At 33.3% G+C, this 72,089-nt stretch overlaps 3 protein-coding genes across 22 annotated transcripts; 1 reads left to right on the top strand and 2 right to left on the bottom strand.

The window, feature by feature from the left end:
- The first annotated feature begins 28,869 nt into the window (after positions 1-28,869).
- Positions 28,870-32,108, top strand: LOC112764589 (F-box/kelch-repeat protein At1g22040). Of its 2 annotated transcripts, none has more exons than XM_025810265.3 (2): positions 28,870-29,411; positions 30,243-32,108. In XM_025810265.3, the coding sequence occupies exon 2, from the start codon at positions 30,245-30,247 to the stop codon at positions 31,664-31,666; it is 1,422 nt and encodes a 473-aa protein (XP_025666050.1). In that variant the 5' UTR covers positions 28,870-29,411; positions 30,243-30,244; the 3' UTR covers positions 31,667-32,108. The 2 variants fall into 2 exon arrangements, with proteins under 2 accessions (XP_025666050.1, XP_025666051.1); XM_025810266.3 differs by having other exon boundaries at positions 29,010-29,742.
- Positions 32,109-33,258: 1,150 nt separating this feature from the next.
- On the bottom strand, positions 33,259-60,939 carry LOC112764588 (uncharacterized). 8 transcript variants are annotated; one of them, XM_072223592.1, is made up of 12 exons: positions 60,752-60,939; positions 60,612-60,671; positions 42,504-42,685; positions 41,945-42,145; positions 41,353-41,475; positions 41,107-41,144; positions 40,895-41,024; positions 35,876-40,444; positions 35,085-35,204; positions 34,790-34,891; positions 34,563-34,705; positions 33,259-34,055 (listed from the first exon to the last, which is right to left on the bottom strand). In XM_072223592.1, the coding sequence occupies exons 3-12, from the start codon at positions 42,579-42,581 to the stop codon at positions 33,800-33,802; spliced, it is 5,760 nt and encodes a 1,919-aa protein (XP_072079693.1). In that variant the 5' UTR covers positions 42,582-42,685; positions 60,612-60,671; positions 60,752-60,939; the 3' UTR covers positions 33,259-33,799. The 8 variants fall into 8 exon arrangements, with proteins under 8 accessions (XP_072079693.1, XP_072079695.1, XP_025666047.1 ...); XM_072223594.1 differs by having other exon boundaries at positions 41,107-41,148; positions 60,752-60,917; XM_025810262.3 differs by lacking the exons at positions 60,612-60,671; positions 60,752-60,939 and adding an exon at positions 44,058-44,197.
- Positions 60,940-64,607: 3,668 nt separating this feature from the next.
- On the bottom strand, positions 64,608-71,512 carry LOC112764712 (putative pentatricopeptide repeat-containing protein At3g23330). Of its 12 annotated transcripts, none has more exons than XM_072223586.1 (6): positions 71,142-71,512; positions 70,635-70,674; positions 70,123-70,384; positions 69,081-69,448; positions 68,344-68,893; positions 64,608-67,248 (listed from the first exon to the last, which is right to left on the bottom strand). In XM_072223586.1, the coding sequence occupies exon 6, from the start codon at positions 66,789-66,791 to the stop codon at positions 64,716-64,718; it is 2,076 nt and encodes a 691-aa protein (XP_072079687.1). In that variant the 5' UTR covers positions 66,792-67,248; positions 68,344-68,893; positions 69,081-69,448; positions 70,123-70,384; positions 70,635-70,674; positions 71,142-71,512; the 3' UTR covers positions 64,608-64,715. The 12 variants fall into 12 exon arrangements, with proteins under 12 accessions (XP_072079687.1, XP_072079686.1, XP_072079688.1 ...); XM_072223585.1 differs by having other exon boundaries at positions 68,344-68,908; positions 69,113-69,448; XM_072223587.1 differs by having other exon boundaries at positions 70,635-70,671; positions 71,142-71,480.
- Positions 71,513-72,089: the final 577 nt, after the last annotated feature.

The raw sequence follows: 72,089 nt of genomic DNA, 5'->3' as shown, positions 1-72,089 counted from the left end.
TTCCCAAATTTTTCACATACAACTAAGCACATAAACTTTCTAAAAATAACTTCATATCCTAGATCACACAATTGGCTTACACTAAGTAAATTATGCTTCAAACCATTTACAAGAAGAACATCATTTATACAAGATGAAAAGCTTTTACCAACTTTTCTAATGGCCACTATCTTTCCTTTACCATCATCCCCGAAAGTGACAAATCCTCCATCATACTCATCAAGCTTTATGAAGAAGGTTGTCTTCCCGGTCATATGCCTAGAGCATCCGCTGTCCATGTACCACATGTTGTCCTTCCTCTTAGATGCTAGGCATACCTACAAAATAAGCTCAAGTGACCTTATGTATCCAAATTTTCTTGGATCCTTTTACGTTAAACCATCTCCTTTGTCCCAAACTATTATAGTCAAAAACAACTTTGCAAACTTTATCATCAATCATTCTTTCACCAAAGAAGCATTGAATGGGAAAGTGTCCATTTCGGTTACATAGTCTACAAAACCTTGGAGTTGCTGTTTTGTTAAAGCTTGCTAGATTTTGAAATCTTGTATAATTAGAAGATGAAGCAATATTTTCAAAATAAGGTTTCTCAACAGATTTAAAGAAACCAAAGCCAGCTTTATCATAAAGAGGTTTTTGACTAGCCAATATTTGATTTAGATTTTCAGAACTTTGAGTGAATTTAGCTAAGTCTTCTTTAAGCCTTTTGACCTCTTTAATCAACTCTTTATTTTCTTTAAAACAGTTTACATATGAAACAACAGAATGATCACTTTCACAGCTCCTAAGTTGGGCTTTTAACTGCTTGTTTTCTTCAACAAGATCAACAGCAGTTTCGGCTTCCCTTAGTTTTTCTTTGAGAAAACCATTTTCTGCTTTAAAAATGGTGATTTGTTGTTCAAGATCTTGATTATCCAGCAAGAAGCATCTAATTTTTTCAGAAAGGTGGTCTATCATAAGATGAAGAGCTTCAGTGTCAGGGTTATGAATAACTACCTGTTCAATATGGTCTGCCATAAGACATGGTTGAGACTTGGTTTCGGATTCTTCATCATCTTCAGAATCGTTTTCCAAGTCCTCCCAAGAGGCCATCAGACCTTTCTTCTTTCCCTTCTTTGGTTTCTCTTCTTTCTTCAATTTAGGGCAATCTAACTTGAAATGCCCAGTTTCTTTGCAGTTGTAACATATCACCTTGCTGAGATCTTTTCTTTGTTTCCTAGAGCTACTTTCCTTACTTCTCTCCTTGAACTTCACCATTTTCCTGAATTTTTTGGCAAACAACACAAATTCATTTTCAGAGGAATTATCACTGGATTCATCATCCAGGGGATTAGTAACAGATGTAAAAGCAATTCCTTTCTTTTTTGAATCTTTTTTCAAATAAGTATTTTCAAAAGTAAGTAGGTTTCCTCTCAAGTCATCATATGTCATGGAATCTAGACCACTACTCTCAGATATGATTAAAGCTTTTGTTTCTCACTCTTTTGTAAGACATCGTAGAACTCTCCTCACAAGCACAGAATCAGGATACGTTATTCCCATAGCATCCAAGCCAACAATGATAATGTTGAATGTTTCGAACATTTCATCTATTGATTCTCCTTCCTTCATTGAGAACATTTCATATTCTCTGTTCAGCATGTCTATCCTGGTCTTTTTTACTATGGTAGTTCATTCATGAGTGATTTGAAGTTTGTCCCAGATTTTCTTTGCCATTGTGCATCGTGATACCCGTCGGTACTCCTTGAAGCTGATAGCACAGTTGAGTAAGTTGACAGCCTTGGCGTTGAGCTCCACCTTCTTTCTGTCTTCTTCGGTCCAGCTTGCTTCGGGTTTAAGAGAAACTACTCCTTCAGAACTTGTGGTGATTGGAAATTGAGGACCCTCCAAGATGATCTTCCAGAGTCTGTAGTCTACTGCTTGCACAAAGATCTTCATTCTCTCCTTCCAATAGGTATAGTTTTTCCCATTGAAAAGAGGAGGTCTGTTGCTTGACTGTCCTTCTGTCAGATTGTAGGACACCAGAGTTGAGCCACTGTTTTCTACCATCTGGATCTTTTCTCCAAGCTGCAAAGCTTGATCTCTTTAAGACCAAGCTCTGATACCAATTGATTGGTTTTCAGTGGCTAAGAGAAGGGGGGTTGAATCTTAGCCCCTTTTTCACTTAATAACACTTGCTGGTCTTTGAAACAACTTCTGAAGACTTTTTTATTTTTGTCTTGTACTCAACCACAAGACTTTTTCTTTTTATCTCGTCACCCGGCACGAAATATTTTTCAGTTTTATCTCTTGTGCAGCAGAAACAGAAATGGAGTAGAAGAGAGATAGATAATTACACCAAGATATATCCTGGTTCAGCTGCTAAGTGCAATGCAGCCTACATCCAGTCTCCATCACAACAATGATGGAATTTCACTATAATCATCCTTGATTACAAACACCAATTTTTCCTAGGAACTACCCTTCCTATCCGGGACAAGTCCAGAATCTAAACCCCAATCCTGAACTTGACTTGGTTACTGCCAAGCTTTCAACTACTAAGTGCTAACCCAACTTGCAAGGGAATTCCCACAGAATCATGAAACACAACACAAATGTACAAATGACCTCTAAGGACATCTATGGCTTTTTCTTTTAATTTTGCACTCTCTGCCTTTTTTCGCTCTATGACTTTTTCTTACAAACCTCACTGTTTGCCTTTTTCCATGAGACTCAAGACAGACAAAATTAAACAGAAAATTACAAAATGAAGAACATTGAAGGAGAAGAACTTCTGTTAGCTTAGGTAGCTATGAAAATTCTGTGCCTTGCATTCTCACTCCTTGCTTCAAGCCGTGGCTGTTCTCCCTTATATATAGGGGGAAGCCTCCACGGTTGAAACCAAATTAATTAAACCAAGCTAAACTTCTTCTTCTTCATGCAAAACCGGTTCGGCCAGAGGGAGAGGAGAGATAACCGAATGCTAAAACCAACATGCAATTACCTCTGTGTTTTCTCTTTACACCAATCTTCATCAATCTGAGCCATCCAACTTGACTTACACTCCAAGAAGGATTCCTAGCCCTTGATGCTTCTTGATGCATGACAGCTCTTCCTGCTCTACTTTTGCTTCCTCCTTCACGCAACCACCCTAGCTACCTTCTGTGATGAGTGAACACAAAAGCAGAGACGAGCCATCTCTCTGAGATATTCTTCCTCTGACCGAAATCTTCATCATCCATTTTTGGTATGGAGAAGCTGAGATCTCTTTACCAAATCTTACCATATATGATGAAAATCTCAGCCACAACATACTTTTTGTTTTCTTTTTCTTGCCATCATTACAATGGTCTTTAGCTTGCTTCTAGCTTCTTCTTGATAGCTTGCAAAAGCTTCCATGGTTGCTGTGATGGAAGTGACCGAAAGTGAGAAGCAAGTAGAGAGAGAAGAGAGAGAAATTAGAAAAGCATTGAATTAGGAAAGAGAATGAAATTAATTGAATTTGTTTCTTTCCTTTGTTGAGTAGCGTGTATCATTAAGGCAGTAATCAAATCAATTACCTTTTTTCTCTCATTGTTCTCTTGCAATTAATGATAATTGAATGAATTTGGAATCCATCACATGAGAGAAAGAGATCCGTTGGAAGCATTCCTTACTTTCTCTTCTTTTAATTTTCGGACCAACCTTAATGGTCTTGAGGCAAATCATTTTGGGCTAGATCAATTTGATTCAGGCCCAATTAACCACAAATTACTTCAGTCATAATACTTAAGCATTTTGAACAAGGCTGAATGTTTACATTCATATTGGGCTTGGAATTTTTCTTTTCTTTTCGACCCAAGTAACATAATTATAATTTCAGCCACCATAATCACAACAATTTAATACCAAGGCTGAATATATTTTTGATATAATTGGGCTTGTTATAATTTTCTTTTCTTTTTAGCCCAATTGCAAAAACCTGCATAGCAAAATTATTTCAATTAGCACATATAGATTAAAATTACATTAATAATTTTGCAACTAATTATTTTAATAATGTTTGATCATCATCAATTTAAATTAGAGTTTTTCAAACTCATCATTTAAAAAAAAATAATTATTTTTTTATAAAGAGAATTGTGGTTGTATGATGTAAATTTTTATTTTTTTTTGTCTCTCATACAATTTTGGTGAAAATTTAAAATTAGTTAATTCGAGTTATATTTCTTATAGATTCTTTAATTATTAAACTATAATTTTTTGTTGTATTATATAAAAATAAATCAATAAAAATATAATTTGATAGATATGAGATACTGAACAAGGCACTGGTATTAATAATAAACGTATCACATAATAATACCAAAACATTAAAATGAGAAAAAATATTTTTAATATAAATTAATATATTTTTTAATGTGTTAATTATATTTATTAAAAATTTGACTAACTAACATACTCTAAGATTTAAATAACAAAATATAATTATATTATTTTTATATATTATTTTTGCTTCCACTATTATAATTTTCTGGTTCCATGGCAATCATTATTATCGTCTTCAAAAATATACAGGTACACCGGAATAAGCCATATTTAGCAAATATTTTTTTAATTATAAATTAAAAAAATAATTATTTCCTAAAAATACAAAACGACTTATTCCTGTGTACTCTTATGTACTTTTGGAGACGATGATAATACTTACTATTGTTAACTTTTCAAACTCAATTTAATATATTTAAAGTAGAGTTTGCCGGATGGTAAGGCGAACTTACTAATTTTTATAGAGTTCGCCGTGGGATGCGATGAACTTGCCCAAATACAAAAAAAAAAAAAACGTGCATTTCGGTAAATAAATCTAGAAACTAGGTTTGGTAAAAATAAATATTTTTCATAATTTATTATGGAAAAAAAATCCGAACCTATCATGATCAGTTTTATTGTTTATTTATTACATGTATATAAAGAATGTAAATTATTAAATTCGTCCCTAAAAGATTATTTATTATTTAAATTAGTCTTCAAAAATTTTTTAATTAAATTTGTCCTTCAGAATTTTAAATTAATCGCATTAGTCTTTCTATTATTTTCTTTGTTGATAGTACCAAAATTTATTAATGTGACACATTAAGTGATACTACAACACACACATAAGAGTCTTAACATAAGTTTATCAAATTAGATCAAATCAAAACCTAATTGAAAGAAGAACTTAAAGCATTCGAATCCCTTAAATTGGAGTTGATTTGATCTAATTTCATAAACTTATCACTACAAGAAAATAAGTCTTTTGCCACGCTTTTAAAGTATGCCGAAAAGTGCAAAAAAATATGCCGATAGCTTTTCGCCACGCTTTTTGAGCTATTGGCATGCTTTTAAAAGGGTCACATACGCAAGTGTGACTCATATATATGACAGTAATAAGGTCCATGATTAAATTTAGGAATTTATCATTGTGATAGTGATCATAATATTGAGAGATAAATCTTTTATAATTTAATCTAAATTGTTCTTGGTCATAAGATTATTAAAAAGGACATTATAATTCGCAAAGATCAATATATATAATGGTCTTCATTGGATGGAGATTAATAGATCTCTTTTATTAAATTATATATATAGATGGTTTATATAGAGATATGACCATTGAATTGGCTCACTTTGAGAATTCATAATGGTTATAATTACCGTATATTTGTCAATAAGATATTCTCAAGATGAACATAGTAATAGAGTTTCCTTTGACCTGCGACTGTCATAGTAATTAACAATGTATTTATTATACTTTGATTTCGGACACCTAAAACTTTAGGATGTTAGTTGAATGGATATTGGGTATGATTTAAATACTTGTAGAATTAATGATTAGTCAATAAGGAATCCGTCAACTCTCGGTAAAGAGTTTGAGCTCTATGATTATAATGACTGAGATGAATACAACCTTGGCCAAGGGAATTGATATGAATGAAGAAATGAATTTCTTAGGTCATTCACAGTTCATTATAATAATGGTAATAAGTTAGAGTTTGGCAATTAAACCATACTCTAAAGGTTAACCAAGAGTTGGAAAGATAGAAGGAATTATACTTTGTTCTTCTGAGGTTCTTAGTAAAAATATATTACTTCATACTATCGGGTCGTTGAGGAGTGTTGCTAGACACCAACCTTGATTAGTAAATTTAGTATGACTAATTTACTACCCGCTTAGTATTGAACCTATGGGGTCACACACTAACGAGTGTTCTGATCTTTGCTTTATAATTATTTAATTATTATTTTGATTTGATCAAATAAATAATTATATTAATTCAAATTGAATATTACTGTATTCTTTGCTAGCATCAAGAATATAATAATAATATGATAATTGAGAATATTAAATGAGATTTGAAAATAATTAGTTATTCTATTTCTGAATTTGAATTATACATTTCGATGAGATCCAAATCGATTATGTTTTAAACTGTTATGATATGATTCATAAAATTTGAAGCTTTCAGATTTGGAATTTCAAGATATGATTTAAATTTGAATTGAGAATCAAATTTAAAATCGATAACAAATCTCATACTATATATATGTATGCCAAGAGTAGAGAAAAAGAGAAAGAATAACAAGAGTTTTATTCCTTTACCTCTACACACATCAATGTATGTGAGCCTAATTCTTGGAGAAGAATTTTATGGTGTGCAAAAAGTTGTAAATAGGTTCTCAATTTAGATCAGATATCTATTGGTCAAAGAGTTGACAGCAAAGGTTAGTCTCGGTGTAGATACCATAGCGCTTTCGTACCATCGAAGGAGAAAAAGATTTTTACTAGCATACTCAGGTATTTAGATCTGATTTACTATATATTTATTATTGGAATAAATTCTGCAGCATTCACAGAATTCAAAGTTCAGATACCAACTTATAACGATCATATCTTTCTATACAAAATTTGGATTTCTACAAAATTAATACCGTTTTAAAGATCTTTAAATTATCTTTGATTTGATATAAAATTCGTTCCATTTCACAAACTGTAACTCAAGATATGATCCGTTGAAATTCGTCAAAAAATCATTTTTACAAAAAGTTCACTAATTTTTCAACTTACCAACATTTCCAACCAAAACCACATCAAACTCTAATATACCTCATAACTTACCTTTTGTGCCACAAATAACCATTTACACCAATTTTCATTCATATTATACATTCTTCAACCTCAATTTATCAATTATTTCACACTAAAACATTTTTCACCCAACCATCACCCATCATCATTATATCACCAACAATCATCATGATCAATATCAATCTAAATCTTCAACACCATATTATCAACATCAACATCACAATTCATCAAAACAACCCAAATCATCAAATCATCATACAACAATTCCAACAACCAATTTAATTCAATCCTATCATATGGGTCTCTAGCCTAAGTGTCCAGAAATATTATATATTACATAGGAAAAATCGAAATCATACTTTGGCCGATTCTCAATACGCACTAAAACCCAAATTGAGTGCAATAAAGCATCTAAACACAACCAAGCCACCAATTCAACTCCAAAGCTCCAAGTAAATGCCAATAATCACAACTTCAAGCTATATATACACGTAATTCATAGCTAATTAACCTAGGGTTCATCATAATCATAATTTTACAAGGGTTAAGAGTAGACTTACCTTACCCACAGTTGCTTAGGATAAAACCCAATAATAATCAAGTGCTAAAGTGTACCTAAATAATCAAAATCACAAGAACCACTCATTCACCATAGCCAAAATCGAATCTGTTATAGAAGAAAGAACAGGAAAAGAAATTGGAAATTTCTTACCAATTTGTTTGGATGAAATCGAAAAGCTCGACGAGAGTTTCGCGTAGCCGCTGACGACACGCGAATCGGAGCACCGTAAAGTTACAAGAGGAAGAAGATGAATGTGAATAGTGCTTCTTATAACCTTCACCTCTCTTTTCTCACTCAACTTTTCTGCAGATGTATGGTGTTAAAAATGGCTATAAAGGCCACTTAATGGACTTATATAATGTTGGGCTTGGCCCAAACTTGGGCCCGATCCAACCCGTTAACGTTTTTTGTCCTTTTGGCTCAATTTCGGGCCAAACTTTTAAAATTAGTATCCGAATTTCAATTTTAATTATTTTTCTAAGTTTTTCTATTGTTTTTACTGCTCTTACGCAGTACTGGACAAATTTAAGCTGGTACTGCCAGTTAATTTACCAGTACATATTTTTATGCAATTTTTCGCAGAAAATTACATTTTCCGACTAAAAAAAAATCTACTGAATCCAAATATCATATTTATATTTGCTAATTAATATTCTAAATTTTTTAACCTAATTTGGGTAATTAAATTATTATTATTTAAAGTTAATTAATCGGTTAATTAATTCGCGGTTCTTACATATATAACTAAACCCAATTCAGTCAAAATAATCATATACATAAAAATTAAAATAACCATCCGCATACCTACTAAAATGACCATCCTAAATGGACCATTAAATATATTAAAATATCCCATTTACATTAAGAATAAACATCTCATTTACATGAAAAATAAACATATACGTGCATCTCGTCACCAACAATGTTGCAGCGGCAACAATGGCGCTCCTTCTTCTCATCACCACTATTTCCCATCATTGTAAGACCCACGTCGTAATCAAGTACCACTTGGCTCAGCTCTTTACCCAACTACTCATCCCATTGCATGACTTTTTCCTTCTGGCCTCTTTGTATTTGGCTTTTACCAGCAGCAGGCCAATGATAATGGCGGAAGGTGCAGCAGCAACATTACCACATGCATCTCATCGCCGCCATCATACCTGTTGTCGTTTCGTGCCGACGATGTGTCCGGCTGAAGGTGCAGAAAATTCTGCTGCCGGACGTTGTTCAGCCACGTCGAAGCTAGTCCTTCATCACCGACACTAGAGAGAGTTAGCATCTCAGTGCCGTCGCCATCCTCGGACTCGGCGTCTCCATCTTCACTAAAATCCTTCCATTCATTGCGGCGTTTTCAGGCTTTGGCGACCCGATTCCGTGGCTCGTCTGCCTCGCCTTCTTCTTTGCCAAGGGATTCATCAAACCTGGCCTCGGGAATCAAGTTGCATACCAATTCGTCTCACTCTTCAGATGCTCCTCGTTGGGGTTAGGGTACAGCTTGGTCTTCAGCGAAGCGCTTCTCGCGTCGGCGATTCCGTTGATTTCAGTGGCACCGATAAAAAAGGATGGAGAGAGAGAAAAAGAAGGAGATCGGTTGGAGGTGTTTGTAACTATTTAAAATCTTTATTTGCTTTGTATTTAAAATAGAAAATAATTTTGTAATTAATTAATTTAATTATCATTTAATGTTAATTTTAAAAATACCTCAATTGTACACTAATTACAGCTCCTCATACTTTCTCTTTTTGTATAAATAATTTCATAACAATACTAAAAACCGAAAATAAAAATTCGTTCCATCTAGAAGCAGTAAATTAAACACTACTATGCGTTTCTTCTTGTTTCGCGAGGCACAACCAGCGCATGATTAGGAATGACTCTGGTCTGCTTGACAAAATCAAAGAGATGCTCCAGCGCAATTGGACAGCTACTTTAGTGCTCATCCAGCGAACAGCAAACAAAGCAGTTGATTTAATGGCTAAAACTGCTGTTTTAAACAAGCAGGTATATCTAGAGTGGTTACTGCTTCCTAATAATTTAGACATTATTATCAGAGAGGAGTACTACTCTTTTTCTTAAGTCTTTTTTCTTTGTGTTATGTTCAGTCACCAAAAATACAATTTTAGAAAAAAAATGCACTAGAATATGGATGATTTTGCTTCTTATTGCATTATTGATAATAACGATAATCTCATTATTATTTGTTTTTTGTCATTACAATAATCTCATTGTGTTTGGACTACAGTTTATAAATAAAATTTTATATAAAATTGATTTTATAAATTTGATTTTGATAAAAAATAAATTTATGTTAAAGTGATTTATATTTGATAATTGTTGTATCAAAATGAATTATAGTGAAATAAATATTGTTTGAATTATACTATTTAAAATTATCTTTAAATAAAAAAATTAATAAAATAGACATCAACTTAAATAATATTTTTATATTATCTTATCATTTTAATTTAAATATTTGAATAGATCTTATTAGTTAATTTTATAATAAAATTAATATATACTCACTAAAATAAGAATAACATATAAAAATTGACAAAATATATTTTTAAATAAAACTAATATATATATATATATATATATATATATATATATATATATAATCAAATATGTTACATTTTTTTAAATATTAACATGAGAATGTTAATTTAATATTTTTTTACATCGTACTCTTATTCTAGTACTCTCAATAATCTTATTCTTAATATTGTTTTAGAATTCAATGTTTATAATTTTATTATTATCTATGATTAATTTTTTATTTAATTTATCTTTTTTAATGAGATCATAGTCTATATTATAAAAAAATACACTAAAATATAGTATACGAGAATTACAATTATAAAAGAGAATACTAAAAATAATAAAAAATTAAATATTTATCTTACAATAATGGAAACAAATCTAAAAATTCTTGATAATATTTTTTATATAGTATATTTTTAGTACTCTTAATATTCTTTTTTAGTACGCTATAATTTTTTTACTATTGTTATTATTTAGAGTTAATTTTTTGTTTTATTTACTTTATCTAATAAGATCAATAAATCATATTATAAAAAATAATAACAAAAATAATACACAAAAATCACAATTATAAAAGTGTATAACGTCAAACAAACAGTTAAAAAATAAAATAATAAATAATAGAAAAAGAGAGCTTATATAAACAAAAATAATAAGAATTTTATAAATAATACAATAACATACATAAAAAATATAGTTAGTAAAAAGTAAATAAATGTTTAATATCGATAGCTAAAAGCCTGTTAGAAAAAGCAGAAGTTAAAAATGGTTACTTGTAAACGTAATTTTCGTAACAAAATCACTTCTGCGTCCGTAAATAAAAAAAAAAAAGTTATCTAAACAAAAAAATAAAGCTTTTAAAAAATTTAAACATACTCTTTTCTTTCTAGTTTGCCAAACACACTCAAAATCTCTCACATCACAAATTTTTGTTTGTTGGGCCATAACTGTTAAAGATTATGTGTCGTTTTCTATTACATTCTGTTTTTGGAAAATGATTCCATAAACTCAGTCCAATTATTATTCTATTTATGGATCTAACACATCTTTTCTCTAAAGTAATGGTTAGATAAGTCCATAACTTATGACCCCAAAAAAGAAAATTCTATGAACAATCTAAACTAAAATTGCACCTAATTCACAGAAATAGTGTAGAATTGATGATAGTTACACAAAGAATTTTCTGTTTTTTTGTTATACTTCCTCTTACAATTTGAGTTTATATTGATTTATGTAGTTAATGCCAATGTTATGCATTCTTGATTTTGTTTTTAGAATCTCTCACCAAAAGCGATTTCCATTTTTCATGCACACTTTATCGAATACACTTTCATATCTAATGTTTCGGCAAATAGCGCAGTAGCGAGGTATGATTACCACCCATCTAGTTACTCTTTCAATAAATTCATCTCATTCCATTTTTATTCTCTGCTGTATTTTCCTTTTCTTATAGTTAAAGTTGCAGTTCTTTGATAATAATGGCATAGATCATCTGAGGTCCTATAACTTAAAAACACAATAGAAATTGGTGAATGGTGAGATTTATTTGATCTAATATAATATAATATAATATATATCTGTCTACCTTTTTAATAACTTTCTCAAATGCTTTGGGTATTTGTCACCTATGATAGGCTTCTCTTTTGTATTTGTAAAAGATTTTGGTACACTCCCTTATTATTTATTTATTTATTTATTTTGTGTGTAATAATAATTAGGTATCATTAATAATTTGTAATGTTTTGTAAAGATAAGAATTTAATTACCATTTAGTCTTTCAATCAATTTATTTTTTTATAAAACTTTAAAATTAATAAATAGTTGAATTAAATAGTTTTTTATTAGTAATGTTAAAGTATGAGACATTAAACTTATCTAAATACATTTGTGAGAAAAGATTGTGAATTTAGTTATGAGATACTAAACTTGTGTGTCTCTGTTTTCATTTTTTGTTTGTTATAAATAATTGATACAAATAATACACAACAAAATGCTCAGTAAAAACTTATCATATTATTTATAAATAATAAAATGATTAATTAAAAATGTAATGAAACTTACTAAAATTATAAAAGTATGAACTTTAAACGTTTATGTAGTTTTGTAATATTGTTAATAAATACTCTTAAGTATTAAGATGAATGCCAATGTACTCCAAAAATATAAACAGTGCATAATTCTTTACAATAAAATTGGCTATGAATAGAAATAACAAATAAATTAAAAATCTGTTTTAATAATAATAAGATACATGAAATTATTTTATGTAGCAAAAACATTTATGTATGAGAATTGAGGAGTGAGTGCTTGATACTAAAAGGAAATAGGAATCTATTGCTAAAATTGACCAATGCATGAAATGGTTATTAACAGCTGGTTAGATCCACTTATATCATACCCACCTGTACCATAAAGTACTATTCATGTTCAATCTCTACTTTTGTATTGTTCTCACTTCTCTGTTCAAATATTCACCCCATGCATATAAGTGTCCACTTCACTAGCTACTTTATTCCTATCTGGTTCAGTGGCCATGTGCTGTTTCTTTATTCTTTTGACTCTTTTTTTAGCATTATTATTATTGATGTAGTTTGAAGTAATTATCTTAATTATTCATTTTATGTTATCTAGTTAGTAATGGCACCATAAGTATGTTTATCAAAGAAGACAAAGGTCATTATATTACACAATTATATATGGTAAAGATTTTTTTTCGTATATATACTAGAAATATAGTCACATATAGATGTACTAATATTTTGAAAGTTACTAGATAGAAAGGATACATTAATTGGATCATTGTACTACATATTTAATCAGTTAAAGAATTTGATTAATTATGCATATACTTAATTTTATATGGTTGAAGAAATAAATTAATTATGTTTATTCGTTGTTACCTACAAACTTACATATCCTTGTCCTTTTGTTTTGGAATTTGAACAGAACAATATATTGAATAGATCAAAAAAATCTCAGGTGATAGCTAGCTAGACATTATTGACAGTGTTAGATGAGCTGTCTCTGTTTAATGTCTTATGTATGTATATTACTGTAACAACAATGATGATCTGATTTTCTTATGTTTCCAATAAACCTAATCAGTCAATGTCTTTGCCAACTTCTTAATTCTTCTCTAATCCAATATATATATACACATGAAAGTTCCATGCATTATCATGTATATACCAAGCCTAGCTAGCTCACTCTACCTACCTTTAATGGCTTCTTCCTTTACTTCTTCCAAATGCAATAGGTGCTTCGCAACTTGTTCTAATAATATTAACGGTGACGACGACTACATTGGTGCTGAGAGCTGCATGGATCTTCAAAACGACATTGTTGAGATTGATGAGGTGGAAAAAAAACAAAATGTTGCTGAGAAACTGGAAAAGAAGAGAGAGTTGCCTCCCCCTATTAGGCTCCTATGCAATACTCACAATAGCAAGTCATCATGGGCATTGAAGAGGTACCATACAAGTGATGGAAGATTAATTCTAAGAGAAGAGAAAGTGAAGCGTCATGAATATTTTCAAGCACACAGATCCAATGGCCGTCTTATATTGCAGCTGATTCCTCTTGGTGACGATGACGTAGCAGCAGAAGAGCGTGATGAAAATGATAACAATCACAAGGGAACTACTTTAGGTGGGGAACCAGTACTATGTTTGAATTGCAACTCTTCTTCCTCATCATCCCGTGTATTTCGAGGGCCACCAATATACATTGGATCCATTCACAGTTAATTACCCACTTCCTCTTTTCCTTAAGGAATGTTGTTTTGTTGAGGATGGGTCCTTTTTAAGTTTCGCTCAATGGTTAAATCGTCTTCATGTTTACACTTGGATTGAATGAACTTCAAGTCAATATATTAATAATCTCATGTCCTATGTTTTTTTTTTTTTGTAAGAATACCGAAAAGAGGAGTGCTAAAGGGGCAGGAACTTTTGTGATTTATAGCCATCAAATTGTCATTAATGATGATTTTAATGGTATGAGATTGGTGTGAGATTTCATCCAATGACTCATTTTTCTTTGCTGGTTACATACTGACCAGAATTTGAAAAAGTTGCTAGCTTCTATACTTTTTCTACCAAAAATTAACCACCACATTAATTATTGTAAATTTATACTTGTATTATAATCAACTGTCTTATATTTTGTAAAGATATTTTATAAATATAAAAAATTAATCACCACATTTCTATAAATTTATACTTGTAATATAATCAAATTCGTAATATTAAAATAATTAAATATTTTGTACAAAAGTAATCTAAATTTTATATGATGAAATAATTAATTTTTTTGTAAACAGAAAATAGCTATTATTATACTTTATATTTTTATTCGTATTAAATGTGAATACAGTTTGATTGTATGGTTTCTAAAATTTTATTATAAATATAAATTTGGTTTAATTATATTTTTTTATGAAATTTGATTATAAATACGAATATAATAAAATTATTCTATATTTCTATCTCTATATTAATTGGTAACTTACTTATTATAGTGTATATACATGTAATATAATTGATATTTTTATAAATAATAAATTCACAATAAGTAATATCAATTTTCTATTTTTATGTCATGTTAAGAAGAAATTAAAGGTCATATTAATTAAAAAATTATTTTTAACTATAAAGACGATATGCAAGTTTATGAAGAGTTGGTTTGGTCTCAACCAAATTATACAGAGCATAGGAACTAATTTTTCAAACAACTAGAGTGTGACTTGCGTGATCTGCGGAGAGGTAAATTATTTATATTATATAGTATATTTTAATAATTGTTATATTAAAAATATTTTAGAGAACATATTATAAATAGATTTTGAATTTATTTATTTTTAAAAAAGACAGGTTATTTATATTAGAGTTATATAAAACTATATTTTTATTTTTTTTCGATTTGTATTAATGGCTACCCTTTGTTTTTTTTTTTTGTGATTTTTTTGTTTGTAAATAATTAAAAAAATAAATGAATGAGAATGAAAAACATATAAAAATGTTATATTAAATTAAGAAATTTTTGACAATTAATACGAGAGATTAAGAAATGAAGAGTAGTAAAAGTATTAATATGTATAAGTTGTAGAATTTGAATATTTGTAACTGAAATTTTTTATAATTATTATTATGACACTTTTAATGTATGTTTATTGTATTTAATTAGTATTTGATGTTTTAATTAAATAATAATAAATAAGAGTTTTTTGTTTTAATTTTTTTAAAATATTTTACTATTAAATAGTAATTGGTTGATTTTTATCTTTTGTCAAGTCATTAGAATTGCTGATGTGATATCATTAGCAAAAAAAAAATGACTTAAATTTATTGTGGATAGAGTTGGTATCAATTTTTATATATTATAAATAGATATATGGAGACAAGGGTAAGTGACAAAGCTTTGAAATGTGACCTCAAGAGTGAAGAGCTTAATTGATATGGTCTGGTTCCTTCATATTCAATGATATGCAAATTTTGTCTAAGATAAAAGACGATGTTAGACAATGAAAACATGACTGGCTAAAATTTTTATCCATTTTATATTATAATATCATTAATTATTAATTATATATCTATGAAAATGATGGTATATTATCATTTAAAAATGTTATGTGACAGAGATGAAGATATTGAGATGGATGAGTGGTCATACGCGATTGGATAAAATAAGGAACGAAGATATAAGGGAGAGAGTTGGAGTAGCATCCATTGTGGAAAAGATAGTTGAATCCGTCTCAACTGGTTTGGACATGTGAGAAGAAGACCGATAGAATATCCCGTCAGGAGGGTGGATGAGATGGAAGATGGACGAGGGACGAAAGGTAGAGGAAAACCTAAGAAGACCATCCATAAGGTGGTCAAACGAGATCTACATGTAAACGGTCTCTCCGTAGACATGATATATGACAAAGCACAATGACGTTGTTTAATTTATGTAGTCGACCCCATTTAGTGGGACAAGACTTTATTGTTATTTGTTGTTGTATATCAACATCAACTACTATATATATATATAATTTATTTTATTTTAATGTATCTTTTATATTTCAATGTGTATCTTATACTAATGACTTATTTTAATACACCTAATATAATTGATTCAATAAAACTAGACGTTCAAGCAATTTTTTATACCGAGTTCTCAGTCAAGTTTGTAGCACATTTCATCTTGGTACCTATGTATGTGTTACTTTTTTTTTTCTTCTTCTTCTTCCTTCTCATTTGTAATTATCTTTTATATGCTCATTTTTTTAATGTCTCATCTTCTTTTTCTCCTGCTTAATTTTTTTTTCTATTTCTCTTTTTTTTTTATCATTTTTCATCTTTCATTATCATCGTTTATCATTATTATTGTCATTTTTTTCATCTTCTTTTCTTATATATATATATTCATAAAATTATAGCACACAAATATTGATATATAACACTAAAATTTTGGTGCACAATACAAAAAATTTAATATCTTAAAAGATTACATTTCTAAAATATTAACATCTAAGTAACAAAATACGCATATCACATAAATTTTGGTGTGTAGTAAATAAAATTTAAAAAATTACATATCTAAACCATTCAAAGAGTTCTATTGCTCCTCCTTTTCCCTCATCTTTCGTGCTTTGATGTGGCTATCCAAAATCACCTCCAACTTATGGTCCAAAATAGTATTCGGATTGCGAGAATATGCACATCTTTGTCCAAAGAGTTGAGAAAGACTCCCCTTAGTGCCACTCAAAGCTCTCTTGATGCAACCCGAGCTGAGGTGGAGAGACTAAAGGAACTGAAAAATAAGTGGGAGGAGGAGAGGGCCGGGCTGAGGTCCTACCTAGAAAAAGCTCGGGCCCAGGTAAAGACGGCGGAGGCTGCCACGACTATGGCAAATGGGGTGAAGATCGAAGAAGGCTTACTTCCTAACTGTAGTACTTCTTTAGGTTACAGGCGTGCCAAGACCTCGGGAGCTCCCGTCCTTGTAAGTCGGACACTTTGTAGTAACCTTTCTCTAAAACTTCAACAGTATTGTAGGGTTCTTTCTAATTTACTACTAGCTTCCCTTCTCCCGGCTTTTGGACTCCGATGTCATTTCGAATTAGTATGAGGTCGTTTGTGGTGGAACTTCTTTTGATCACCTTCTGATTATATCTTAGTGCCATCCTTTGTTTTAGTACTTCCTCTCAAATCCGAGCTTGTTCTCGGACTTCTGGGAGGAGGTTCAGCTATCCCTTTGTGCACAAGTATTGGCCCCTTCATTGTAGAATTTAACCCTAGGTGATTCTTCAGCGATTTCTATAGGGATCATGGCTTCCATTCCGTCGGCAAGGTGATTCCTCTATTGTAGAATGAGGGCTTGTCCGATATGTCCACAGGACTTGGTGGAGTTCGTCTGCCGATGCACCCTTTGCTTCTTGCAATCAGCGCTTCAACCCGTGCAGTATGATTTTGTTGGCTGTGTCAGCTTGTCTATTGGCTTGGGGATGTTCCACCGATGTGAATTGGTGATTTATTTTTAAGTCGGCTACCAAATTTTTGAAGGTTGAGTCGGTAAACTGAGTTCCATTATCCATGGTGATGGACTGGGAAACTCCAAACCTTGTGATAATATTCTTGTAGAGAAACTTCCGACTTTTTGGGCAGTGATAGTTGCTAGTGGTTCTACCTCGATCAATTTAGTAAAGTAGTCAGTCCCTACTATGAAGTATTTAACTTGTCTTGGAGCTTCAGAAAATGGTCCTAGGAGGTCGAGACTCCATTTTACAAATGGCTCTGGCGAGGTAACACTAATGAGCTCTTCAGAAGGCGCAACATGGAAGTTGGCATGCTTCTGGCAAGGCGGGCACTTCTTAACAAACTCGGCCACTTCCCTTTGCAAAGTCGGCCAAAAGAAGTTGGCCCGGATGACTTTCTTAGCTAGTGATCGGGCTCCTAGGTGATTTTCACATGTGCCACTGTATACTTCCTCTAGGACCTCCTTTGTGTTGGAGGTTGGAACGCACTTAAAGAGAGGTATAGATATCCCTCTACTATATAGGACATTGTGGACCAATGTGTAATTTTGTGCCTCCCTTATGAGCCTTCGGGCATCCTTTCCATTCTCGAAGAGGACATCAAATTTGAGATAGTTGACTCTAGGGGTCATCCATCCTAAATTTTGGTTGGATATCGCCATTACTTTCGAATTGTCGTCTCCCTTTAATATTGATGGTGCATGTAGGGTCTCTTGGATAAGGCTTCTATTGTTGCCCCCTGACTTGGTGCCGACCAATTTGGAGAGGGCATCAGCTCAGGCATTGGATTCTCGAGTTATATGTCGTACTTCACCTTCTTAAAACTGTGCTAATTGTTTCCGTACTTCATCTAAGTATTACTTTATATTAGGACCTTTAGTTTGATAGGTGCCGTTAATCTATGAAGTTATGACTTAGGAGTCACTGAACACTATCAGCCTTTCTGTCCCACTTATTTTGGCCAACTTCAAGCCAGCAAATAATGCCTCATATTCTGCTTGGTTGTTAGAAGTAGGAAACTTAAACCTTAATTAGAGTTCTATCCGAGTTTTTCGTTTGCTTTTTCAGATAACTCCGGCTCCACTGCTGGCTTTATTAGACGACTCATCTACATATAGGCTCCATGTTGTTGAGCTTCCTTGATTTTTCGTATATTCAGCAATGAAATCAACGAGATATTGGGATTTGACCGCTGTTCGGGATTCATATTTTAGGTCAAACTCGGACAGCTCGACAGTCCACTGCAATATCTGTCTTGCTAGGTCCGTCTTTTGTAAGATGTGTTTCATTGGTTGATTAGTGTAGACCTTTATGGTGTGAACCTGAAAATAAGGTCAGAGCCTTCGAGAGGCAAGTATAAGGGTATATGCAAACTTTTCTATCTTTTGATAGTTCATTTTTGCTCCTTGTAAAGCTTTGCTGACAAAGTAGATAGGTTGTTGTCCCTTTTTATCTCTCGGATCAAGGATGAAGCTACAGCTCGGCTTGCCACTTCCAGGTAGAGAACAAGCTCTTCTCCTACTATAGGTCGGATAAGTATGGGTGGTTGTTACAAAAAGGCTTTGAATTCTTAAAAATCTTGCTCACATTCTGGAGTCCACTCAAATTGCTTTCCCTTTGTGAGAATTGAGTATAGGGGTAGTGATTTCAGTACTGACCCTACTAGGAATCTGGATAGAGCCACCAACCTTCCATTTAGTTGTTGAACTTTTTTAAGACAAGTCAGGCTTTTCATGTCAAGTATAGCCCTACATTTGTTCGGGTTAGCTTCTATGTCTCTCTGAGTTAGCATGAAACCTGAGAATTTTTTCGCTTCTACTGCGAAGGTACATTTTGAGGAATTTAATCTTATCTCATGCTTCCTTATTATAGAAAATACCTTAGAGAGATCAAACAAAAGTGCCGAATCATCCTTGGTTTTGACAAGCATATCGTTCACATATACTTCCATAAGTTTTTCTAAGTGGGAGGAAAATACCTTGTTCATCAATCTTTGGTAGGTGACTCCAGCATTCTTTAACCCAAAAGGAATTACCATGTAGTAGTAGTTAGCTTTTGGGGTTATGAATGAGGTCATCTCTTGGTCTGGCTTATATATCGAGATTTGGTTATATCCTGAGTAAACGTCCATGAAAGACAGATATCAATTGCCAGAGGCTGATTCGACTAGGGCATTAATGCTAGGAAGAGGGTATGGGTCCTTGGGACAAGCCTTATTGAGGTCGGTCAACATGCATCCTCTATTTTCTATTTTGTTTCTTTACCAAAACTACATTGGCCAGCTCCAATAGATACTTTACCTCTCTTATGAACCTTGCTTCCGATAGAGCCTGAACTTGTTCCTCCACGACTTGTGTTCTTTCGAGCTTGAGCTTTCGGCGCTTTTGTTGGATTGGCTTAGAACTCGGGTAGACAACTAGTTTGTGAGATATCAGGTCGGGATCCATGCCAGGCATGTCGGAGGCTTTTCAAGTGAAGAGATCGGAATTTCTCCTTAAAAGGTTATTGAGTTACTTTTTTAGACCTTCTTCCAAGTTCGCCCTTATACTCATTGATTTGTAATTCTTCTACTTTGCCTTCAGGTTGGGAGTGTAATTCTTCTCGAGTTCGGATACCACCAAGTTCAATAATGTTGACCTCCTTTTCTCCAGGACTGCCTTTTAAATTAAGGCTTTCATTATAGCATTTACGTGCTAGTTTCTGGTCCCCTTTTATTGTAGCAATTCCCTCAATAGTAGGGAACTTCATACACAGGTGGGGTGTAGAAACAATAGCTGTTAGTCGATTCAAGGTTGTCCGACCAATTAAGGCATTGTATGCTGAGGTACCGTCAACCATGATGCAATCAATGCTCAATGTCTTTGACTTTGCAACCTTTCCAAAAGTCGTGTATAGTGAGATGTACCCAAGAGGTCGGATCAAGGTGTCCCCTAATCTAAAGAGATTATCTGGGTATGCTTTTAGGTCATTTTCTTCTAGCCCAAATTTGTCAAAAGCGAGCTTGAACAAGACATCTGTCGAGCTACCTTGGTCTATTAAGATTCTATGGAGATTTGTGTTGGCGAGAATCATTGTTTATCACCACGGGATCATTATGACCAGGTGGTATCCCTTGAGCATCTTCTTTAGTGAACGAGATGGTGGACAAGTCGAAAAATCTGTTATCTTTTCCAATTTGGTACATCTCTTTAAGATGCCTTTTTCGTGATGACTTGGATATTTCCCTTCCAGCGAATCCTCCGTTAATCATATGTATATGTCACTCGGGATTTTGAGGTGGACATTTTTATCAGCCTCCTTCTTTATCTCTCTTTCTCTTTCTCGGGTCATCCGACCTATCCGCCAAGTACCTGTCTAGTCGGCCTTCTCTAGCCAAAATTTCTATGACATTCTTTAAATCATAACAATCGTCAGTAGAATGCCTATGGAGTTTGTGGTACATACAATATTCAGTCTGGCTCTCTGCCTTTTGTGTTTAATCAGACGAGGAGGTGAAATCTTCTCGGTGTGGTATATCTCTCTGTAAACATCCACAAGAGAGGCCCGGAGGGGATTGTAGTTATGGTATCTTCTGGATTTCTCCGGGTTGTATTCTTCCTTCTTCTTAGCTTCTTTATCTTTTTTCCGATGTAGATAAAGCAGGATGGGTCTCGAAAGTGGTAGTCGTGAATTCTCTTCCATGTTGATATACTTCTCTGCCCGTTCTTGTACTTTGTACAGGGAGGCCGAGTGTCGCTTGGATATGGATTGAGAGAAGGACCCTTCTTTAAGGCCATTAACTAATCTCATTATTACTGCTTCAGTGGGTAGGTTTTGGATCTCCAAGCATGCTTTATTGAACCTTTCTATGTAGCCTCATAGAGTTTTCCTGACCTCTTACTTAACTTCCAATAAGCTCGGGGCGTGTTTTACCTTATCCTTTTGAATAGAGAATCTAGTAAGAAACTTTATTGCCAGGTCGTCGAAGCAAGTTACCAACCTGGGAGGTAAGTTATCAAACCACTTCATCGCAGCCTTAGTCAAGGTTGTCGGGAAGGCTTTGCAACGGGCAGTATCGGAGGCGTCACCTAGGTACATCCGACTTTTAAAATTGTTGAGATGGTGTCTAGGATCAGTTGTTCCGTCGTAAAGATTTATGTCGAGGGTTTTAAAATTCTTTAAAACTTTTGCCCACATGATATCTTTCATAAACGGGTCTTCTCCTTCTAGAGGACTTTCTTCCCGATCTGCTCAACTACTACGTTTCCGGAGGTCGACTTCCAGTCTTAAGAACTTTTCATCCAGCTCTCTTCGTCGTTGTACTTTTTTTTGTAATTCTCGTTCTACTTTTCGTTGTCGTTCAGCTTTTTGTTCAAGCTGCTCTAGCCGTCTGTCATGGCCATATATATTTCTTTTTCTCTGGTAGCTCTCAAATCTATCATGATAAGTAATATTTATAACAAATAACAAAAAAAAAAGTGAAGACATTTTTTATTTTTTTTATAGAAATTGTTAATTATTTATTAAATTATAGCTAGATAATTAGTTTTACCTTTTTAGATGTAATTTTGTAATAATAGCTAAAACATTAATTTCATGTAAAATAAAAAATTGAAAATAAAACTATATATAATTATATAATAATTACATATATATAAAAATGTTAATTATAATTATATAATTTTCATATCATTCTATAGTTTTTGTTTTTTGTAGAAATAAATTTTTATCTATATTTAAAATAAAAATAATATTATTTATTTTCTAGTTCTATTTTTAAGAGTATAAATAAGAAATTCAAAAATATTTGTTTACAAATGTTAAAAAAATCAATATTTTTATGTATTATATATAATATTTTAAATAAAATACATGTTTATAAATATTTGGATAAAAATTTATATTATATAATAATATATTTTTAACAAAATTAACTATTACAATATTTTTAATTTTTTAACGAATAATCTATTATTTTTAAATAATATAAAATAATTTTTATAATTAAAAATAATACTACATAATAATTAATTTTAATAAATAAAAATATTTTTGTATGCATTTATATATTTTATATTTATTTATTTTAAAACAAAATTGTACTTATCATTTTTTGAGTATTATATATTAAAAGATATTTATTCATAGATACATTAATATATTCTATATTTATAAAATTTATGAATATTTTTTTATAATATTTTTTATTTTAATTAATAAAATTTAATAATTTATAAAAATTAGTATATTTAATATACATAAAATTATTAGACTCATTTTAAATATATCTAAATTATATATAAATAAATAATAACTAATTTAAAAATTAATTCATATTATACGCAGTATTATTTTTAATTGCATGTATGGAATTAGGGGTGTACATGGTCTGGTTCGGTCTCGAACACTTTAGGGGCTAATTTAGTGTGATTTCATCGGGTCTAGGGTCGGGTAAGGGTTTCAAAAATAGACCCAGTCATTATTTCGGATCAGGTCCGGGCCATAGCTCGGGTCACCCGAACTCGGCCCGGTGGCCCGGTCATCATACACAATTAATATTGTGTTACTTGTGATGAATGATAGCTATTCTTAAGTGGAATTTAAATATTGCAAACCTTAATATTTTGTGTTATTAGTTATTATAAGATTATAAGTTAATGTTTTATGTTTAAAATGCATAAGACTTTAGACTAATGGATAATATTGTATTATTTATATTGATTTAAATATTTGGTGTTATTAAACAATATTAGTATTGATTATGGTTATGTTTTAATTTTAGAGAAGAGTTGATTCTTGTTATATTTTTTTAAGTGAATTTTACTATGTGAATTGTGAAATAATAGTTGGATATTAGGTGATTTTTACATACTAAAGACCTGATTTTTATCCGGTTTTTATTCGGTTTTCGTCTGGTCCAAAAATACATAGGTTTCATCGAGTTAGAATCTAAAAATTAGGTCCAATCTATATTTCGATTCGGATCTGTATTAAACTAAACCCGTGTAAACCGACCCATGTACATCTCTGTGTAAAACTGATTTTTCCTATGAATAGTAGGAGAAAAAAGGGTTTTTACGATAATTATATATAATCTTTTAAAACAGTGATAGTAGGTACAGTAATAGCAAATGCTGAGACTTGAGGCTGAGTGTGTGTTTATTTGTGCCGTTATTAAATTTCTCCGGTCCCTCTCACTTTTATTTCCCGGGATGCAACGCACCTCATTTAAGTCTCACCATTTACCATGTAATCAGTAAGATCTCATCGATCTTCTCCTTTATTTATGTCTTTCATTTATTCTATCCATATCTATATCAAATTTTATGGTTCTGAATAAAATTTTGCGTTGAATTGAACTAATTATTCATAGAACAATTTTAATGGAATTAATTTTTAAGTATCAATTTTTATTTTTATAATAATTAAAAAATGAATAAAATAGTGACATTTGTATAATCTATTAAATTTTCTTTAAATGAATAGTGACCAAAAAATAAATGAATATTATAACAATTTATTATGACCTTATAATAAAATTCAATCAAAATATATTTAAATAAATTAAATGTACTCAGTTGTACTCTTATATTTTGTTATTTTATTTTTTTTATTTTTTCAATTATTTATAAAATTTTAATTTTTTTAATCTAAATACACAAAATTCTCAATTTTTACATTCATAAATTTTTTATTTTTTATTGCAAATTTTTTAGTGTATAATATTTTTTAAATATGACATATAATTATTAATTTTAAATTTTAAATTTTTTATTTTAGTTAAATTTTCACAATTTAATTAAAATGATTTGAAATAGTTAAAAATAATTTAAGTATAAAGTAAAATGAGATTAAATATTAGAATAATAAATTTTATATTAAATTTTAAAATTAAATTTTATAATATATAACATACAAATATTTATATAAACTAAACATTGGACTTTTATATTTTGCCAAACTTTGAAATGTGTAATTTATATTATTGTTACGAGATTATTTGCGTGACTTCTTTTTTGTTAAGCGGTTTGACATGTTATGTGTTATGTTGTGCTCTTTGAAATGTGCAATTTATATTATTATTACGAGATTATTTGCGTGACTTTTTTTGATTAAGCGGTTTGGCATGTTATGTGTTATGTTGCGCTCTTTGAAATGTGCAATTTATATTATTATTACGAGATTATTTGCGTGACTTCTTTTTTGATTAAGCGGTTTGGCATGTTATGTGTTATGTTGCGCTCTGCGTCTGTCTGTTTCTGTCACCGCTTGCTATCATCGTAAATGAAATGAACACTATCTTGTTAATAAAAAAATTAATTCTCTTAATTTTTTCTTTAATTATTCTGTCAAATATCACCTCTCATCTTATATTTTTTTAAATAAAAAATATATAAAAATATTAAATAATAAAAAATTATATTTTATCAACAAATTAAAAAAATTCACTCCTTATCAATAATTGTTGTAACAAAAGTTTACTCTCTCGGGATAAAGAAATTATTTCATGGTCAGGAGTTCATTTAAATTAGTTTTTTTTATAATTTTTACGTATTATAAATAAAAAATAGATTTAGCTAAGAAGCATATTAATATTATTATTATTTGAAGTTTTTAAACTTTTTTAGATTAATTAATACATAATAAATGTATCAAGAAGAATTTAAATGTTATATGTTCAATAGATAACAAATGTATTAAAGTATCAAATTTTATATATTTTCTATAAAAATTTTATTAATAGTAATCTTAACATATTAGCTAATCTATCCTATAAAAAATAATTAATTATGAATTTTTTTTAACACACGTTATATACTGCAAAACATTAAAACATAATTGCTTGAACTTCTTCCTTCTCATAGATGATATATTGATGATAATTATTATTTTTTCACGTTAAACCAATGAATCTAGATAAAACTTTATCCATATCCCTACTGCATTGCTTTATGTTTAGTTAATATTTTTTTTTGGTGACTATATGTTTAGTTAATATGTGTTTTAAGATTATTACGTGTTTTTAAATTTTTATAAAAAATTAAATCAAATTTAAATATATTATATTTTTACAAAATAAGTATATTATTATGTTTCTAAATTTATTTTTTTAATTTTTTAATAACTATCAACATAAAAAAAATCTGATGCATTTAATTTATAAAAAATGAAATATTTTCGATGATGATTTTCTTATTCTATGTACAAAATACCCTATATAAAAGAATTAATGAAATGTGTTAAAGAATTAAAAAAGACATTATTCATTAATTTAGAGATATGACTGGAGAAGTAAATTAATGTTAATTTGAATTTTTTTTAATGTACAATTATTTATAAAAATGTAAAATGTTAATTATATACTTAATTAAAAACGGCATTGGATTTCATTTTTAATATTATTAGAAGTATAATTATGTATACCCTTCTTATTAATAACTTAAGCTTTTGGAATAAACAATTTATTATGATAAGATATATATTGAGAACTTTCATAATGAAAAATTTTATTAAACAATTCTTGCTTATTTATTATCTTCAACTTTTCGCCGCGTCACAACATGCATCTTCTTATTTATTTTTTCCAGATTAGGGTGCACCGAAAGCCTGATTTTGGTCTTTGAAATGTGCCTTCCACTGAGAGACTAAGCGAAAATACACACGCAAAACGGTAAACACTCGAACAAAAAGAGAGTGATGCAAAATGGAACCACATATATGTTACCCTAATAAGTAATGCCCTTTCCCTTCTCCAATTCAACTCCGCAATTCCTTCCATTATTTCATGCATTTAATTTTAATATTAGCAATAATAAGTTAATAACGTATATCCAAAACTTTCTTTAATTCACTGCCAGCCGTATCCAACCATGGCCAAATGCACAATCCATCTCATTTAATTTTTTTCCTCTCTTCATTTTTTCTTGCAGGAATTATATTTCCTGCTATGTTTTGTAGCTTAGCTTAGCTGAATCCCATTCAACAAATTTTCCCAGATGCATTCACGATGAGGTTATGTATTCGGAACCAGCTGGTATTTATAGCATCATAATAGGAAATCAACAGTGTGTTATGTCCATTCTCTTGTGAATGGATATATTTACATACTTTTTACCACAAAAAGTGAAGAACATAAATTCAACGCTTTATAGCAACGTTTGGTTATGGAAATCAACGGTACCATTCTCAATGAGAACTTTTCATTGTAAAAAGTGTTACCGGTACCAACACCAAGTAGGCCTCAAAACCCTAGCTGTAAGTCAAGAAGAAAAAATACTACCCTATAATGTTGTACACTGTTACACCGTAGCACCGTCATCGAAAACCTCTTCTACGCCGCCACTAACGCCTCCTCCTCCTCCTCCTCCTCCTCCTCCGCCACCATCAATGTGGCTATCGTGTTCATATGCGTTCCGGTGCACCATGATCGGCGACGTGCTTGGAGCGGAGAGTGGAGATTACATGACCTTTGAGGTCAAACCTGAAGCTGAAGAAGAAGAAGAAGCAAAACCTTCTTCGTTGATTCGAAGCAAGTTGAGTAAGGGTAAAGAGAAGATGGAAGAAGAAAAGATGAAGAAGAGGGGGTTACAGTTTCCACCGCCGATAACGTTGATGAGAACACATACGGGGAAAATGCCTTGGAATTTCAAGAGGGAATGCGGCGATTACGGGAGGCTTGTGATAACGGCGGAGAGAGTGAAGCGCCGTGAGTACGTTGAAGCTCTCAGAGTGAATGGAAAGGTCACAATGAAGCTGGTTCCAGAAGAAGAAGAAGAAGAAGAAGAAGAAGAAGAAAGTGAGTACTGTGAAGAATGTGGGTATTCCATGAACGAGGAGGAAGAAGAAGAAACGATGGAGCTGGAAGATCTTGAGTTTAACCATGAAGAAGAAGAGGAGGTGGAAGAAGAAGATGGTTTTGAGATAGAGGTTGAAGAAGAGGGGTATAATAGTAATTTGTGGGACAAGGAGAGGGGACTATGTTGGGATTTCGGTGAATGCAGCGTTGGAGTTGGAGATTCAAATGATTTTATGGGCCGTCCTGGTTCTGGTCCGGCCCATCTGAGGCCCATTACTTCCGTCATGTGATGTGAAGCCCTCCCTACTTTGAGAATAGCTACTTGTGAGTACTGAGTAGTAAAATTATATTCCGGGTACTAAAAAGAACCAAGAAAATTACTAGTGGCGTGGGTAGTTGTAGTGATTCTTTTTCTAAAATTTTGTTTATTTTGAAGACTGAAGAGTCTTATGGGATACTTTCATGGTCGTTTAGCATTCATGTAACTCTATGTACCGCTGCTGCAACAGCTCAAATATGTTCTATTTTTTTAAGAAAAAAACAACTCAAAATTTTGCTAGAAATATAGAGAGTAATATTCTTTGTAGTTCTACACTCAAAATATTAGTATCCGTTTAGATTTCACAATTGGATTTTAAGAGAGGGGGGGGGGGGTTCTAAATGGACACGAATTTGGTATGATTTATGTCTTTTTGTTCTAGCAATGATGAGGAAATTAAATATGTTCCTGATAACTATTTTCCAGAATAATAATAATAAAAAAAAGTGACAAATAATTGATGGTAATGATGGTGAGCTTGAGAGAGATCTTTCTCAACGATGAATGAGGAGATGGAAGTCTCGAACTGAAACTGAAGGGATTTCCCCGAAATTTATCAATTTACAGATATTGGAGGAATCTCCGTCTTACCTCAATTCCCCTTTTCTTGTCTCACATTTTTTTTTTTTTTTGGTTAATTATATTGTCCTGTTCATTTCAGGGGCTAAGTAAATCTTCTCAGCGGAATTGGTAACATTGTAACAACAATCAAAATGTCCATAAAATACGAACAAAATAACATTCATTAACATGAAAACGAATTGTACATATTAAATAAACAACTCTGTTATGTATATCGACCACCACCAACCAGCCACGCATATATATTTGAATGTGATAATTAATTTAGTGACTCAGTTTGTGTGTAAATAATATAATATTTCTACTAAACATAATTGACAAAAGTATAAAAGTCATATGGTGCTTGTGAGAAGGACATCGTCATGAATAATTGAGAAAATAATACATAAATAAATAAAAGGCAAGATGTTGTAAAATATAATTATTAAACTAAATTTAACACAGTGTAGACACCAAAAAAAAATTTAACACAGTGTAGCGTAAGGGATAGAGTGGACAGATGAAGACAAAGCACTGGTAGGTAGATCATGGATGAAGGTGTGAGTGGAATATTAAGGATTAAGATATCTAGATCTACAATTTATTTTCATTACTTTAAATTTAAATTTGACGGAAAACATTGACGTAGTGTTCAGGATAACTAATATGTGTGGTTCTGGTATTCTAGTAGAGGGAAATTTCAGCGAAAAAGAAGAAATGAAGAAGAAAAGTATAAATACGTGGAAGGTGGAGCTGAATTGGTGCCACGTGTATATTAATTTAGGTGTGATCAGTGGACGAGGTAGAAGAGGAAGACCTTCACCTTCACCTTCACCTTCCCCGTTTATTTTCAACTTGAAAGTTGAAAGCAAAAACCGCGACTTCGTTGTTCCTCTCCACTCTGAACACTGTGATTTAACTAAAATGCGGTGCCAATTAATTTCCCACCGTTTTACGTTTTCATCAAACCTTTAAATTTAATACACATACACACTCTCTCTCTCTCTCTCTCTCTCTCTCTCTCTCTCTCTCTCATCCTTTTCTATTACCAGCCAGGTACCTTCTTCACTTTTTCTCCTTTTTTTATTCTTTCTTAAATTATCTCATCTCTGAATCTCGAGTACTAATTTAAGTATTATTTTGTGTCACTGTAAGTGTATTATTTATCTGTCTTAGTTTCTTGCTTGCTTCATCGGTCTTCTTTTTCTTTTTCTTTTTTATTAATTAATTATTGGTTGTTGACTTGGTCGTTCTAATTATACATACTAGTAGATTTGATTGCCGATCATATTGGATTTCTGTATGTGGATCATGAATTGGTGATGTTCATCTGAGTCTCTGTTTTAGAGAAGTGGTGAATCAGAGGAAGGGAACAGCGTACATTCATGTAACTGAAAATTCTGATTCTGAGATTTTATTTCGGTGTTTCTTTTGCTTATATAATTCAGCTCTGATTGGTGTAGGATATGCATCTTGTGATCTCATGAATTGTTCTGTACTTGTTTTTCTTGTTTCTGTCAGCTGCTTCTGGTGCCAACTGAGGGGAAGATCTTTGTTTGTTGAGTGGTAGTTAGGATTTAACTGTATGTTTAGAAAGAACTATTCTGAGGATAAATTCATTCTTGATTGTCTTTGGTGTATTCCTTTTGAATAATAGTTCAGGTGTCGTGTTATGTGTTGGACTTCTCTGTTTGATTTTTAACCAAATTTGTTTTGCCTTCCTGAAAACGTGTCTGTGCATCTAGAAGGACTATTTGAAGTTGCATTGTTTTCTCTTTTTTTTTTTTTTTTTTAACAATTGTGGTTGTTGCTTTCTTGTATGCCCTTGTCTGGCACATTTTAAATTCCAATGGATAGTTTCAAGAATTTTCTCCTCTTGCAATGCAGATATGGGTTCGGTTTTCAGTGCTGCAAATGCTATACCTGAGCTGAATGAAGTCTCTTTGAACGAGACGTGCAAGAGGCAGAAGATGTCATCATCTACATTCGATGAAGAGAGTCCAAGATTGATTCCTAATCTTCCTGATGAGTTATCACTTCAGATTCTTGCTAGGCTTCCGAGAATATCTTACTTCAATGTAAGATTGGTGTCAAGGAAGTGGAAAGCAACTATCATGAGTCCAGAACTATATGAAGTAAGAAAAGAACTCGGGACCTCTGAAGAGTGGCTATATCTGTTGATCAAGGTTGGGGAATATAAACAGCAATGGTATGCTGTTGATCCTCACTCTCAGATATGGCAGAGACTACCTACTATGCCTAAAGTTGCTGAAGAGCAAGAATCAAGAAAGAGTTCTTCCAAGCTTTGGATGTGGAACATGGTAGAAGGTAACAGAATAGCGAAAGTTATCAGAGGCTTTCTTGGACATAAGGATGCATTCGATGAAATGCCCTTTTTTGGTTGTGCTATAGGAGCTGTTGATGGATGTCTCTATGTTCTAGGAGGATTCTCTAAAGCTTCAACCACAAGCAGCGTCTGGCGATTTGATCCAATGCAAAACACATGGAGCAAGGTGACTCCTATGTCCACAGGTAGAGCATACTGCAAGACCGGAATCTTAAACAATAAGCTTTATGTTGTTGGAGGGGTTAGCCAAGGCCAAGCTGGACTAATTCCTCTTCAATCTGCCGAAGTTTTCGACCCTTCGACTGATACATGGTCAGATGTCCCTAGCATGCCATTCTCCAAAGCTCAAGTCATGCCGACAGTTTTTTGGGCTGACATGTTAAAGCCTATTGCCACGGGATTAACCTCATATATGGGAAGATTGTGTGTTCCACAAAGCCTATATTCATGGCCATTTTTCGTTGACGTCGGCGGAGAAATCTATGATCCCGAGACAAACTCATGGATTGAAATGCCAACCGGGATGGGTGAGGGTTGGCCTGCAAGACAAGCAGGTTCAAAATTGAGTGTAGTAGTGGATGGTGAGTTATATGCATTTGATCCTTCAAATTCCGCAGATAGTGGAAGGATCAAGGTGTATGATCAAGGAGAAGATGCTTGGAAAGTTGTGATTGGAAAAGTTCCAATACATGATTCAGCAAATTCAGAGTCACCATATTTGCTTGCTGGCTTCCATGGGAAACTTCATGTGATTACAAAAGATGCAAATCATGATGTTGCTGTTTTGAGGGCTGATCTGAGAAACAACCGGGATTGTTCTTCTCCCTCAATATCTTCAACTTCATCATCATCATCATCATCATCACACAGTGCTGCTGAATCAGATGCAGTTGTTTGGAAGGTAGTTGCAAGCAGGGATTTTGGGAAGGCTGAACTTGTCAGTTGCCAAGTTATTGACATATAATTTGAATTGAATTAGATATATTAATCGTAAGTTATATATACAGGAATCAGCCTCAGCCCTCATGCGACTGCCTCTGTCTGTATTTTTTGTTAAGGTGTCAGCAAGATGAGAGAATGGGAAGTGCTACAGTAGTATATATTTACCCTATTGATATTTTTGGAGTTAGTTATTTGTGCTCACACTTTCTTGAACGTTGAGTTGATTCACTCTCTTCTACCATTAAATTGGACGAACTTGTAATGTTATGCACTCTGTCAAATGGTAGAGGAAAGTAAATCAGCTTGGTGTCCAAGAGAATGAACGAGTTTTCCATATCCATAGTAACTACAGTTTCCACAGTGATGTTCAAGTTGCTAATAAAAAAGTTGTGCAGAATATTATCAAAGCAATTCATTATTTTCCACAACGTACATAATACAGAGGATAAGATCAGATTGATATATATCCGAGGCCTGGCTATCTATATTCTAGCCACACATTTTTGCTTTAGCATGCTTTCAATTTTTTCTATTTAGTTTTATACACGTTTTTTCATGTTTCCAGTTCCTGACTGAACAAAAACGTTTATATTTCTTGTGTGAACTATATCTGACTCCACTAAAATTGAGGTCACCGAAAACTATCTCGAGACTAATTATTATCTTTCCTAAATATTTTTCGATTAATTTTTAAATTAAAAAATATTTTTATATATTGTCAAAATAATTTAAAAATAAAACATATACACTTGTCTTTTAAAAATTAAATGCTTATAACTTTGTTTTGGAAAGAATTTTGCTCAACAACATTTTGGACAAAACTACTAGCATATTCCTACTTGAGACAATACATTCAAGATACAAAAATTTACATCATGTTGAACTTGTGATATAGAAATAAAAGGATAAACAAGATATGAATTGAAATTGAATAGAAAAGATAAATTGTAATTGAAATAAAAACAAAAAGGATAAATTGAAATTGAATAAGAGAGAATTACTCTATTTTCTACCCGATTTCTTAACGCAACAAAAAAGAGACTCCTCAACCTAACTTGTCAACGTCATAGTTTGGAAATTGAATCGAAGGAACTCCTCAATCTTCTACTCAATTTCCCGATGCAACAAGGGAAGGACTCCTCAACCTGACAACCTCAATTGTCCACGTCATGATTTCATCACGAAACCGAAAAAAGGGTTTTCAAACCACTAAATCATTTTATATTACGATTACCCTAATTTATAAGGTATTTATAACTTCTTATTAAGTTAAAATATAAAAAACTTTGACAAACATAAGACCCAATCTAGTAATTAAATAAACAAAATCAAAATACATAAAATTAAATTAAAACATTCTAAAAATATAAACTAATATTTTTTCAATAACACTTAAACTCTTCATATCACGAATATTTGAAACACGTATAAATTTGGTTTTTTTAGTGAAATTTTATTTTTTTCTACAAATTTCAAACTCAACACTTCAATACTATTATTATTATTATTATTATTATTATTATTATTATTATTATTATTATTATATTGAAGTGATTGATAAATGAGAATGACATGTCCGGTGAATAACAGAACAGACGAGACGAGACGAAACAGTTCTCATAATTCCCTTTTTCTAAATAGAAATAATCTTGTAAGATATTGTTCCTGTACAGAAAAAAAACAATTACACCACTGGAAGGCTTGGGTAAAAGATGTTACAATATATACTAGGATTCTAGTTGCAAAAGACAAAACACTATTCTTATTTACACAAATTATTATCTGCTTCTCAGCTTTGATAATCATGTGATACCATACCAACCCTTGCAAAAATATATATCTATATTAAACTCTTGCTATAGCTTATGAACTATGAATGAAGCCCCTTATAAGCATACCCTATGTACTTCTTCCATTTCAAAATTATCTGTCAATTTGTACAAAGTAATCAATCAAAAACCAATGTATTTGAACAATTCATTGATTTTTTCAGTGTAGACACTTTATCCAAATTAACAGATATTTTGAACCCGAAAGAGTAATGAGTAACATTCATGGTGGGGCCACAAATATCTTGACCAAGAATATGCATAGATTATTAACCTGTGCAAGGGTGAGAAAAAAAATTGATGATGATGATGATGTCTCACTTTGGCTACAAGGAATCAGGTGAATTTGGAGCTTTCCTGGAAGATCTAGTATTCTTGAGTGTCATCATGAGCTTTTGTCTTTCACCTTCAACTTCTGCAAATTGAAGGCTTAGTTGAGAGTAACGTTCATGCATCTCTTTCAGTTCTGTTTCCACAGCTGAATGTCTTTCCTTCAGTTCCAGCATGTCCTTAATCAGCTCATTGATGTCCCTGAAGCTTCTGAACACTGCTTCTTCGTCACTGTGTTGTTTCAAGAAAGAACTGAAATGTGTGGAGGAAAATTGTCTTAAAACAATGTGATTGAATTGGTCTCAACACAGTGTTCCACTACATGTTCATGCATGCCAAAAATTCAATTATGAGAAACAAGTAGCATTTAATTTCTATGCAATGTCAGTGTAAAACTCGTTTGCACCATTAAATTAGGAACTGCCACGTAGATAAAAGTGACTCTTAATTGGATGTTAGTATAAAACTCTTTTACATTAATTAATTGTGCAAAACAACATAGTGTTAACATCTTTGGGAGATTGTTTAATTCAATCAGCAAAGTACTTGTTTTAAAATGCAATTGATAGCTAAAACAAGAAAAAGATCATTACTTCATTTCAAAGAGTAAAAAAGATGATGCATATCAGAATCTAGACTCTAACCAGTCATCAAATTTTAACCGAGAACAAAGAAAATGGTAAATTTAAGGTGAAGTGCTTCCAAAATTAGCATCTATATGTACCAAAATCTAATTACTGCTCCAAAAGAAAGGTGTACCTCTGAAATTGCATGCTTGATTTCTTCTTGGTCTGCAATGCTTCAGCAAGCTCAATCTCCAAAGCAAGAACCCTTTCTAATGCATTGCCAGTGACAGATATTTCCTTGAACACAGGGAATATGTTTCCCAATTCTTGATTAGCCTGAGCAAAGGATAAAGTTCATAAGAATCTGAACAAAGAAAAAGACATGTTTCACGGCAATCAATGCAAACAAGAGTTATTTACTTCATGTAGCTGCACCAATTCTCTTTGCAGATTGGGAAAAGTAAGTTCAATGCTATAACCATCTTCTGAAGGAGTTGAATTCTCTTTTTTCATCTTTTCCAACTGCAATAAGAAGACACAATTTAGATCACATTTACACCAGACACAACAATAAAAGTCACAACTCGAATATAAGGAAAATGCAAATGCTATCCACGTTACCTTTCGCATGATACTAGAAAATAAATTTACTATATTTAGAAGTATAGATGAATGCAGAAAGAGTAGTTACGAATAATGGTGCCTAAAATGTTACCTCCTTATTCAAGTTGTCCATGCTAGATTTCAAACTTCTAATTAAATCCGCGTGCTTTTCTTCTTTTTGTTGTGAGTAGTCTTCACTTTCAAGAGTTTCGCATCCATTTGCAAGAGGATCCTATCAAATGATAATGCAAAGAAATTGTTGAGGCTCACTACCATACTCAAGATAGATGAAGGAAGGAATACATTGCAAAAAAAAAAAAGAAAAAAAAAAGAAAAAAAAAGAAAAAACATACAAGACTTTTACTACAGCCATTAAAGATCCTTAACAGAGAAATTTCTTATCTATTTTATTATATATCACCAATAAAAAACAGCATGCTCAATTCATGATAACAAGGTTTTGGTTTTGAAGCACAAAATTCCCATGCATTGTTATTTATTTGGTATATATAGTTTTTATAATAGTTATAATCTTATTTGTTGATGCTTATGTGATAAAACTATTCATGGCAAAAGAACTTTCTAGAATCACCAAGTGTAACAAGAGACAAATTAGGGTGAGAAGGCCTTTCATGTAAGCATCGTTATTATTCTAGCAATCATGCACAGATAATTCCACAATCTTTTTATATGTACTCATATAAAACATAGTTCCCTGTTTATTACTGTGATTTTTTCTTTTATAAAAGTGACAATAAAAGATGGGAGTGAATATTGCCACTACCAATTTTACCATATTCACGTAAACATACAATGGAAAGAAAACAGATATGGTAATGGCATTATCAACATGGAAGTGGCAATGTACACTCGCTTACCGAAAATACTAAATAAGACAATTACCTCGGGTTGCATATTTGTACTCTCTAGCTCTCGACTGCTAGCTGTGTGATTAGATTTCTCTCTCACATCAGATCTCAAACTTTCAAGCAATTGCTTTGCTGAGGTGAGCTCCACTTCAATTTTGGACCTCTCCTCATTGCTTTTCAGAAGTGAAGCTTCAAGTTCTTGCTTTTCCTGCTTACAGCATTCGAGAGATATCAATGAGCACTCCTTTTCAGCCTTTACCAGGTCAAAAGTATTTGACAAATTTCGTTTGTCCGAAATTACAGCCTGTAGCTCAGCTTCCAATTCCAAGATCTTCGTTCCCAGTTCTTCATTAAGTTTTATGCAAGAAGCTTCAGACTTTTTCCTGCTCTCAAGTTCTTCAATTGCATCTTGCAGTTTCCACAGCATTTCCTCACTATGCTTTTTCGACAAAGAGAGTTGCTGTTTCAGTTCTTGCAACTTTGTTTCATATTGTTCTTTGATAAATGCAATTCTCAAAGACTCCTGCATAGCAACAGGTGGTCCTTCATTTCCTCTTCTCTCACGAGCATTATGACACTCGGCTTCAGCCTTGTCCTTCAGCTCCTTCAAATGAAGGGACAAATTTTTGAACTCCTCTGTCTTAAGAACCTGTTCGGAAAGCCTCTTGGAAAGTTCATTACATTGGTTTTCCAGCCTTACCAATTCTCCGTCTTTCAATGAAGTCATAGCAGTTTCCAGTTCATGTAATTTGGCCTGAAGGACTAAACACTTGAGTTCAGCTTCTTCCTTCAACAAAAAGAGTTCCTCACCGTCTCCGCTAGAACACTCCAGCAAGTTCCCCAGCCTTTCAACCTCAAGGACAAGCTGGCTTTCGTGGATAAAAGTATTGTTGACATTCTCTGTTCGACTCTTGTGCTCCTCCAGCTCGGATATCATTGCATCATTTTGATCAATTAATGCTCTCTTTTGAGCAGAAGTGGCATCTAACTCTGATTTCAGGGAGTCAAGACTTGTCTGCAATCTTTTGTTTTCTTCAATGCAAGTCAATTCTCTGCAAAGGCAGCTATTCAATTCAGATTCTACATCAAGATTCTTCTTGTGAAGGATGTCAAGTTGCTGACTAGCGGAATGTAGTTTCTCACTAAGCTCCACAACATGATCCGCCAATTGAGCTCTAGTAAAAGTAGCAACGACATCTGTGGCTATCGAAAATTCATGCAGTTCAGAAAAGTGAGTTGCTAGGGAAGTAAAAGATGAAGATTCTTTTAAGGCAAGTTCAAGACGTTCCTCGGATTCTTGTAGAAGATCAGATATTCTTGATTTCTCAAATTCTAAGTCTGCAACCAGTTGCTTAAGATGGATCATTTCTTGTCTGGTCATATCAGAATCCTGCAGCTGACATTGCTTGTCATTCAATTCTGCAGTCAGATTTGCAACTTCTTTCCCCAATTTTTCTCTCAACATTTTCTCAGTATGCAACTCATTGTGCAAAGAATGTAAGCTTTCCTTTGAAAAATCAAGCTCGGATGAAATCTTCACATATACTTCTGTTTTGTCTTGTAAAGACAACTCCAAAGCTTTCTTTTCCTCTGTGACATGTGCTAAGGTGAGCTTACACAATTCAAGGTCACTAGATAACGTATCAAGCTTTAAAATTTCTTGAGCAAGTTCCTGCAGCTGAGATTGCTTCTCCTTCAATTCTGTGGTAAGATCTGAAACTGTTCTCTCCAATTTCTCTCTTAACTGTTTCTCACTATGCAACTCATTTTGCAGAGAATGCAAACTTTCCTTTGAAAAAACAAGCTCGGATGAAATCTTTGCAGATACTTCAGTTTTGTCTTGTATAGACAACTCCAATGCTTCCTTTTCCTCTGTGACTGCTGCTAAGCGGAGCTTACACATTTCAAGGTCACCAGATAGCATATTGAGCTTTGAAATTTCTTGAGCAATGTCCTGATTTCGGGAGTTAAGTTGCTGTACCTCAGCTTCTAAGTGATCACGACTGGACAAAAATTCTTTGTGATGCTGAGAGAAGGTTTCTTCAAATCCAAAACCAGCATTGATCCTGTTGACAATCACCTCAAAATCAATCTTAAGTTTCTGCAATCGGGCACTAGACTCAGTTATCTTTCTTAGCATCTCGTTCAAATCATGCTCAAACTTCTGTTTCATGACTAGAACATCCGATTCTGCGGCATTTAAAGATACTTGAACCGAGTGTTTTTCATCCACTAAAACTTGTTTCTCTTCAATGAGTAGCAGAATCCTGTCACGTGTTCTCTGTTGTACCTCTTCCAACCGCAACAAAATACCTTCTAACTCTTTACATTCCGAATCAGATGTACCTCGAAAAGAAATTTCACTGAATGTATCATCATATGATGCCAGCAATTTCTGAAGCTTATTAGACAAAAAGCTGACATTCTTCCGAAGATTATCCTTCAAAGAAGCCATCTCATCAAATTTATTTCTGACAGCTTCTAATTCTCCATGCAGAATTGATATTTCTTCACGAAGATGACCATTTTCCAGGCTCTCTTTTTTTAACATACTTCTTATCTCTGAGTTTTCTGTAGTACATGCCATGTATTTGCCTTCATAACTCCTAGACTCTTTCAGAAGAACATCCAACTCATTGATTTTCTGAGTAAGAAGACTGTTTTCATGAGAAAGATCATTCAAATTTACTTGTAAAATTTGGTTCTGGTGAGCAACATCATTGCTCTTGGCTGTGCAAATCTCCTTGTACTCATTCAGTGAGAGGATATCATTCATAGCATTCTGCAGCCTCAGCACCAATAACTCATTAGATTCATTTGAGACTTGCAGCTGCTGAGACAGTTGAAGGACTTCCTCTTTCAAAATTCGAATGTCACAACTTGCTTCAAGCAGTGTTTCTTGGAGAGCCTTTGAAAAAACATCTGAATATATATTTGCAAAATGCATCTGGCAGATTTCTTCTTCAACTTGTTTGTATAGATCTTCTTGTGCCTTAAGGGATCTTTTCAAATCGCTTAGTAAAATGTCTTCACCAAAATGTTGTCTATTTAAGGAAGAACTGTGATTTTGGGATGGGAGATTGGAGATATGGCCTTCAGAATTGTTCAGATATTTCACTGGTTCTCGGAAACCATCAGTATCTGGAAGGGGAGAATCTGAAAGAGTTTGCTTTATAAGATTCTCATTTGTCTCATGCATAGAAAGAACCTGGCAAGAAAGCAATTCAAGATCCTTTTGTAATTGACCAACAGCTATAGAATAGTTTAACCTTGCTCTTTTGAGTGCTGCTTCAGCAGACAAAGCTCTTTTTTCAAACTCACTGCTGATAGACTCCAAAATGCGCTTGTCTTCAGAGAAGTTCATTATCTGTTCATTCATGTTCCGATGCATTATCTCCATCTCATCCTTACTAGCAGCAATTGTGTATATGCAAGTAGAATGTTCATTCCTGAGGTTCTGCAACTCGGCCATCAACTGCCGTTGACTCTGCTCAAGTTCCTGAACAAGAGCTTCATAATAGCACTCCATCTGCTCCATTTTCCTAATGAGGCCTTCCCTTTCGGTTTTGGAATCGTCTAGCTCTCTTAGGAGTTCAAAAATTTTTGCTTTCATAGCAATGGTTGGATCCACCGGATCAGCCTCATGAGACATAATGCCAGGTATGGTAAGATAATGAGCCATGCCTTCAGGTTGAAACAAACCCACATCAGACCCGATGTCTGTTAAATATTGTTCACCTTTTTGTAAATCCATTTTCTTGTTCTCCCTTTCATTCGCAACATCAGCTTCTGAAATAGGCTCTCTAGATTCTTGTTTGAGATCCCGCAAAATCTCAAGCAGTGATTCTAACTCCAAGTTAAGCAACCTAAAATCCCTTTCTGGAAATCCCATCGACGCCTTCTGAATAGCTCTTACCTTATCTTCCATGAGCAAAAGCCCCTTTAGACATTTAAGTGGTAACTTCTGAAAGAACTTTTCCCGACCCGTTTCTCTCAGGTCTCTGAGACCATGTAATAAGCTTAACTTGGAACTTTTGAGCTGCTCAATTTCATCTTTAAACTTTGAACACTCCGATTTTAGTACAGCAACCTCTTTTGCTAGCGCTTCTCCCGAGGAAATCTCAGCAGATAGTTGCTTGGAGAATTTGTGTGTTTCAACACCTATTTCATCAGCATGATTTTGTAAAGAGCTCACTGTCAGCTTCAGATCAAGAATAGATGACTCGACCGCGCCTAAGTTTCCTTTAAGACTACTGTTAACTTCTGAAGGAGCAGTCAAGTTATCTGATGCTGAATAGTCTGCACTCCAACCATGGACCCAATGGCTACCTTGTGACGGGACCTGGCCATCAGGTGCATCTCTTTTTTCCGGCTGCGAGCTTTGTCCAACTAAATCGCCAGATACCATGCTTTTAAGGCTGTCAATTTCATGTGTACTGGATACATCATGCTTCTCAGTATATGCACTTTCTGAAGTAGTAGAGGAACCATCATATCCAGCAGCCAAATCTGCATAATCTTCATTAACCCCTGATTCTCTTTCAAGAGAAGAAATTCGAGGAATATCTTTAGATTCTCTTTTCAGTTTCAGTCTTGAATTGACCTGATTTTATGAAATAACAAGGGATAATACAGAAAGAGAAAAAAATTAATAACAAGCAGTGAAACCTTAATATTGAGCAAACATATTCATTATTTTTAAGAAAATTTATATTTCGTGATAAAAAATAGAACAGCTAATGGGTTGTAATTAAGAGGTCAAATGTTAATAAGGAAAACTCTGTATCTAGATCTGCTTTTATCAAATGCATTCGGCCCTTGTCAAGTAGTAAAATAATTTGTTAATCTTCCAACCAACGAATAGCATGTACTAACAAGAAAGACCAAAAAAATGCATGAACCTTTTTACTTTAGGATAACAGAAGAATAATTATGACGATGGAAAAAAGTATAATACAAGGAAATGAAGGACAAGAGATCCTCCATACAAGAACAAAAAGCAATCCAAAGAAAATCTATGTATGAAGTGTAGTTTTCAGCAGAGGTCACAAACCTTATGCATATGATTGTTGACATTCTGATCCGGAGACGAATCTTTGCCGTCAGCAGATTCCTCATGAGAACCTTGGTCAGAGGTTGCCCGTAGACCCCTCTCAGTGAGTTCCCTCTGCTGCTCAAATTCTCTGAAAACAATAGCATCAAATATCAAATAAGTCTACTATTTTTGGTTAACATACGTAAATGTCAAAACTCATCATATGATACCTGAAACCAGTTTTGGAAGTGAGCAGCTGCACAGTAACCTGGCTTCAAACAAGAAGAGAAACACAACATTAAATGCATACTATAAATTTCTCTAGCAACTGAAGATCTGGCAACAAATATACGAGTTGATATGCATCCATGTAGAAATACATAAACTACATGGTTGTACTGCAACATGACCATGCAAGTGGATAATCTAAAAAGCCATGGTTATATCTTAGATATATTAAGTATAAAGATCCTCACATGTAATGTAGGTCCAGGATCACTGCCATTAAGAGGGAGTGCAAGAGATGTAGGCTTCAAGGCATCAACAAAATCAGCAAGATTGATAGTGGCCTCGCCGAGGATGCTAGACCGTGAAGATCCCTGAAGTCATTAGGCCAAAAACAAGGTTAGTACAATACAAGCCGGACTAACAACCACAAGATTCCTCTTTTTGGAAAATACATATAAAGCTAAGGTATTTCTAAAGAGAGCAAGCAACAACTGAAAACATATTTTGTAAGAAAAAACATGGAACTCAAATTATACCAATACTGATGAAGTCATTATATTCATTAAACTGACAAACGTGTTAGTTTGATTTTATTCGCAACATTAAGATCCATTAAAAATCTAATTATCTTGAATGAGAAACTTACTAGTTAAAAAAAATTCAAAAGTGCATTTGATAATTGGCAGAGCACAGACTAGTCATATACAATAAAAAAAAATGCTTACATAACAATGAGGTAAGTGATACAATAAAGGTTTGTGCATGATGTTGTAACTTGACACTTCTATAAATTCCATGACATGATTGTATATAATTTAAAAATTCAGAAAAGAATCTTACCATCCCCACAACGAGCTTATAAAGCTTCTCCTCATACTGTTTTGTTCTAATGTCTTGTAGGAGTCTTGTAGTTTCATAGATTGGATCCGACCACTTGCAGGCTCCATTTCTCACATTTGCTTTGGTTGTCTTTGATGTAGCCTTCCCGGTTTCGGCAGGGATGAAAGAGATATACAATTTATCCCACCCGGATTGTGGAATCTTGCATACAAACGATAGGTGGAAAATAAAATTGAGAAATCATAACAATACGTTTCAATTTTTGAATTAGACTTGATTGAGATGCAAGTATTATAATACAAAATAAACAATGATCAACACCCCATCAAAAACGTTAATACTAAACAGCAAATCAGAACTAATAATGGCAGCTGAACTTTCATTGAATTCCATGAACTCTACACAATTGAATGCCAACTCAGACAAACTCTGAAATGCACTACTTTGTTCACGTTAAAATGAAAGAGCAGAGAAAACAGAAATAGTCAAATTATTTCCCTAAAATTCAACTTGAGAGCCAAAGGTATAAGAGGGAAATTCGCTTAGATGAGAAACTTACATGTGTAGCATGGAATTGGAGCCGAAAAACCACCTTAACTTTCGTCTTCTCTACCTTCCACTTAGTAATTCTCGACATTTTTTCAGCGAATTAGTAACACCTAACATGCATCACTCAACATGATGATTCCACTCTCATTCCCAGTCAACTGTTTACTAATCAATATCAGAAACTGTAATCACCTGAAAACAACCGAAGCAAATAAATCATGTTCAAATATATATATATATATATATCCAGTTCTTCGGTGGGCATTTAACAATTCTACTCCGATGAGTAAACTTTACAAGCAAATCAGATATTCAAAATCACAGACCTAAACAATTTGACTCATTGACCCAGAAAAACAAGCACTACATGCAGAAAAAGAAGGGTAGAACCATCACAACAATGCATCATTTTGGAACCTAATAATAGAGAGGGAGAAAAGTTCAAAGTATGCAATGCATTAGTCTTCTTTTTTTTTTTCCGAAGCAACCATAATGGAAAAGAACCAACAATGTAAATATGAAAGAAATTTTGATATTATTTCTTCAATTCTCAAATATAAGTAAATTCTGCAAATTTCAGCTGCCAGAGGCAACAATTGCATATACTACATTCCCAACTTCAAGCTAGATGAACATGTCCCCAGAATAAAAGAATAAAAATGCTAGATCTCCAAGATAAAACATTTGAATATTCAGAAACTTTTAAAAATTAAAGGGAAAAAAGGAAAGATTGTATATGAGCTAAGCCCATCTTTCAATCTGATTAAGACACCTTTCAGCTACACTGAAACACTGCTTAGCTAAACAAACTTCGCCAAATGGAACAACTAAATCCAACATTTCTTCTCCATTTCAGAACAAAAAAGAGGTAGAAATTAGAGAAATAAAAATGGGTGGGAGCAGAATCAGATAAAATGAAAATTAAAAAAAAAAGTATTTTTTTCCTTTATGCAATGGCCATTGGTACCTTGCAGTGAGACAAAAGCTTGAAAGCTTGAAACTTTCACCGGGAAAATTCGCGGATCGACCAGAAAGATTTCGAATTTGAGAAGAAGAAGATGGGGAAAAAGAGGAGGACCCCAGAAAAGATGCTGACTCAGACAATGCCACTCTACATCCTATAACACTCAACAACCCAAGAAAATATAAAATAAAATAATTGAAAAAGAAAAACTCAGAACCCAAGGACTGACAAAAGCAAAGAGCAAAAAAGAGAATCCTAAAACCAAATGCTTACACAAAGCTAAGGGGGAAAATGATGGAGCTAAAATAATATAGCAAAGTTGTAATTTTTATTTAATTTGCTAGCTGTAGATATTGACACTTGCAGCAAAATGCAACATCTAATGGAAACCAAAACATTGCAAAAGAGGAATTACGACTATCAGAGTGGGTAACAGAAGCAACTAATACCACTAAAAGCTGGCACAGTGACACCTTTGTCTAAGTTACCAGATGCAAGTTTATTTCATGTGTATTTGGTTTATATTATATTAATATTAATAATAATGAAATAATAATTAATGTGGGGTGCATTGGAAGGGTGTAATGGGTGGGTGGGTACCTTAGCTGCAGATCTGTGGCTGCTTAAGAAGCAAGAAAGATTGAATCTTTGGAAACAAGGTTGTAACTTGTAAGCCCCCACTTTGAGGGGAGAGAGAGAGTTTTGAAGTGTTGTAAGTTTGCATTAAGGCATATGCACATGTTCATCATTTTTCAACTTTCTTATACATTATAAATTAATCAATCCCATTATTGGTACACTTTTTATAGTAGTGACTAGGTTAATACTCAATTTGACTCCTGAAATTTAAGGTTGGATTTAAGATCATTCATAAAATTACAATTGACTCAATTCGATCTCCACAATTTATAATAATAACTCATGTTAGTTTTTGAGCTCATTTTATTCGTTAACTTGTTAAGATGTAGACTTCTCACCCAAATTCTATGTAACTAAGACCTACTAAATCTTTTAGAAACTTGGTTGACTCTCTAACATCTTTATAAAGACCATAACAACATGTGAGGCAGACAGCACGGACTGTTGCAGGTTTCGCCACTGGACTGAATACTTCCCCATAATCAAAGCCTTCCCTTTGATGAAAGCCTTTCGCCACCAGCCGCGCCTTGTACTTCTGGATACTTCCATCTGGCTGTCTTTTAATGCGGAATATCCATCGACATCCAATTGGGTCTGCTGCTGTTGAGGGGTCTACAAGCTTCCAAGTTTTGCACTTCATTAGGGCAGCATACTCTTCATCCATAGCTGCCTTCCACTGTGATGAGGTAAGAGCCTGAGCAACTGAAGAGGGCTCCACTTGTGTGAGATCAGGTGAGGAGGAGCAAAGCTGGGAAGAGTATGTCTTGGGCTTGAAAATACCCGCCTAACTTCTGGTTATCATAGGATGAGTGCGCCCAACCTTCGCTTCAAGCGCAGGAACAGCACATGATGATTGTTCAGTTAACCTTGCATTACTTAAGGGAAACTCAAAAGTAGAGTTAGAGATACAAGTGTCAGCAGTGAATGGGCAAGAATCAGTACAAATAGGACTGGCAAATGACTCAATTATGGTTGATGGAGAGGTTGAGGTGAGCTCGGATGGAACTGGAATTGGAGGAGGAGATATAACAGTGGTTGACTTTGGAACTCTCCCTTGATGAGTGGACGCATTAGATTGAAGAGGTGAGGACTCACGGGAACTTGATGAGGGTACTGCTGTGGCTGGGGAATCTGTTGAGGGTATTAGTGTTGTGGGTGCTGATGTATTAGGGGGTGACTCATGAGGAATTTCGAGAGGTACTGGTGGATGGCGCACATGAATAGGAATAGTGATAAGTTTGGTTGTATGAGGAACTGATGCCTTTAGATTTGAGTCCTTATTAAAAAATAGCAACTGATAAGGAAATTCAGATTCGTCAAAAACTACATGCCTTGCTACATAGAGTTTTCCAGATGGACAAAGGCACTTGTATCCTTTGTGGTGTGGTGAGTAACCCAAAAACAGATACTTGTGAGTCTTAAAGTCAAATTTGTGTGGTTGGTAAGGGCGGAGCTGAGGAAAGCATGAGCATCCAAAGATTTTGAGGAACCTATAGTCTGGAGCTCTATTGTTCAAGAGTTCATAGGGTGATATGTATTGTGTGGTGGCTGAGGGCAGCAAGTTAATGAGGTGAGTTGCAGTGAGGCAGGCTTCATCCCAGAATTTTAGAGGTATGGATGCTTGAGAGAGAAGGGTTAGAGCAGTTTCAATGACATGCCGATGCTTCCTTTCGGCCTTCCCATTCTGTTCATGGGTGTATGGGCAGCTAAGTCTATGTGCAATCCCATTTTCAATCAGAAATTTGGTAAAAGCTTGTGAGGTATACTCTTTGTCATTGTCAGTTTGAAGGGTTTTAATCTTTTGCCCAGTTTTATTTTCAATCAACAACTTGTATTGGACAAATGCTTGCAGGGCTTGGCTCTTGTTTTGGAGAAGATACAAACAGGTATATCTGATTTTGGCATCAATAAAAATAATGTAGTATCGAAAACCCGAAACACTAGTAATAGGAGAAGGCCCCATATATCTGAAAAGATTAACTCTAGAGGGTGGCTATAGACTGTTTGAGAATCAGAAAAAGGAAGATTATGGAGCTTTCCTTGGCAGCACGCATTACACAAGTAGTCTTTGGTTAAAAATTTACTTTTATTCATATAGCCAACATTACAACTTTGTAATACTTTTTCAACAATTCATGCACTTGGATGACCTAACCTCTTGTGCCACATATCAAACTCATACACTGACTTAGCATTACAGACAGTGCCTACATTATTAGTGTTACTTGCTACTGTAGAACTAGATGTAAAAGAACTGAGGTTACAGACTCTATGAGTGGATGACAGATAAGGGTTCTTGGACCCCGAATTGCCTGATTTATTGCTTGACGGTGCTGCTCGTGCAAGCACTCCAACATGCTCAAAATGGTATAACCCTCCTCTAAGAGACCCCTTTAATAGAGTTTCCTTGGTCTCCTGACATTTTACAAAACAATCAACAGGATGGAATTTAAAAAACACATGATTGTCAAGAGCAAACTTGGCGACACTTATTAGATTTTTGGTGATGGAAGGTACATGAAGCAGATTTAATAGATTAAAGTAGTGAGGGTTGGTCTCATTGAACAGTATAGTTTTGCCAATACTATTTATACTCATACCTTGGCCATTACCTGTTAGCACTTGATCTGTTCCTGCATACTCTGAGCCTGTAATCAAGTTGTTTGCATCAAAGGTCAAATGATGTGAAGCTCCGGTGTCCAGGTACCAGGCTTTGTCAGTGAGAGGTGTTGCTGCAGGTGTAGTGGCTAAGAGAGCTTGAGCTTGCTGGTCTTGTTGTGGCTGGTGGAAGGAAGAGGGAGGTGGTGCTAGTGCATTACCAGTAGTCTGATGTGGATTATGGAAATTGTGATTGAAGCGGTGGAAACATTCCCACACAGTGTGCCCAAATCGATTGTAGAGTTGACACTGTGGCCTGGAGTTACCATAGAAACCTGATCTGTCACCTCTAAAACCACCTCTTCCCCGGAATCTTCCTCTAAAATTCTGACCTCTACCTTGAAATTGTTGTTGCTGCTGTTGAAAATTAGGTTGATAAATTTGATAGCTAGGTTGCTGACTTTGTGACCTTAGATCTACATTTTGTGCTAAATTCACCTGCATTGTGCCTAAAACAGTCTTTTTAAAACGCTCTACTAGTTCTTCCTGACCCACTAGTAGCGATTCTACTTCACTCTCAGTTATTTCATCAGCTCTAGCATTAATCATGGTTATAAACGCATTATAATCCTCATTCAAACCTTGAGTCACAGCTTCTACAAATTCCTCACTTGAAAGAGGTGCACCTATGGCAGAGAGAGCATTTGTTACCTTCTTGAGCTTAGACATGTACTCCGTTACAGAACCTTGTAGCTTGATGCCTTTGATCTGTGTTTTGAGTTGCTTCACCTTTGATTTCAGCCGTTTTGCAAAGTATTCCTCCAATTTGTACCAAATCTCACATGCAAATTCACAATTCGCAACCTGACTTGTGAAGCTCAGATCTATTGAAGCAAACAGCCACGACACTAAGAATTGATCGTTCTGCTCCCAATCGAGGAACTCCTGAGTCTCGATCTCTGCTTGGCGATCTCCGTTGGTCCTGAATCGCTTCGGTATCTTCATCGGATTGAGGTGTTCCTTGAGTCTGTTGGATTTGATGAACGCCAGCGCTTGCCGTCTCAAAGGTATGAAATTATCTTCATCCAGATTGAATGAAACTGTGTTTATTGCTCGCGCACTTGAGATTGCGGAAGTTTGAGGCTCGCTCAGAGTAGCCATGGATCAGAACCTGAATGCTCTGATACCATGTGAGGTATCAGAACTCTTCAGAGAAGAGAATGAGAAACACCAGCGGAGAGAGAGAGAGAGAGAGAGAGAAAGAGAGAAAGATCTAGAAGACTCTTTTCATAGTGTGTGAATCAGATAAAATGATTTTCATTCACTAATTGTTACATTGACTTTTAGCCTTATATAGTAGCTCTTATAGTAACTACTAATAACCACTAACTGTTCTCAATACTAGCTAACTAACTCTGCCAGCTCAGCTTACTTGCTCAATTGCTATTTATCCCTAACACAACAATCAAATTTCTAAGTTCTAATAAATTATGATCGCATAGAATCTGGACGAGAAATTTAAATCACAATAAATTAATGTACTAAATAAATATGTTGTTAATGGAGATTAGTTTAAGAATTAATATGAGTTATAATTATAAATTGCGGGTCCAATTTGAATCTATTAAAATTTTAAGAGTCAAATTAAATCCAACTTCAAATTTTAAATACCAAATTAAATATTACCTCACATTTTGATCAATATTTTCTTAATGACTAATATATTCTTTTTGTTTTGTTTATTAAAAATAATTTAAATACATAATTAATTAATGACAATTGTATTTTTATATTAATATAAGAATTTTTGGTGGATGAATAGTGTTATTATAAATCAATTAATATATATCTATTGGTTTAAGCAAGTGCTACAGTCACATGCACAGGTAAATTTGTGAACGATGAAAAAATAAAAAAGTAAAGATGAAGCATGGCTAAAATATATATAATTTCGGTACTTGTGCATGTTTGAGTGAAAGTAGAGGATTATTGAGCTACACTCCATTTGATCGTTGATATCAGAATATTTCATTCAACCTCTTAAATTAAGGATAATAGAACTTGGTACAAATTAAGTGTTATTTAGATCATTTTAATTTTTGGTTGTTTACATTATCTCTCATAATTCAACAAACCAAATTAATAATTTGTTGTGGATCGAAATTATATTTAAAAATCTGTCATTGACTAATTAATTGCTGTATATACAAAATAAATTTTAAATTTTTAATATTTATTTAAACAGATAAATGAGTTGACAACTCGATAAAATCAATTAAGTTGGTTCAAACAAAAGACTATACTAACTTAAAGAGAATTTTTATGAAAAGTTCAATTAAATTTTAATAAGAGTTAAATTATATATAATAAAATAACATAAAATAGCATTTTTGAAAAGAAAAATTATTTTTTTAAATAATATTTTTTTAACAAAAATAAATTGGACAATTATTTATTCAGAATATTATGAATAAAATATTAGATTAAGAATTATATACATAATAAGATAATAACACATTATGTAATTTATAATCATACTAAATGATAGTACCTCATTTCTATTCACGGTACTAAAAGGTTGAACCCTAATCCGCCTCCGTTCTTATTAATCATTTTACTATTTATTTTACATATATTAAAATTATATATTTATTTAAATTATATATATACTAGAGCGGGTATTACTTAAACTGATTCTGTCTAAGATACTGTCCTGTTAAAAATTTGTCGTTCTCGCACCAAGATATGTAATTATTTGTCCTAGTGGACAAAAATAACGGAATAAGTACCCACAAATTTAAATAGTGTTGTTATTCCTAATTAAAAGTAATATCTCACTTCAGTATGAAGGAGGTTATTAAAGGTAAAGTTGAGAAAAAATATCAAAAAAGAAAAATAGTTAAGTTAATTTGAATTATTGTCATACCAGAATTACTATTTTGAGAAAAATTATTAGAATTCTGTTATACTCTCATTTTCATTGTATAAATAGATGGTAGTGCTTGGTACAATTACAAATGAATAAATCACATTTTATTTTTTATTATTTTAGAATTTTTTTTTAGTGATGGTTATAATGTCTAAAAATATTTGTTTAATTTATTAAAAAATTTTAAAAATTAATATTTAATTTTAAAAGTATAAAAATAAATAATTATTAAATATTTAAAATTTATCATAAAAAATAAGTTAAGCAAAAATTAAACACTAAATTACAGACACCATAAAATTTACTTTTTTTTTTCTTTTTAACTTTCTTACTTTCAATCTCTTGCCTTCATTCTTGACATATGAATCAAGAATTCAATTTTCTCTTCTACCTCAAACCTTAATATGTATGTTGTGTTAGTGTCACACTCCTGTATATATAATTATAAAGTGTCCCACAATATTGATTAGAATTGGGATTAAAGATATTATTAAGTGGAATTAAAGTATTGATTGTATCATATGAATTTGACTTAGCTTTGATGATGATAAGATGTGGCTTTGTGAAGGGCCCATAAAATAATGTCTTATCTAACAATAAATTAGTGAATAGTAACATTAAATTAAAGCTTTTTTAACATTTGTCACTCTTTCTCTTTCCGGTGATGATCTCACTTTTAGTTAAACACTTAAACCCTTTTCTTTATGATGTATCTTTTCATTAAATGTTTCATCTTTCAGCATTTATTCAAACCTCAGAAAAAGAAAACAAACAAATATGAATATGAAGACCCAAATAAAAACACCACAACCTGAGTATGTGTCATTGTAGTGATCACGTGCATCATGCACGTGATAAAGGGTGTTGGCTTAGCTGTATGTGTGACACGATTATCAGTTTATCACAATATCAATAATCTTCTGACTGTAGGGTTTGAAATTTAGGCTCCTTCATAGAAAACAAACCCATGTGCATGGCCACTAAAGTATCATCCCCACAAACCAACACCATATTCTAACATTTAAATCAAATTATTGGATGTATTTGTATGCATAAATTCACCACATACACACAATGCAAAACCAAATGGAAGTTGTATTGGACCAAATCACTTGTCTACATGCCTCCGACAAAGTATTCTTCAGTGGAATGTGATCTTGTCTTTTTGCTTAGTTTTTTTACCTCTTCAGTTTTAGAAGTTTCATATCACTTAACGGTGTGTGTGTCTATGTCTCTATGATAGCTTTTACAAATACTAAACAATATAAATGATTTTCATACCCCTTTATTAATATCTAAAATTAAATTAGATCCATTTAATTATATTAATATTTAATTATAATTTAAATGATATTTAAATGATCTTTTTTATTTTATTTATAAAATTTGTATTTTTTCTTTTTAAATTAAAATAACCTACTATTTAATTTTTTTCCCAAAAAATCTTTTAATTATCATTATAATTATGTATACAAATTAGTGATAACTACTTGGTTAATTCAAATAATAAGAGTGAATACCACATCCGGTCCCTGACAATTATTTCAAAAGGACAACGAGACCCCAAAAAAAAAAAAATACCAAATCCAGCCTTTGATCTTTTTTTTGGGACTGATTAGCCCCTGTGCCAAAAAAAAATAACATTGATTTTTTTTTGACACATGGACCTCGTTGTCCTTTCAAGGTAATTGTCAGGGGTTGGGTTGGGTTTTTTTTTTTTGTCAAGGGCCTCGTTGTCTTTCGAGATAATTGTTAGGAGCTGTTTTAGATTTTTCTCAAATAATAACGATATAACATATTTTAACTTGAAAAATATTTAATTATAAGAGTTTAATTTTGATGACTGACGTCGTCATATCCATTCTTTTGGATGATCATTCATGTAGTCAATGTGAAAGGTAATTATTTTTACTGATGTGGCATTATATAATTGGATGCACGTATAAAACTATTTTACACGGATAGTACATCAAAATTATATTCATTTTATAATTAATGATAAAATATTAAAATAAATACATTTTATTACATTAATAATAAATATATCTTCTTCTTCTTATTGTTGTTGTTATTTGAATTTACCAGATAATTATTACTAATTTAATAATAATAATAATAACAATAATAATAATAATAATAATAATTGAATGATATTTTGGTCAAAAAAGACTAAAAATAAGTTACTTTTATCTTTGTAAGCCAAAAAATTTTATATTTTATAAATAGAAGAAAGGAGAATATCTTTTAGATAACTTGGAGAGAAGAATATTGTCATTTTTTTTAAATATTCTATTATTTAATTCTCTTAACCAAAATATTTTTTTATATTTATTTTATATATATATATATATATATATATATATATATATAAATTAGAGATAATTATTTGATAATTTCAAATAATAATAATATAGAATATATTTACTATTTAACATAATAAAGTTTATTTATTTTTAATATTTTATCATTAATCATGAAATATATAAAAGTTTTCTTTTACATCAAAAAAAATATAAAAGTTTTTTAATTAAATATTTTTGTAATAAATTAAAATATTTTATCTTATTATCAACCAAATAAATATTATTAATTTATATATATATATATATAATGATTATCAAAGGATATTTTGGTTATATTTAAAAAATATATTATTTTAATCTTATAAAAAGAGAGAACTGTATATTTTATAAATAATCCAGAAAGAAATATTATTTAATATAAAATAATTTTTAGAGAAAAATCCAAATCAGCCCCTGACAATTACCTCGAAAGACAACGAGGTCCCTGACAAAAAAAAATTCCAATCCGACTCCTGACAAAAAAAATAAACCCAACCCGGTCCCTGACAATTACTTCGAAAGGACAACGAGGCCCTGTGCCAAAAAAAATAAATGTTATTTTTTTTGGCACAGGGGCTAATCTGTCCCAAAAAAAATTTATCAGGGGCCGGATTGGGTGTTTTTTTTTTCTTGGAGGCCTCGTTGTCCTTTCGAGATAATTGTCAGATACCGGATGGATATTCATTCTAATTTTTATACTTGGCTTCAACACAATAGATAGGAGATAACATGAATTTGTTTTTTAGGCATCCAATGCAAGAAGATTTTGGTTAGTTACTTAATCGATTTCTTCTACTAATCTCATATTCTCATTTCGGCAGATAAAGATATGATGGTGCGATTAACTATTTGGGGCCATTAAAACTAAAGAAACGTTCAATTATTGATAAATAATTAATTATTACAATATACTATTCTAGGCGTATGAAGGAATATTTTGAATATTTAGACATCTTTGGGTCCAATGAAAATTTTGATTTGTAAACAATTTATTTTTAGAAAATAAGCGAATCATATCATTATTTTTATTTAAAAAAAGAAAAACAAGCATTCAGCAACAATGTTGTGATGCTCATATGTTCTTGGTTAATACAAACAAAGCATTAATTATTACAAAGCGACACGGATAGGTATATATGTAATTGGAGAGAAAAAAAATGACATTTAGCTGCCACTAATGGGTAATCCCCTGAAACTTGCCTTAAATAAAGGAGGGATAACTTTGTCTTCACAATGTCCTAAACTATTCAGAAATAATGGACCACCGGTGGCACTAACCATACCAGGAATGAAAATAGGTACGGTAGAGTAGGGTGTAGAATTTATTAGTATACATCATGCCAATCTTGATTTTATTCATTCTTAATTTGCAGGTATTTGATCTTATTTATGGATTATAAAAAAATATATAATATTTAATAATCTCATGAAATTTTAGAATTATAATTTAATATACATTATTAAATAAATTTAATTTTTATATAAATAAAAGTGTTAAATTTGTAATTGAAGATTTTAGTTTAGCTATCGAAGATTTTTTATATAAATAAAAGATTGTTGATTTAACATTCACTCCTAACATATTTTTTATATATATATATGATGTGGATTGAATCGAATTAGGTATATGCAAATAGAATTACTGTTATCGCTTTTAAGCCATACAAAAAATCAATGTGAAATAAAAAATAAGATACTTTTTGAAATACTAACTTTAATTTAGAAAAATAAAATAAAAAAGAAAAGCTACTACCCCAACATTGCAAAATTACTAATAATGTTAATTAATTAACCAATGTGTAATTAATTGGTATTGATATTAATTCACTAAAAAAGAGACTTTGGCTGGTTAATGAGGTTGATGGGTCATCTAATCCCCTACACAGCTCCACTTCACCATACTTATTAATTGGCCTTAACTCCATGTTTACTGCTAATTCACGCCAAGCTAACACAACTCATCATCTTGCGTTTTCTCCAAAGAAAGAAATAATGAAAAAGAAAAAAAAAAGAACAATTGCATTTTTAATAAATAAACCAATCTTAAATTTTAATGTGTTCCTTTTTTTTTTAACCAAAGATAGGAGACTCGAATCCGCAACTTCTTAATTGAGTATAGGAAAACTATGCCATTTGAGCTATAACTCATTGGCAATGTGTTCCTTTGTTGTCATATTTATTTATCTACAAAGATAAAAGAAAATTTACTGGATTTGTGCCTTAAATACAACAATTAATACATTTTATATATATATATATAAGGGTAAAAAACCCAAATAAACCAAACTGAAAAGTTTATTACCCAAATCAGCCAAAACAAAAATTATTTCAGCAATCCACCAATGGCCATTTATATATAATTCGAATCAATATGATTCGAACTACAAATACATGTAATTCGAAACAACTTGCTTCGAATTAAGTTTGAATGAATATGTATGTAATTCGAATCAAGTAGATTCGAATTAGAGAAGGGTAAATCGAATTGACTCGATTCGAATTAGTAGGCTCATGTGACTATGGAGTTCAAATCATATTGATTCGAATTATTCAATGTTGGTGACACTAGGTAGTTCGAATTAAGTTGATTCGAATTACTAGTGAATTGCCTATATAATGCTACGTTAGTTGGATATATATCAATTTTTTTTTCACATTCTTACTTGGATAGTTGGATATATATCTTATAGTTGATACAAAAGATATTTATTGTATAATTTTATTTTTCTAAAAATATTATATATATATATATATTTTGATGATTACACAATTTTAGAAATATTTAAAAAGTATTATTAAAATTAAAATTATATTTTTTATTATTTGACAATAAAATTAAAAATTAAAAATTAGGGATTAATATTGCTAGGTAGCCAGTAGTTGTGGTGGCAAATTTGTACCCTAACAAAAATATTAGGATTAATATTGCTAGGTAGACAAAAAAAAAAACAGCCAAAACTTGCCTTATTTAGTATTAATTATATAAATTTGGTTACAGAATATTAATCCTTAATTTTTAATTTTTAATTTTAATAATACTTTTTAAATATTTCTAAAATTTTGTAATCATCAAAATATATATATATATATATATATATATATATTTAGAAAAATAAAATTATACAGTAAATATCTTTTGTATCAACTATAAGATATATATCCAACTATCCAACTAAGAATGTGAAAAAAAAAATTTGATATATATCCAACTAACGTAGCATTATATAGACAACTCACTAGTAATTCGAATCAACTTAATTCGAACTACCTAGTGTCACCAACATTGAATAATTCAAATCAATATGATTCGAACTCCATAGAGTCACGTGAGCCTACTAATTCGAATCGAGTCAATTCGATTTACCCTTCTCTAATTCGATTCTACTTGATTCGAATTACATGCATATCCATTCAAACGTAATTCGAAGCAAGTTGTTTCGAATTACATGCATTTGTAGTTCGAATCAATATGATTCGAATTATATTTAAATGGTCATTGATAGATTGCTAAAAAAATTTTTTGTTTTGACTGATTTGGGTAATAAACTTCTCAGCTTGGTTTATTTGAGTTTTTTACCCTATATATAATCATAATAACCACTTAATAAGTCACTACTCACTACACACGTACACAAGTTTATTTTGACCACACCCTTAATCTTTCACATATATATAACATTCAATGCATTATTCATATTATCAAATTATTACAATGTATATTATTTTCATGTATATTTAAAAATTTAGTTTCATCACAACTATTCTAATTTAAAATATCACAACCCAATTGTTATATATATAAGATATAATAATATATAGATAGAGTTGAGTTTGAAAAACTAATATCTAATTTGATGATCAAACATTATTAAATTATTAAATTATTATTTGCTTCCAATAGGTTGTTTAATGTGTTTGTTAGTGTGTAGATTTCATATTGGGTCAAAAGGCAATATGAGCCCCACTTGTTATTAATCAAGCCATGTACAAAATTAATATAAGTGGGTGTGCTTTGAGATAAAAGAAAATCAAATTGGCCCAAATCACAAGCCCAAATGGATCATTAAAGAAAATTTAGCCTTGGACAAAATTAATTCAAATATAAGTGGCTGAATTTTGAGATTGAGTTAAGCCCAAATCAAAAGCCCATAAATCAAAGTTGATAAATCAAATAATGAAGTCCAAGGATCTCAAGCATGCTTCGTTACCCATTTACCTTGGTGGAATTCAAATTCTAATTGAAAGCATGCTTTCCACGGATGCCATTTTCTATGGGTGATGAAATTCAAATTTTGATTAAATGGATTTAATGCAGACATTGGTAACATGAGAGAGAAATAGCTATTGATTTAATTGCCATCATTAATGACACATGCTACTAAGTAAAAGGAAAGTGGGAAACTTAATTCATTTATTCTCTTTCTTAGTTCCATTGAAAATTTTTCAATTTTCTCTCTCTTCTCTCTCAAGTTTCGGTCACTTCTTTGTCAGAAAGAAGGATGAAGAAGCAAGCCATCAGAGGTAGAAGTAGAGAAGCTAGCTGCAAGCAAGAAGCCATTATGATGATGGCATCAAGAAAAAGAAGATCCATAGTAGGGTGTGGCTGAGATCTTTGCCACTTATGGTAAGAAGTGGTGAGGAAGCCTCAAACTCTCCATACCCGAAAATGGAGAAGATCCAATTCGGTCAGAGAAAGAAGATCCCTTGGAAGCATGGCTCGTCTCTACTTTTGCTCAACTACCACAGAAGGTAGCTACTGTAGCTACGTGGAGGAAGAGGCAGAAGAGAAGAGCAGGAGGAGCTGTCAAGCATCAAGGACTCATCAAGGGTCAGAAATCCTTCTTGGGGAGCAAGTCAAGATGGATGGCCCGGATTGATGAAGATTGGTGAGAAGGGATGACACAGAGGTAATTGCATGTTGGTTTTAGCATTCAGTTTCCTCTCCTCTCTCTTTGGCCGAACCGGTTTTGTTTGAAGAAGAAGAAGATTAGCTCAGTTGGATCGGTTTCAACCTTGGAGGCTTCCCCTTCTATAATAAGGGTGGACAGCCAAGGCTTGAAGCAAGGAGAAAAAAAGTGAAAAGCACAGAGTTCTCATAGCTACCCAAGCTAACAGAAATTATTCTCTTTCAATATTTTTCATGTTGTAATTTTTCTGTTTAGTTTTGTCTGTCTTGAGTCTCATGGAAAAAGGCAAACAGTGAGGTTTATATGAAAAAGCCATAGAGTGGAAAAAGGTAGAGTATACAAAATTAAAATAAAAAGACATAGATGTCCTAGAGGTCCTTTGTACATATGTGTTGTGTATCCTGATTCTGTGAGAATTTCCTTGCAAGTTGGGTTAGCACTTTGCAGTTGAAAGCTAGATTGAGGTCTAGTCAAGTTCAGGCTGAGGTAGAATCTGGACTTGTTCCCCTGCAAGTTGGGTTAGTACTTAGCAGTTGAAAGCTTGGTAGGTGATCAAGTCAAGTTCAGGATAGGGGATAGATTTTGGACTTGTCCCGGATAGGAAGGATAGTTCCTAGGGGGAACTGGTGTCTGTAATCTGTTTGATTATAGTGAAATTCCATCATTGTTATGATAGAGACTGGATGTAGGTTGCACTGCACTTCGCAGCTGAACCAGGATACTTGTAACGACCTAACTTCCAGTATGCCATGGTCATACAAGAAGCTAAGTGTTACTAACTTATCCTTCCTAATTATTATTTATTATTTAATATATGAGCCTGTTCCTTGTTAGAGCGATGCCACTTTTACGAGTAACTTTTTTTTTTTTTGCGGATGTTCAGGTAAAATAAACAAGCATACATTGAGAGTAATAGAAAAGCGGCATAAAAAAAATAAAAATACAGCTGATAATATACATCATGTACACTATAACAAAACATGTAGCGTTTACACAAGATCAAGTCAGTTTACATCCTCGTCATCCTACGTAGCTAATATTTACACGACACTCCCAGGGCCAGGCCCATACAAAAAGCCACTAAGCTGGCGCCCAGGCTAGCCTAACCACTATATAGCTCCTAGCTCTCGGGTGTACTAACACAAGTGAGAGACTAACTATCAGATAATGTCAGACTAGAGTGTCATCAAAAGAATGCCCCTTTCGCAGTCAAACTATATCTACACGTGGTCGTTCGGAGAATCGCCGTGAGGCTCGTCCATCTCCTCATCCTGCTCTATCTCTATCTCAGGATCCTCCTCCTCCTCATCGTTCGCAGCTACAGCTATACCCTCAGATCCACCAGAAATACTGTTGTCACTATGTACAAAACCGTTCGCGAGCACAGGTCCGTTCGTATTTATAGGAGCCACTCCACCATTCGGTAGTGCCGGCTTATCAGGCTATGGCAAGTCGGGGATCGGCTCAGGGGAAAAATCCCACTCTGGTGGTATCACAGGTACGTAGTCACCAGCTAACTCAGGCTCATCAGGAATGATAGGCTCAGGTACCGCCTCATTCAAAGGTTGAGCTGGTATAGGGTGCTCAGGATCATCAGGAAAAGGATGTCTAGGTGCGTCAGGATGTAACCAGGATAAGAGAAAGTCGTAAGAAGCATCAGGGTCAAAATGCGGGCTAGACAGAGGATGTTGAAAAGCTCGATTAGGTAACGCATATCGTCTAATACGAGGCTCCAATCCCATGATGAAGTAACTGTGATGTACCGGATCCTCGTAGACGTAAGGGTCCTCGAACTCATAGAAGATCACGCCCGTCTCCATCTGAGGGGGAGGAAGGGAGAGAAGGGGTAAGAACTAGGGAGTTCTTAGTAGGGTCGGGGTTGTTAGTTACGTTCATTTATTCGTTTTCGATTAGCAGATGGATAATAGAATACAGTAATGTAGTAAACAGAGGTTAAAAATAGATAGAAAAATAAAAAACAGAACACAAGCAGGAGAATACAAGAAGATAAAGCACAGACATAGCACTCAAGCAAACAAACATAAAGAAATAGATCACTCACAAGTAGGAATGCAACAGAGAATAATGCCCAGACAAGAATGATGCATGTCTAGTCCTAGTGCAGGTAATGAGCTCATTTGTCGGTTTCTACCCGCTCCCGACGTAACCCAGCATTACCAGCCGGATATGGCTTTCCTGTTGGCTATACCCCTGTGTACAGGAAATAACCCCTCTGCCACCACAGGGTCCACTGCACGCAGGAAATAACACATCTGCCACTGCAGGGATGTATACCGAAACACCTTCTATATACAGGAAATAACCCCTCTGCCACTACAGAAATGGAACAGGTGGTCACGGTACTCTATAGCAGGAAATAACCCCTCTGCCTTACAGAAATAAAATATGAATCTGTACCGCAGGAAAGCGTTTCTCAATGGTTGCACCATTATCTATCTGACTGCCTCAATGCAGCAGATGAACATATAGATATCTCTGAGGTTGCCTTAATGCAACAAATGACCTCTCAATAGGTCCTCTGCCCTTTATCATATTACTTTCTTCGCTTTGTCTCTTTATTCTGCTCTGTTTGTTCTTTGCTCTGCACTTCTTTACTTTATTCTGCTTTCTCTGTTTAACGTATGTATTTAAAGCTTATGTAAATTTCGGTATGATTAGTTAGCCTGCCCCAAGTATAGGTTCATTAAGTCTATACTGAAACAGTTTAACTTTTCATATAATACCTAACCCTATTCACAATTCAAGGACTAATTATGTTGCCCTAGTTCGTTCACTAGTCTCTGTCTATTTTTCTGTCATTAAAACTTTGCAGACTCTTTCTTCGATTTTTATCTTTTCTTCAACTTTTATCTTTTATTTATCTTTGCCTCACTAATATGTTTTTACCACTCCCTAAGTGTTTTATGAAGGTAATTATGAGATTCTGCGCTTAAAGTTGTCTTTCTAAAGCTTTTACAGAAAACTGCATTTTCCACATTTTTTTTTACCAAAGATAGGAGACTCGAACCCGCAACCTCTTAATTAAGTATGGGGAGACTATGCCATTTGAGCTATAACTTATTGGCACTGCCTTTTCCGCATTATTTTATTATTTTTATTAAAATATTATTTTTAATTAAATATTATTATTTAATATTTTATTATTTTTTTATTATTTTATCATTAAATTTTCAAAAATTAACTTACTTTTACTTTTAACCTTTAAAATTCACTTTTTACCACCCGTAACTTTTAATATTTTTACTTTTACCACTCTAACTTTCAGAAATTACCAAACAACCCCTTAAACACCAAAAATTTTATTTCCTTGCCCTTTTTAAGATCTAAGGCCTGTTCTTCATTGTTCTTCATCACACTCAAAGTGTTCTTCATGTTCTTCATAAATTCTTCAGATTCTTTCTCTGTTTTTACCCGTTTTTCAGTCTTTTCAGCAACCGATTTTTACTATAATTCATAATAAATTAGCAGCCACTAAAATCCCATCTTTTCTACATGATTTTAACACAAATTGAACCTCAATTTAAGCTTAGGGTTTCATTTTTCCAGCTGCCCAAGAACATGAACTTTAAAGCTTGAATTTCATCAAATTTCATCAAAATTTCACCAAATTTTCACTAAGAATCAATCATATATGCAACCAATTTTTAGCACAGCCAATTCATACAACATTCACACAACTCAAACACAAATAATCAAGATTAATTTCGTGACACCCTACCTGGTTTTGCTACTCCTAATTCAATTAAACTTTCAGGTGGTCCTTAAGCACTTTTTCCTCCTAAATCACATCAAGAAAACACATATTTAAGCATGTTTCCTTGAAACCGAATCAAAAGAGAGATGGTGCAGCCAACTCACCTTAATCCCAGCCTTGATAAGTCATATGATCATGTAGAGAAAGAAGAGAGGATCATTTTGGTCGGATTGGAATTTTGATTTGAGTTTTAGTTCAGCAGAAATCAAGCTTTGAAGATTTGGAACTAAGAACTTTTCTCTCTTTTTCTCTCTTGGAAATTTCGGCCACAAGGAGCAAATGAACCAGCCTTGGGGGTTTTGGGGGTGTAGGGTGAGTTGTGATTGGTTGGCTTGGAGGTGGATTAAAATAATATTAAAATATCTCAGGTGTATAACTACTAAAACTAGATGTATCGGAACACTTGTAAAAACATCTCTAAAAATTATTTTCTGAGCTACTAGCATAAATGACACTAGTAACATATTTATTATGAGAATAAAACATGAATAATGAGGCCTTAGCATTGCTAAAGTCATCAGAGAGTGCTGGTGCTAAGCTGCACCAGTAAATTGTGAACCCGGTTAAACCGGTTTTTCTGTTTTTAACTAAAACTGATCAGGTAACCTTATAATATCATTCAAAAAACTTCTAATACTAATATAATGATAATATCATCCTATTATCTCTCTTCTCTCATAAATCGGGTCCGGTTTGTCAAACTGAGACTATTTACGAAAAATCAAATCAAAACTCCTAATCGATACGGTTCAAAAACTAGGTTCTTCGCGACCGCGTTATCGAGCTTGTCTCGGAAAAGGTTCTAACTTAAAGATGACATAATGACAATGAGGATTGAGATACTTGATGATATATCAAAGGTTTTCCCTTACTGATCTTCCGGAGAAATTCGTACTTTCAGAAAAGATCTCGCGTACTCGAAAATCGGGGTTGTTACAATACTTCTGGGTGTGATTCTCTCTCTCTCTTCTACTCAATTTCTGGTTCTGTTCGAAGGAGACAAAATTGAAAAATATATTCTCATTGGTTAGAGACAAAAAGAAAATGTCTCTTGACTAGTGACGAGACAAAAAGCAGAAATATCTCCTAAAGCAATTTAAAAGGGCAGCAAGTGTTACTCAAAAAAGGGGCAATACTTCCAATAGATGGAATACATGTAGATTGTTTTAAAATGGTGGTGGATGGTCAATACTTTCAGCAGATGAATCATTATGTGAAAATGATGGTGGAGGGTCAATACTTCCAATAGATGGAACATTGCGTGAAAATGATGGTGAAAGACCAATACTTCTAGCAGATGGAACCTTTGCGTGAAAATGGTGGTAGATATTTTTTGTTTTGAAGTCAATTTGTTTTTACAGAAGTGATAGAATGACTTATCGAAAAAGAAAAGTCATATATTTCTACTTTTTCAAAAAGTTGTGAATTAACTTTTCAAAAAGTTAAAAGCTATTTTTAAGATGGTGTCAAATACGCGTATCGTGACTTTTCATAATTCAAAAAAAAAAAAAGATAGCTTCTGCTGCTTTTCAAACATACCCTTATAATCTTCTATTCAATAATTTTCCAACTATGTAATTAATTAAAAAGAGATGGTGTTATATTTTGGCCATGATTGTGCACTTACAATTGCATGACCACAAGTCCACCACTCTATAAATGGCTGAGGTTGAACCAAGCAACTATTGGAGTCTTATTCTGCGTGTAAATAAAAACATCACCACTATTCTTTCTGTAGGGTGATGATGATGTTCAATGTCATATATATATATATAACTACCAATTGGATGATGACTTGATGAGTATAGTACATGTAATAATTTTGTTTTGTACATTTATATTTATGGTTTTCCTTTTGATACATTACTATGTAAAATTTGTAATGTTATCCATTTCTGTTTTTTTTAATGTTATCAAATAATTATATTTATATTATTGAAATAATTGTTGTAAGTATTAATATTTTTAATTCAATATTTAATTTTGAAAATTAAATCGTATAAACTGATAATATATAAATTAAATTACTTTACATTCTCAACCAATAAGAATTTTTTGATTAGTCGTATACAGAATTAAATATATTTAAAAATCAATTGAGTTTACTTGTTTGGGACTTTATAAATTATAATTGGATAATGTAATTAATTTCACACCGAATTAAATATATTTAAAAATCAATTGAGTTTACTTGTTTGGGACTTTATAAATTATAATTGGATAATGTAATTAATTTCACACCGTTCATTTCATGCAATTTAAGTCCATTTTTATTTGTTTTTAATAACATGATCAAGTTAAATAGTCCTATAAAATTTTAACATTAGTGGCACATCAAATATAATCCTACTTTTTACTTTCATCTTATTATTATCACTACTTCAAAATTTTCTTGAGTTTGAAAGTGAATTTCATCTTCCTTAATGGAAACACTTCCATCCCCCTGAATTATTATTACAAGAAACAGTATCATTTCAATAATTTCATCTTCCTTAAATATACAGAACGCATCCACTTGAACAATTATAGCAATAACGAATATCATCGTTAAAACATAATTAAATCATCCATTATACATCACTTTTATTTGAACAATAATGTTCCATAATCATGCGGCGGCAAGTGTATGATCATATATATGACACTGTTAATATAAAAAACTTTTACACAAATAATTAATTGTATATTAAATTATCAAAATGTTATTTACACACTAAAATTAGTCATCAAAATCGATCACTATATACACCATGTATTTATATATAAATATATGTATAATTTAATTTATTTTTAATGTATATTTTGTATTCTAATGTATATTCTATTCTAGTAGCTAATTTTGGTAACTGATTTTAATGTACACCTAACATATTGATAAATTATATATGTTGTTACTTTTTAATTCGTTAGTGCAATGTATGTATGTGTAGTCACTAACATGTGAAGTGAATCATGAAACCATCTCGAGCAAGGTAACGTGCTATATTTCATGACACCTGTAGAAAGTAAAATCAAATTGTTTAGAAATTTTGTAGCAGATGTGGGCACATGCATGCGTAATTAATAATAAAAATAATAATAGAAACAGAAAATAACATACAATTGTAATCAAATCCCCAGTGTGATGTTTCTTTTCTTAAATTAATTGTTTTGGTAATGTCAGCAATATCCTTCTAACTATATATAATCTCCCTTCAGTACATACAAGGAGAATTTATTCCTTTCCGTTGCCCTGCAATTATTCGGATAGTATCCAAGCAGGCAAGCACAGACATAAATCATAATTATTTTTTGTTTATGACAATAGGCCTAAATTTTAAGAAAAAGTCTAGGGAGCTAACTACAGCATAAGCCAACTCAAGCCAATTTTCTTGTTTTTCAATTAATTAGCTCTAGTTGACTACACTTCTAGTTGATTCCCTAGCGAAACCAAAATTTTAATTACTGTCTCTCACTGTAAATCTGTATTCTCTCTTAAAATAATAATAGTATATTTAAAAGTAAATCAATCAATATCGGTAGAAGTTTAGACCATTGTAATTTGAGTAAGAAGCCCTAAACTAATTGTGTGCGTGCGTTTTAAACGAAAGAGTAGGGGAGAAACTTACCCGAAGGATCGAAGGGATACCCAGCCAGAGAGCAAAAGCATTCACATGGAGAACATGGAGAATGAATAGTTGTGGCCTCCTTCAATGGCCATTGGGAGAGTGGTCCAACTTTGAATACAATGAAACAAAAACTCATCCAAATAAAAACCCACTTCAAAACGCCATTTGGTGGATGAACCCTCCACGCCCTCATTGCAAAAATGCAAACTTTGACTCTCAGAACTTACTCAATGTTCTCAAGTGCAAAAGTCATGGTGCCATGTTAGCATGACTCAGTATAATACTGTGAAGCAATGGCGCTGTGTGTGTGAGAAAGAGAGAGAGAGAGATTGAGAGAAAGAAGATTATAGAATAGCACAAGTAAAGGATCAGGTCATGGAGGTTTGCTCTTTTCAATTATAAACTTGAGAATGAAAAACCACTATATTCTGAGAATTCAACCATAGTTGCTACATTAATATTACCAATAATCTCCACATGAACAAGATCCATTCTTAAAATGGTGAAATCTGCTATTATCCCTGACAATGATTTCCCTGTTAACAATCTTTGCAATAAACTTAATTGCTGTATGGCAGTCCACACAAACCCGAATATTCTTTATTACGCGGATAGTTGTACCTGCAGGAGTGCTAATGATGCCAAATGCTATGGCAAGCCTCTCACTGTGGGTGAGTAACAAGTCACGTTTGTGTTCCTCATCAACATCATGAAGTGCTTCACTTGTGTCAAGAACATAACCTTCTTTCTCCATCTGCTCCAATAATACATACAATGCCTCGTTTATTTTGTCGTAATATGGATGTGATTTATCTCCAGCCGTAAAAGTATGGACTTTGTTTCCAACTTCAATCCAGCTGCATGCTGGAGTCTTCTTCAAGCCCTTTTTCCTCATGTAGGTTCTCAACTTTGAAGCATCTTTCCATCTTTGAGCTGATGAATAGATGTTTGACATCAAAATATAAGCACCTATGTTTTCAGGATCGACCAAAATTATCTTGTCGAGAACCTTCTCGGCTAATTCAACATTCTTATGAGCCCTACAAGCAGCCAACAATGTCGACCACACACTTCCGGTTGGTTGAACTCTCATTCTGCAGATAAAGTCATAGGCTTCCTCCAATCTTCCAGCTCTGCCAAGCAAGTCGGCAACAGCAGCATAGTGCTCCAGGCCAGGAGTAATACCAAACTCCTGTTCCATACTGTAGAAATACTTCCAAGCTTCATCTACCAACCCTGCATGACTGCAAGCCGTTAGAACAGCCATAAATGCCACATAGTTGGGTTCTACTCCATCCATTAGCATCTGCTCAAAGAAGAAAACTGCATCAAGAGCATGGCCATGCATAGCGCATCCCATAATGATGGCGGTCCATGATACCATGTCATTTGCCTCTATTTTGTCAAAAATATATCTAGCCATCTTGATGTTGCCACATTTGGCATACATATCCATCAGAGAGCTCGCTATAAATTTATTATCATCAAATCCAATTCTAATAATATATCCATGGATCTGTTTCCCCAAACTGAGGGTAGTCAAGTGAGCACAAGCCGGTATTACACTGGAGAAGGAAACATGCATGGGTTTGACTTTGTCCTTCAACATTTGGCGGAAGAACATGAGCCCCTGATCGAATTTACCATTCTGCACAGAGCCTGCAATGATAGAGTTCCAAGAAATAGCATCCCTCTTGGGCAAGAGGTAGAAGGAACGAAGCGAGTATTCGACGCGAGTACATTTTGCGTACATGTCAATTAAGCTGCTTCCGATGAAAACATCCGCATCCAACCCATTTCTGATAGCATATCCATGAATCTCCTTTCCTTTAATAAGATCAGCATGCTCTGCAAAGATAGGGAGAATGCTTGACAAAGTATAGGCATCAGGCTTCAAGTGGGCTCTAGCCATCTCCCTGACCAAGGCCAACGCTTCCTCATACATGCCATTTTGAGCATTTCCGGCGATGACAGTGCTCCAAGAAACAACATCCCTCACAGGCATTCTATCAAATACCTTTCTGACATTATCTATGTTCATAGTGACAGCAACCATGGTGCTGCAGTTGGCTTTGCCTCTCTCAGACAATCCATCAAGCACCTTACCTGCACAGCCCCACAAGCCATGAAACTTAGAATACATATTCATCAAGGCATTGGCTGTGTACAAATCAAAATCGAAGCCGAGGCGAAGGATGCAAGCATGAAGAGATTGGCCAAGGTAGAAGTCCTTCAAGAGGGTGCAGGCTTTAAGGAGAGAAGGGAAGACGTGGCGGTTAGGGCGAATGCCAAGTGCCCTCATTTGACTAAAGGAAGAGAAGGAATGGTGGAAGAAGCCATGAAAAGTGTAGCACTTGATGATGGAGCTCCAAGCAAGAGGAGGAGGGGAACGAAGGGAACGGAAAAGGAGGATTGAATCCTGGTAGAGGTTAAGGTTGGTGTAGAGTGAGAGAATGGAGGAGTTGTCTGAGTGCCAAGATCCTTTGGTCTTCACAATGCGGGCATGGAGTTTTTTGGCCTCGCGCACGCAACTCATGCTTGCATGTCGTGATTCATGGATGAGAATCACTATTGAACAATGTAAAACTACAACCAAATAAAAATGGCATAATAAATCCTCACCGGAATGATTGAATAAAATTCATTTGGAATTGGATCTTGTTGAATTCCTGTGCTCCAGAGAATTTCTGATGCTTTCTAGGTGACAAAATATCATTACCAGAATGTCTACGGGGTTCTTTATTGTTTAAGGCCGATGAAACAGATCCAAATTTTTCAACAAAGTCAGAAGGCCACCATCAAACATTAGAGGACCCTTGGTCTGATGGGTCTGCATCTTCTTGTGTTTCGTCCATGATCTTATATGTTTGGAAATTAAATCCATCTTGCCACAGTTCTTAACCCATAAGAGACATATCAAGCTAAAGATAGTCCTTTAATTGCAAATCATTGAAATATAAACTTCAGCAGCTTCAATTGTACCAAGCTGCAGCCTGAATGAGTCAAATAACAAAATATGAAAATGAGAAATCAACATTGCCAAACAAAAAGAAATAGAATTTTCAAAATCGCAAAACAAATGAAAAGCATGTACAAGTACAAGTAAGAGGCAATAAAATCACCATATAAAAATGAGGCTTGCAATTTTGTTACAATTGCCTTGGCCTCATCCATATATCATATATAAATCTGTTAAGGTTGTAAAATCGTTCATTAATCCATTAGCCATCACGTTCAATTATTTATGAAAAAGTAAAATTTCAAAAGTGGACATTTATTTCTTAATGGAGGTCATATTTATTAATTGGGCCATCTATGAACTGAACTTTTCAAATACAATTTTTATCATATAAATGGACTAATGGTTTGGTTTTGACCCATCCATTTTCACTAAAAAAAAAAAAATCCATATTTGGAGCTCATAGGATATAAGCAAAGACAATGTAAGTCAAAATCATCCACATTTACAACAGATGATACTAAATGTGTGGGGCAAGTAATCTTCCATTACTCTCTGAAAGAAAGAAACCACATGATAAAAGGTTGACTATTGAGAATTTCTATATATCATTTCCAACAGGGATCCATTTTCCATTAATGAAAATTGTACATGACGCATCCTTGTACATCAATGACAGAATTTATCTTCAGTATTGCATAAGTGGACAAGGTTTATACTGCATATCCATGAAGTAATCAAATAACTTGAGCATTCTTGTAATGGACAAACATCTTATGTTCACATGCTTGCCCATAATGCTCTCGGGATTTACATAAATGCACAAGTTAAACTATGATGTGCTAAGATAGAACTACACAGGTTACTGATGTCAAATTATGCTAACATCCAAGTCATGTTATTTATTCAATTGTAACTCCAAATGCACCATTGCACCATCATCTATAAATATATATTAATTTTTTGAACTTGAGTTTTACAATTATCTAAACCTATTACAAATTAATCAATCATTTTTAAGTACAAATACAATTAGCATCAATTTGTCTCTTCTAAACCTACATTAAAACAGCAAAAATCAAGTCCAAAAAAAGTAACATAGAATAACTTTAAAAAAAAAAAAACTCACCTCTCCACTGCAGAAGGCTAGAAGTAGAACAAAAGTCAGCAGTCAGGGACGGGTTGGGGCTGTTCCACCGTTGCAGAGGCAGGCCACCGGCGAGGAGATGGTGGCCGCATGAGCAGGGCTCCGGCACAAGCAGAGCAGACCCGGCAGAGGAGGGAGCCAACACGAGGGCAACAGAGACGGAGGAAGAAGAGACAGAGGAGGCACGAGGCGGAGGCGGATGCAGAGAAGGCGTGCCACAGCGGAGCCAACACGGCCAGGACAACACAGACGGAGGCGAGCAGGGACGCGGACGAAGCAGATGCGATCAACAACTGGCGGCACGGAGATGAGGCAGAGTTTCCGGCGAGAGGCGCGGAGACGAGGCGGTGACCGTGTGGTGAAGGTGAGTGAGGTAGAGAGGTGAGAGTGTGAGAGCCTGTGAGAGTGAGAGTGAGAGCGCGACTGAGGTTGGGGATGCAAGTCTGATCAAGGTTCTGAAAACCGGACCAGTCATCGAACCGCTCTAGTCATTGGTTCATTGGTTTACTGGTCCAACCGGTTTAACCGTCGTCTAACCGGAAAAATCGTTTTATAATAAAAATAATAAATTATAAATAAACACTCTAAAACATAATTATAAATAAATAAATAAATAAGTATGCAAATTGAATTAATAAATAAATAAGCAAATTAATTTTTTAATGAATAAAAAGAGCAACTAATTATGAAAGAGAAAAAGAACATGAATATATGATTACATGAAATGAAATGAGGAAAGAAATGAACTTATCAGAAGAAAGTGTGATAGATGAGTGATTGTTGAAAGAGAAAGGAGAGTGAATAGCAGCAGAAGAAGCATTATAATTGAGCCTTAGGTTAAGCAAACCCATGATGCTGTTTCCAGAATTCAAGAGAAAGAGGAGATTCCATCGAAGGAAGTTAGTTAAATTGCTTCCGTTACAACCACTACCAGTTATTCATCTTCCCTGCATTAAGATTAGCCGTATCGTTCGAAATGGGAAGATTTGCAGCCAAAATTATTATCCACAGATGGATATTCGCAAATGTTTCTTGGTTCATACTATTATCCATAATTGAAATCAATAAATCACCAAGGCATCACAATCTGAGTAAAAATTAAATCACAAAACAATAAAACAAACACAACAACTCAGCAACACATCATTAATCAATAATCACAATACATTCAAAATCAATAATCACAATACATTCAAAATCAATAATCAGTAAATTAAAATCACAAGTTCAAACTTTGCAATGTGAAATTAACAACATTCAAACTTCGCACACAATTACTGTCAAGTTGACATAATAGTGATTAATCAAATAATAGCTTAAGTGGATCTATACCTTATTTTTCTGATACAGCTACAATCACTAAAATTTTTATAAGTTAATCCCCTGTTTAGATGATAAGTACAGTTTATTTGGTTATAAAAGAGAAAAGGGTGTCATAGCAATTTCTATTTTCGCAGAAACTTGGAGAATACAACTTCACTGGTTTAGTTCCCAGTGAACTCCTTAATAGATCAAAGAAATTAAAGGTTCACTATTATTGAGGCATGCATTCTTAGTTAATAGCAAATAGCAAGGTTGCGAGAACCGGACCGGTCAATAAACCGGTAAAGTTACTGGTTTACTGGTTCACTGGTTCGACCGGGGTTCAACCGGTTTAATTAAATATTAAATAAAATTATTAAAAAACCTATATATAATTTCAAATATATAAATTCAACCTATAATCTTTCATCAATAGAGCTAAGATGTTGAGTTTCATACCTTTTAAGACCAAAAGAAATAACTTAGATAATCAATTACTTATTAATTCCAAGAACTCCTCCAATGACCCCCAATAGTATTGCTGCTAGTAAGTCGCCGGCGCTGTATGTTACCTTGGGAAGAACCAACATCATACATTATCAGACCACCTTCTCCGAATAAGCCGCATTTCCTGGTGGCGTAAAGCTGAATTGCAGCTCTTAAAACAATAGCAACTACTGCTGTGGTGAAAAATGTCCTCCACCAAAGAGCACTCCTCCACCTAAAGAAAAACAAAGAAAATGATGAGTTTTCAGGCTATGCTATGTAACATCTTTGTTTGCTACTCTTTTTACACATTGATGATCAAAGCAACGTAAACTCTTACATCTAGTTAACATTTTATAGAGAATGTTAGAAAAATTGGATTGGTAAGTAAGTTTTTCTTTCCCTCAATATCAAATTTACAAGCTATAGATAGTATGAGATTGAGAGAGTAAGAATGAATAGTCTAAGCAGAAATAGATAGATACCATGAAGCTGCCTCTTCAAGGGCAAAGAGGACACCACCTACTGGTGCGCGAAAGGCAGCAGAACACCAGCAGCCGCGCCACAGATCATAATCAACAAATTATTCCAAAATCATAATAATAAAAATAACAACTCAGAATTATTATAATCAACAAAAACAAAATAAAAAAAAAAACAAAAACAACAACTCACAATCGTTACAATCAACAAAATAGAAAAAAGAATGCAACAGAAACAAAAGTTCTATCCTGGCAATCACGCTCCAAAATCAACAAAAATAGCAATTCAGAATCTGAGAATCAGCATAACCAACTCCAGTTTCATAAACATAGGCAACTCAGCAAAACAAAATAAGCAAAAATTGACAAAATCTGTAATTCAGAATGACAAACCCTAAAGCAGCAACTCAATTATTAACAACAGTAAAATCAGGAAACACAGAGGAGACGACGAGGAAGCGATGACACCGGCGAACACAGTATTACCAAAATCGAAGTCACAGTGCTTACCGGCAGCGAGAAGGAAGGGGAGTGATGGAGACGACAGAGGAGACGACGACACCGGCAAACACAAAGAGATAGAGCTCGAACAGAAGAGACGACGGAGGTTCCTACAACGGCGACACAGCTCCTGCGAAAGCGACGGAGCTTCCGCACGCGATGCCTCTACCCAGTGGAGACGAGTTCGGCTATGACAACGAAGCGTGGCTGCGGGGTTGTGGGGGATGCGGGGATGCGGTGGTTGCGGGGCTGCGGTGGCTGCGGGGATGGAGAGCTGGAGGGCTAGGGTTCTGTGCTATAAATTTCAAATGTTCACTTCAGTTTCAGAGAGGAGAGGAATGGGGCTTCGCTTGGGTGCGGTGGGGAATGGGGATTTAGATTTTTTTTTTTTTTTTTTTAGGAATTAAAACGGCGCCGTTTGGAGGGGTTTTCGAACCGGAAATCCTTTAAAAAATCGGCCGGTTTCAGCGGTTTACCGGTTCGGCCGGTATTTTGATCGTTTTTTTTTTTTGCTAAACGGTTTATAAAGCTAATCGAACCGGCTTAGTGATCGATTCCCCGTTAATCTGGTTGAACTGGTCGGTCCGGTTCGGTTTTCAGAACTAGGCAAATAGTCAAAAATCCAAAGTCTAAAGTTTCTAATGACTAGTAATCAAAGATATTCTTAATTCTTTATCTAATTTTAATCATTTTATTTTAATTGAAAATACTATTGTGGGGCAAAATCTATACCTATGTAGTTCTGCATCATCATGCAACCAACACATCGAAACAATTAAGAAGAAGAAAAACAATGTTCCTATTCCTGTAGTAGAAATGTAGCATTAGTTGTTGGGGTTTTGGTGCTTCTAATAGTTTTTGCAGTAGCTATAATCTTCTTAGTTACCACAGTCTACGGAGCCACCACGGGAAGCCATATGAAGTGGGGCTGAGTAGAAGAAGACAACGTCGGACACC

Source organism: Arachis hypogaea, chromosome 17, assembly GCF_003086295.3.
Source record: "Arachis hypogaea cultivar Tifrunner chromosome 17, arahy.Tifrunner.gnm2.J5K5, whole genome shotgun sequence".
Taxonomy (NCBI): domain Eukaryota; kingdom Viridiplantae; phylum Streptophyta; class Magnoliopsida; order Fabales; family Fabaceae; genus Arachis; species Arachis hypogaea.
The sequence above is the reverse complement of the archived record's forward strand: the minus strand, read 5'-3'. Positions and strand labels throughout refer to the sequence as shown.

Coding starts and splice junctions, on each gene's coding strand:
- LOC112764589 (XM_025810265.3), top strand. CDS start 30,245: ATGGGTTCGGTTTTCAGTGCTGCAAATGCTATACCTGAGCTGAATGAA.
- LOC112764588 (XM_072223592.1), bottom strand. CDS start 42,581: ATGTCGAGAATTACTAAGTGGAAGGTAGAGAAGACGAAAGTTAAGGTG. Junction 41,476..41,944: donor ATAAGCTCGTTGTGGGGATG/GTAAGATTCTTT, acceptor TAATGACTTCAG/GGATCTTCACGGTCTAGCAT. Junction 41,025..41,106: donor ACTTCCAAAACTGGTTTCAG/GTATCATATGAT, acceptor TATTGTTTTCAG/AGAATTTGAGCAGCAGAGGG.
- LOC112764712 (XM_072223586.1), bottom strand. CDS start 66,791: ATGAGTTGCGTGCGCGAGGCCAAAAAACTCCATGCCCGCATTGTGAAG.